The sequence below is a fragment of the Larus michahellis genome, chromosome 1, assembly GCF_964199755.1.
Source record: "Larus michahellis chromosome 1, bLarMic1.1, whole genome shotgun sequence".
NCBI classification, from domain to species: domain Eukaryota; kingdom Metazoa; phylum Chordata; class Aves; order Charadriiformes; family Laridae; genus Larus; species Larus michahellis.
In genome coordinates this window covers 88138351-88191210 of record NC_133896.1, presented here as the reverse complement: position 1 = coordinate 88191210, position 52860 = coordinate 88138351, and the positions used below count along the sequence as shown (strand labels likewise).

Genomic DNA, 52860 nt, shown 5'->3' with positions numbered 1-52860 from the left:
ACTTCTAATCTGGTGCTGCTGAAACACACTGAACTGAGTTAAAACAAACTCAGGGCGTATCATCTGCTCGGAAATATTGGATGATGGGTATATCCTTCATGGACTTGTATCCCAAGGAATACTTAAGGAACTCAGGTTCAGGAAAATACTTCTCAAAAATGTTATGCAGAGTCAGCAATCTCTGAGAAGGAATTCTATCTGGCAGTCACAAGGAGTGGAATTTCCCCAGCTCTCTATTATAGAAGTACCCTCCAAGCAAACTCTGGTGTACTTCATACATCACAGTTAACTCCATTAGGAGAGGGAAGAAAAAAAAAAAAAAGAAAGAAATAGTTTGGTGTTTATAAAACTGCTTTTGTTTAAGCTCTACCAAGACTGACGTCACTATTAATGCAAGTAGAAATACAGCTTTGAAGATCTTTCTGATTCCTCTCCTACATACAATCTTGTTGTATTGAGTCTCCTCCTCCCAGAGGCTGACATCTACAGTTGGCAATCTTTACTGTTTGTATTCTATCATAAATTTTTGTTACAGTAAGTAGTTATTAGCAAAAAATGGAAAGAGAAATTGAGAGGAGGACAGGAAGCTATTTTAATCAAGCAAGAATTCATGTGACTAAAATGATGGGAGTGATAGCCTTTAATTGGTGTTAATGTAAAAATATTTAGTAGGCCAACTATATAAAATAAATACTCCAGTGACAGAATGACACTCCTTCCTGCTTCTTAGAGGTAAGGAAACTCAAAGGCATTAAAAATTCCAACCAAACAAACCCAACCAGCAATTCACCAGTGGCCTTCGTCTCAAATTGTACCATGCGTAGTCATGCGGCATACGTTCACGCTCATGACCTATTTTTCTCAGCTTCACAGTTCAGGGACTGATTAAAACACACTTAGATTCATGAATTTAAACATCTCATACAACCATTATCTCAGTCATAAACCAAATGTATTTTTAAAACAGGTTAAGACAGTGTAATCAATCTCCTTATCCCAACAACCTGTAATGAAAAGTAGCCATCCTTCTACAAAAGGTATCACTGTATTGTTGATAAAAGGATAAGGTGAAAGGGACCAACTTACTTTATCAATATTTGTGTTATCCAGGGCAGCATCTATCTCATCTAAAATAAAAAAAGGTGCTGGCCGAAAACTGTAGAAAACAAGACAGTATTTGCATTTAGATGCAAAAAAATGTTAATAAACATTCTAATTACTTTAGAGATTCACTAACTCCATCACAAAATTTTTATGAAAGGTAATGACAGTTAAAGAGTAAGGACTTTAGTAATGTTTCAACACTCCATTAGCAGATTTTTTTAAACATGCTTTTACGTGCAACACCGTGTATCTTCCTGCCACTTACTCAGCTGCATACTCAGATAATCCCATATTTCTTTTACCTGTGTACAGCAAACACAAGAGCCAGAGCTGCCACAGATTTTTCACCTCCTGACAAACTGTCCATTGGCATAAAGCGTTTTCCTGGCACCACGCAGTTAAAGCCAATGCCTTCCAGATACGGCTCCTCAGGATTTTCAGGACTAAGGAATGCCTGGAAATGCACACATTTCACTATTAATAGTGACATTTATAAAATTAATAAGATGAATACTTTTTAGTTTTAAATACTGACTAAGCTAGTGTTGAAACTGCTAAATTAGCTTCATTTGTAGGAAACACCTGTTCATCTATACTATAAAATTTCCCAGTGAATACGTCTTTGTTAATTAGTCTCCTAGCTCATGGTTTGTTAACAAAACCATTTGTGAAATGGCTCCACATATTTGTTATTTACAAACTTTCAACCACTAAATAAACTTGATTTTATCACCTCTTATGTAACTGCTTTAATATTTTTTTAATCATTAAAATTTTACACTTCAAAACCAGTTTTCTTTTTTGTTTGGAAGTAAATATACTTCCAAAATTACACTTTCTTGTGAAATGTTAGTTTTACAAAATCTAGTTTTGGGCTGAAGACAGATTTTAATATAGGTAGCCTTTTTCTGTAATTTGTATCCTGGTTCCCAGGTCCAAAAATTAAAAGTATTATTTTGAAGGAACGGCCATTTTACCAAACCATTAAAAAGTATGATGGATAAGCTAATTGCTACACGGTTATTTTTCCCATTAAATAGAAGAGACAATAAAATAATACAGCCTCTTCCTCTCCACACAAGGGGATATAGAGAAAAGAAAAATTTCCATACTTGACACTCATTTCAAATAGCTCCTCTCGGATCACACATAAAAAAAACCCAAACAACCCAAAACACTACATGTACTTTCATTTAAAATATTTTCTGTGGTAAGTAGTTCTGGAAGTAAGATATAGCACTTGCAGTATGTTTGTTTTCTTGGAGGTATGCATATTTTCCTCTTTTTTTCTGCTGAGAGAATGCCTGTCATTGTTATTACATTGTTCCTCAGACTGTAAACAAGTCAAATAGCTTGCAATGGAACTCCCAGTTGTAGGCCACTGCTTTTATCTATGCAAGAGGAGGTCTTCAGATGTATGGACACTGTTAGCAAAAATCATCTTGTGGCTTACTAGGGTACATATATTTCTTGCTTATCAAGATATGAAAGGAACAATACTTCTCGCTCCCCAGAAGAAGGAGGGAAGAGAACTGATGGCGAACCCAGCAGTGAATGTGTATGTACAATTTCTTAGGCAGCAGTTTCTTTTGAAGTACTTCCAACACACAATGTACTGATGAAATGAAATTTTCCTGAGCAGTATATTCAGTGCACAAATGTTCCGAGTCCAGAATTTCTGGAAGTTAAACTCACTCAATCTACGAAAGCCTCTCTTGTTTGAGCTGGATAGTAAAGCATTATTAATAAATGTTATTAATATAATAATTTTAATGAATATTAATTTTAATATCAGAAATTATCATGTTAAAAATAGTTAAGGTTGCTTAAAAAGTATCGGTTCAAGTTGCAACCTAGGCTACCTTCTCTGATGGCAAAACTCAGAGCTAACCGTTTCCTTAGCTAACCAGAGCAGCCGCCACACACAGAGCAATCATTTCTCTTCCAATGCAATTAGACCAGCTTCCTTCAGCTGCTACGTTAGTATCTAGTAGGCAGTTTTAGCTTCCCAGCTAACCACAGGATAATCTTTTGACCAGGTTACCACTTTGGCTCAAATCAAAGTACAGCATCGCAGACCTCAGAAAGAAAGCACCCAACTAATTATTTTTGGCAATGCATCTGGAAAATATTGGTTGTTTCAGAGTGACGCAAAGTCAAGACCTGCCTGATGTAAAGTCTAGGGGAGAAGGTATGTGCCCAGTAATCATGAATAAAGAAATGCTTCATTATTATCCTGTCCAACCTAGAAGCAGAAAGGATATATTTAAAGATATTTAAGGTGTTCACTGAATATCTGACTCTGAGGGAAGACACAAAATCTGAATTTTAAGACAGGCAAGAGTTCAAGCCTGAACCCTTTAAACATTCTACCATCTACAGAATTTGATGTACCCAAAGCATTTGGGAGTTTCCTCTTTGCTTAATACTGGAACACTATCAAAGATTAATACAATTGTGACACAATTTTTCTACAGGTTTCTTAAAAGCTGTGAACATATTAAGTCTATCTTTGAAAAACATTTATTTAAGTGAGGTATAAGAAGCTTCAAAACCTCATACAAAACACTAGCACTGAAATAGTGATTTATGATTTTTAGTTTTATGTATGGTTGTTTTTAATTACTTATTATTGGTATCAGTAGATCTGTAAACCAATGTTATTTTTAAATGAAGTACTCAAATATATCTCACATTTGTGTCATGATAATTTCCAAGTCTGCTGAATACAGCGTAAAACTGACCCAAACTGAGCAGCTACCAATTTCGTTAACACTTTAGATCACGTTTCCCTGTTTAATGTCAAGCATGCTTTGGCATATTACCTATTCCTCCTCTGACCCTCAATTTCTGAAGTCTTTATTACTTGTGTAATTTTTTTCTTCAGGACTGAAACTGTCTTTGGAAACTAGAAGTGTTACTAAGTTCTCTTGTTCCGAATAACAAAGCATCAAGTAGGCCTTTTAAGCCAAGCATCTAAGAACATGACACACCTGAGCACCACTGTTGCTGTAAAGTTTCTTGTAGATCTGATCAATAGCTACGGAGGTGTGCTCAAAGCACCGGCTAAAAAGCTCGTATCTCTTTTTTTTCACTTGTTCAAATTCTTGCTTGCATGTTCTGGCCTCCTTTCTGCTGCTCTCAAAAGCTATGAAAAAAATTACTGAAATTACTCCATAATAAGCTTCTAAGCAAATACACAGAACAAATATATATTGTACACCTAACAAGCATCAAGGGAAATATTTACTGCAGAACAAAGTTCTAAAGCATGTACAAGGAGCATATCAATATTATGAGTTTTCTTCCAGATTTCAAATGGAAACCCCAAAACCTGAAAAGCTGGGATGTATTCAATCCAGTCTATGCCACATTTGTCTGGAGCAATTAACAAAATTCTTCTCCTAATTCCTTCTCTAAGGTGAGTAGCCTTAAACAGCACCAGCATTTACCCGTTACAGCTTCAGAACTCCTTGGTTTTCTTTATATGTTAATGTCTGCAATGCTCTTTGAGGATACCAATAATTTTGCAGTAATGCTCATGCCTGAGTTCTGGACAACATATGTACGTTCCTTCAATTATTTAAGAAAAAACTAAAGAATTTTATGATTGAAGTCAATAATTTTTAGGAAAGGAATAAAAATATGATGTCATTTGGCCAAAGTATCTTTCTAATTATTCAAACTGTATTGCAATAAAATACTGCAGAGTAAAGTATATGTTAATAAATTGTTTACATATAATTAAAAAAAGACAACTGAGGATAAACACTTGAGCACAAAAAATACCTTAATATCTGAAAGAAGCAAAGCCAGTAGGACTAACCCCAGAAAGAGGAATTTCAATTCAGGTGAAAACTCTCACAATCACAAAAGAGATTAATTTGAAAGACTCAGCGTTACCATCTACTGATTCTTGGAACTTGTCACGAGCTATCTGTAATTTCTCTACTGCTCTGAGATTTGGAGCAGCTGTCTTCATTATAGTACGCTCTTTAGATTTTATTTCCTGCTGCATCTGGTTCAGTTGATCCTCTATATCTTTATCAGACTCTAGGTCCTAAAGAAAAAAAAAATAATACCAGAGCAATCAAATTTGCTTTTAGGCCAAGACATTTCAACACGTACGGCAAACACTCATGGTTTCTGGAAGAAATAGCCCACTCATCTAATAGCATGAACTGGAAACACAACAAAACGAAGAACTCCACTCTGAGACTTAGTTCTCAGAATAAGTTTACTAGGTCCTAAGCATTGTTCCACAAGATCTTTAAAAACACAACAAATTCCCTTCAGCCTAGAAGTCAGGTTTAAAATACAACACAGGAGAAGAATTAGCTGGCTTCACTACTTGAAATGTAAAGAAAACCTTTGAAGACAGGTTCTCAATGAATTCTTCGAGACAAGTTCCAGTGACAACAAACTCATCCCTTGCTCTGTACCTAGCCTCTGACGTTTAATTATTTTCCTTATGATTAAAAAGGAAAAAAAAAAAAGAAATACAAAAACTGCTGAGAAAACATGACCTGATAGACTGTGACAGAGGGAAGTATGGTTAAATCTCAGCCTCTGAGAATACTACAGAGAAAAGGTGGTACAGCCCCCCTGGCAGCCAGTCACTGGTTTGTAGAGTTTTGAGTCATAACCTTTAGTGCTGGAACTTAAAAGGTAGAAGGTAAAGGAGGAAGTAAATATAACTCTGATTTTTCCTATTTCTCCATTCTAATTTCATAGTTTAGGTAAGTTTTAAATTAAATTTAATTATATGGAAAAACTGACCTATCCAGGAATCCCATACATTAGTGCTATATATGATTGCAAAAACAAAACACACACACACATACTTAAGCTTAACAGTGTTTTTAGTAAGTTTCATTCAAAGACTAGGCTGAGGAATAAATAATTTCAACAAATAAAATATTTTAAATAAAAATTTAAAAATTGATCTCTAATAATTTCACACAAAAAAGATTACCTTCAGGTCTTCTGCTAGGCTACTGTAGTCGATCTGAATTGCCGCTTCCCTTTCATAGATACTTGATGTAGTCTGAGTGTCTTCTATTTCAGTTCCTAGCTATAAACATGAAGGACATTCCAGTTCAAAAATATGACCGTTAACTTTTAAACTGTTAGAACTATAGACTAAAAGGATATAAAATGAGGAGACAATGATAAGATGGTATGAGGTAAACTTATTCCATAGCTCCTCCCCTAGCCAAAATGGAATTAACAGTCAGTTAAGATCTTACGAGTCTAAGTAAAAAAATGCACCTTTTAAATGAAAATGAAAACATCTGCTAATTTCAATTTGAAGCTAAGATGAAAGCAGCAATGCTTTATTTGTAATATATTTAGAACAATGTCATACTGTAAATCTCCTGATTGGAAAGATTTACATTCCCATGATAATTCAATCCCCTTTCAAGGAAAAGCTCTGAAGTGCACAAGTCGATGCATTTCTTCCACTCAGTTGGCTTCAGAAGAAATGAGTAGCTTCAATTCTGTATGGCAAAATCTTCTGGACACTGTAAGCTTGGAATTCAAACAGCTATTTTCCCGTGAATGAAACATGTGCTGCATGTCGTTATCAGTCCCTTACCCACCAAGATTCTTTCTCAGAACCAAATCTTACTGGTCCTCTCAGTGCCATTAATTAGGAATCTAAGTTGTTATTCCTACTGCTCACCTCCTTGGTTTTATCTCTTCCTTATTCATAAACAGTGACAGCTGAGCTTCCTACATACTCTGATGATTAGCAGTTCATGTCCTTTCCTCTGAAGGCTGCCTACCTCATTGCCTTCACTTTGTCTTATGACCCACTCATTCATACCTATCCTCCAGCAAAAGTACTTTTCTAGAGAATGGGGTGAGCAAGACTCCTTCCAAATTCATAGACTTGTGAGAAGTCCTTCAAAATCCATAGCTCTTTTCTTTTGTAACAGTGGAGAAAGCTTAATTTCTCCTCACAAAAGGTATGCTGGAAAAAGGGGGAAGACGGAGAAAAGTAACGAGGGTCAATCCTCTGATAGCAGGAGTCTTTCTATTTTAGCCTATGCCTGATTTCTGTGAATATCTACATCTACTGAAAACAAAAGGATTTTAGACAGCATTTATATTATGGATGATTAACCAAATATTATCTCAATCCATGTATTGCCTTATTTATTTACATTTCTGAATTGACTCCTGTGTGTCCTCTTACACATGTATATCTAGAATACTCCCAACATACCAATTTTCTTGTACCACAGCAGTTTTACATATTTCACAGGAATACCTTTCAGGCACAAACAAAAATACCTGCAAACAGTATTTTTGTCTACAAAAATCCTCCTCTTGAATGGATGAGGCCTGATCACATGAAAACAGTGTATTTATTTTAACATTACTATCTAAGACAATCAGTCCTGTAAGAAAAAGATAAATTATTTAAATTCAAGACAGAATAATTGCTCCTCTGTAACGTCCATCTTCTGTAAACATTTTAAGTACCTCTACTTCACTGATGTCATCCAGTGATCCAGACAAGAGCTTTATTTTCAAGTCCTGCACCTTGCATTCAAGAAGTAGATTATGTCGTCTTAGTCTTTTCTCTTCCAGAGAGGTTTCTAAAGCTGTAGCTTCTTTTTGTAATTTTGTAGCTTCCCTATATACACAAAAGGCACAAAACAATTAGAGAGCAGAAGCATCACTGCCAATAACATCCACAGCCATACAGCATGAAAAACGGTTATGAAGCACAGAGGGCTTCTTCCTCTATAACCACCATCAAACATGAAGGAGAATGGTACTTAACTTCTTCCATCCCCTTCATTCTCCCAAATTACTCAAGAGGGAGCTGGGAACCACGCACTATTCTAGCACAGAAGCTAACACTCTGCTATTCTGTGTTAACTCTAAACTCTATTGCAAAGTAAATGCCAGTAGCACGGACACAGCTTCAGTACATTGCCAAGTTCACACTATAGCACATTCAAATATCCACCTTTCCTAACTACAACTCAACTCTCTTCCGCTCAGCTCTGCTGAACATATATGGAGATCTGATCCTTTTAAAATTTAATCAAGTATCTTTTATCGTTATTCTACTTGAAATACACCTTGATTCTTTGCAACAAATTCCTTTGATAGCATTAAGTTGCTAAATAAGACAGACGTGTCTTATATTTTTAAAATTGCATGCTTATAAAATGAATTACTAGGCATATAATCTATGAGTTTATATGAAATTCTACAAGTTTACATATGTGCCAACATGTTGGATTTTTTTTAACCATAAAGACGACTCCTGATTAAGGGACATTAAACACATCAATAATAAGCAAAATTAAGAAAACTGAAGTATAAACTGTCCCCAAAGCAGTTGATTTAAAAGAACAGTAAAGATAAAATAGTGACCTAAAATTAATATTAGTTTAAGGCATCCAACACTTGAAAGGGCTGGAGAAAATAAGAACGCTGAAATCGGAAAAAAAAAGTCTCATTAACTGAACCAACTGCACAACTCAAAAATATGAAACTACCAGCACACTTAATATGCCTCCCTCAATCAAGTTGTAACTTAATACATACTTATCAGAAGTCACTATATATTTATCAGCAATCACAATGAGACCTAGCACTAGGCAAATAAGAAGATAAATGTTTTCTGTATGGTCTACGGGATAGTTCTCATGAAATAATCTCATTCACATTACTTCTGGGAACTATATAATGAATTAGAAACACTTCTTAACTAATACATACTATAAATGCAAATTACCGTGTCTCTAATGAATCTTTCACAAGAAAACAGAACAAGAGAAATTCAAATGTCTGATCACTAAAACTCTTCTAAATATTATCACATTAATCATTTTCCCAGGAGTACAATTAGTAATTACCTATTGAGAGTTAACAACGTCTTTCTGAACTCTTCAACTTCGTTTTGGGCTTTTATAACCTCAGATTTATGAGCACTTAATCTATCCTTAAGATGTTGCTGCTCCTCCACAGTTTCATTCACTGTTTTTAGAAGCTTTTCCTCATCCTGCATAGAAATATTTACATTTTTAACTGTTCACCAAAAATCTTGCTATGGAAGCTGTATTACAAAGAAAGAAAGAGATAAAGTTTAAACCTGTTACAATACATTCAAATGTGTTACAGCACCAAATCTGAAAGGCACTAAGAAAACAGCCCATCTTATACACAGGCAGATCCAGTTGTTTTGTATACATAGGCACAGCCAGCTCTATATTTCTGACTCTACCAAATTAAACTATAAAAACATCAAACAAGGCAGGGATCCTAGGATGCCTATGATCCGCAGGCTACCCCCTTTTCCTCAATTAGTCCCTTAGCCCTGCAAGAAGGATCCCATCTGCTGCACACCTACAACATATTTAGCAACACCCAAGCTAAACTGAAATCCTTTAAAAAGTATCGTTCATTAAAGATAAATTGTGAGGTAATCCACAGAAAACAAAGAACCTGTGGAGGCGCTCTAGAAAAGTCTCCTCCTGTGTAACCCATACCACTGCTAAATTGGTAGAAATGAGGTGCTAGAATATAGTAAAACTAATGCTACGTGCATGGAGACATGGTCCTTAAGAGACTAATATTACAGGAGCTTGAATCAAGACTTACTGGTGTTGCAGTATCAGGACAAAGTATCTTCAGAATTTAATACACAATATCCCTCTCCAGGACAAAAATATCTGAACTTGCTCAAAGTCGTATTTCAGAAGAATTATGCACACAGGCATGAAGTCAGACATTGTTTTGCACATCACTGACTTAAGGATGTATTGGTTTTCCTCAGTATCAGAAATACATGTCTTCTAACGTTAAAACACAGATTTCAAATAATGCATGTGGCATTTTTTGCCCACTGCGGGGCAGTTTTACATTTCACTTTTGTTTTTTATTCAAAGCACTATTACACATCTTTTCTCCTTCACTTTCCAGCGCACCACAAACACAGTTTATTTAACATGCAACATTAACACAGGAAAAAAATTTACTTATGAATAAAGAACACTACGAAGGAAGAATCCGTATTACTTCAACTAAAAATCTAAATTAGTTTTCATATAATTATTTTAAGCCTATTGTTGGCTGTGGAGCACCTTAAAGATGCAAAGCACCAGAGTTGTTCACTGTTACTCATAGTATCTTCTAAAGCATCTCAGCCACATTATACTAGTTTTATCTGTAGTCATATACTGCATTTTCATATCAACTAAACACAATATATGAGTGTACATACAGTAATCACAAATGTAATTTTTAGTAAGCTTATTTTTAATAATTAATAATTACCCTAATATGATAGGTTATTCCAAGGTTAAAATGACAATACGAAACTGCATTTTAACAAAGTCAACACTGAATTAAGCCCTAGAAGAATTACTCAACAGAATCAACCACGTTTTTTCAAAATTGTATTTCAGTGTATTCTTTCTTCTCAGCCCCAGACAGAGAGAGAGAGATATATATATATTTTACAGTTACCTTCTGCAGCCCGATAATCTCAGCTTCATCTTTATGAATGGTCTCCCTCAACTTGCTGATTGCGTTTGTTAATTTTTGTAGACGATCACGATTATATTCCAGCTGCATGTTTAGTCGTGTCTTCTGACTTTCAAACTCCAGTCTAGTCAAAGTACAGTATTTCAAAAGAACACTTACAAAGCAGGCTGGTAGCTGTAATTTCAAGTTGTTACAAGATGTATTTTCACTTCGACTATTTAGATAGCATTTTTATATCTTCTACGTGAACACAAAAATTTGCATGCATTTCGATCATCAATACCACTACCCCACATCACATGGGTATACTGAAAGTACACAAAAAAAATTACAGTAGTAATAGTTCAAAAAATACAATATAAAAATATAGTATGGCCGCATTCAACGTGGAAAATAACATTAAAAGTTCAACTATCTCAGTAGGAATGACGTACCTGTAAATGAAACAGATATGAGCTGGGCAAAAGCTACACTGATGCTGTGTATTGACGCAATGCCAGCGCTCCCTGCTCAGCCTCTGTAAGCCTCCTAGTTAGCTGGCATGTACGTTTATCTAAATATTATAAAGAATCTGTCTCCATTGGGAGATGGCAATTAAGAAGCCTGAGACCAGAGCTTTTTAAGCCATATTCAGCATTGCTTATCATCTCTCAATTGAGAGACCTGTATTTGTTTTCACATATGATTTACTACTAGTGCTGCATCTGTTGTTTTGAGGCAGACGGGTTGGCACAACACCAGTTCCAGGCTCTGTAGACCTGGGCAAGAAGGCACCATAGCACAGGCTTACAGGACTAATGATGGCCAGACTGGGCACAAGCAAGGCCAAGGCTGTATGTGCAGCGCAGCACAAGGCCACGCAAAAAGCTCCTCTTTTCATTGTTCTGTTACTAACTTCTTACACTTTACCAGACTTCATCACTTGCAAACATAAATAAATGACCAAATCACCTCAGCCAGCAGGTGCTTTAACTATAACTGAATGCACTGCACTACCACCTCACTGCAGCCCTAGCCAAAAACATACGTTTGGACCAGTTTCCAAAAACCAGTCAGAGAGTCTCTTAGCAGCTGAAGAGATAGCTGAAAAGAAAATGGAGTTCAGCGCAGGCCATTACACTAGTCAGGTAGAAAAGGTGTCTTTTCTATAAATAATGTCAGGAAATGCACGAACTATCATCTGCCTGAAAATGCCTATAGTACAAAGAGATAGTTCATTTTAACATTCTCAAAGATATACATTTGCTTTCCTGTGACGTGTGCCTGTTTGAGGGGAATACCAGTTGAGGTTGCCCGTGAGAAAATTAAGATCCTGCTTTCCTTAATAGTATGTTCCTAGACCAAATCACTGCATCTTACACGCATTTCTCCTTTAAAATTTTTGATGTGAGTGAGCCTTCATGCCATGCTTAATCTGTGATATAACCATTTCCCAATGTGGATTCTGGAAAACTATGCTATAAACTTGAAAGGTAATATTTACTATTTTGGTAGCACTAGTGTAGAAAAACAAGGCAAAGAAAAGTGTCACTGACTCTCACTGTCCAATAAACTCAAACTACTAACTAATCTTTGCAGAGATAATATAACCTTTTACAGTCTTCTAGGTTTTTGTGGTATTTCCTGTGATGGAGTTACTCATTTACCAGTGTGCCCAATCTAATACAAACCACTTTTTAACATTTTGAGTACAAATACCACCTTTTCTTATCAATCTCCTCTTGTTGTCTCACATGTTCTTGTTCATATACACGAATATTTTCTATACCAATTTCTTCACAGAATTCCCGGAAAACAGCATCTTCAACCTTTGAATAAAGGGAAATGGAGCAGAAAACATTTATACTATTCTGGCAGTCACGGAAGTAAAACATTTAGACAACCACTTCATGCTACAGGCTAGAGTTTCAAGGTACTTTAAAAACCAGACAATTGAACTACTGAGAAGTAATCTGTACTTGACATTTTCAAAATACACTTTCAGTACAAATGCCAGATACAAGGCATATGATCTGCAAAAGGTAGCTATGATCTAAGCTCTTCTTGACAGCACCTGGTCATTCCAAAGACAATTAAAGTCATCACAGTGTAACCAATTACCCTGGTTTTGCCTGCGGTTCCCAGTCAAATGAAGAAGAGAAAGCTGAGTGGTATACAGGATGCTAATCAGATACACCAGGTTTCTTGGTGTAGTTCCATTCTTCATTTTAATTCATTTTATTTCAGGTGATCCATAAGTATGAATTATTATGTTCCATTTATAGCAAAGCCACAGCACAGAATCTCTCATTTCTTAATTATACAGTATATACTAACAAAAGCTTCAGCCAAAACCAGTCCTAAAATTTTAACAAACATTTAAGCAGGGAAATAGGGTATATGGCAGGACTGAAGAAAGAAATTGCAACAGCTTAAAGCCTTTAAAACAAAACTCAATGGACTGAACAAAATTTTAAGAGAATTTTACAGGTCAAAACCCAGTATCTTCTGTATTGTTTTGGTATGCAGACTTGTTTAACCAGATATCAAATACTACATCAAATCAAGTTTACTACTCAAGTAACACTATTCTTCAGAAAATGATGACCAGCCTCCATTTGCCTTTTTTTTTTTTGCAGAACAAGCAAAAGAAAAGCTCTCTCCATGTGGAATTCTTAAGGCTCAAACATAAATGACTATCTCAGTGTTTGCAGATGATGGATGTCTGCACTCCCTCATGCCTGTACCACAAGCAAGACAGAGAACATGCAGCAGTTTTGGCTCCTTTTTAGATGCAGAACTCCAGCCACACATTAATCCAAGAAAGACTGATGAGAAAGGTTCAGAGGCCAGGAACTAAGTTACATACGTACTATACACCTCAAGTAATTCCAGATAGTGCTGAAGAATCTCTCTTTCTCTAAGAATCTACATTTACACAAGCATCTAGGTGCAGGAATGAGGATTTTCCAGATAGAATTGCAGCACCACTTTTCTATAGTTTGTACCAGATTCCTTTGTTTGGCAAGAGTAGGAACAAGGCAGCTTCCAGAGAGAAGTAGAGTTGAGGTGTTTATTTCTCAGAGGTCAGAGTTATTGTCTACTCCAGTAGAACACAGTATTAAACCCCTCTTGTTACCAAATTAGGCTTTACTACTATTCACTTCACTCTCCCACGGTAATCACAGTGCACAGAAAATAAAGCAGAGATATTGGCTACTTCTCAGAAACAAAAAGTAATCTTCACATTAAGCTGCTCTTCATCTACTTTTCTAGTGTATGGCGGTGTAATAGGTCATTATCTAGACATGACACCTGTGGAGTTCAGATAAAAGCAGTCCAGCAGTGCCGAGAACTGTTCGCAGCTCTAGAAAACTGATACCCAGCTCTCTTCCCAATGGTATGGGCATTCCTGATCTATTCTGCCTGTGGGTTGCAGAAGTGATGGATCTTTTCCAGATTAAGAGACACTGATAGAGCACTTTCACGTAGATACTGAATAGGTCCTGCTGTAACTGCAATGAGAACGATTTTCAGAATAGTAGTCACCCATGCACAGACTGTCTACCTAGTGGGTACACTGATTAGTGAGAGATCTGCAAATCTTGTGGGTACATACAGAGTTTAGGTACGTACTTGCTGTCACAGATCCACGCCGTCCAGGAATACCTCAAAAGAAAGTTACAGTCTAGGCATGCAGTCACACTGAATAACTACCCCTCCACAAAAAGGAAAGATCCTGTAACTACAGTTTCTTACAAAGAACTTAGACAATAGAGTCTGAGAAAGAGCAAGCTGAAACTTATCAAATGTTACCCTCAGGCCATGAAAGACCTAAAGAGTATTCTTCTCGGATTTGATCTATAGTGAAAGTTTGCACTGAGAGTTTTAAAGCTGCAAACTTTAATGGACTGTCCCTGCTCAAAACTAAAAAATAGGAAATCATATTTATTAGGGGAGCAGGAAAAGGTGTGGGAAAACCAACCCATCTTCTTCAAACTCAAAAATTTTCTCCTACACCAAATGAAATTACAGTGTAAATATTAAGCAAAGCTTCATCTAATATTCAAGAAGTAGATGCATCTGGTTGGTTGGGTTGGTGTTTGGCACATAGAATTCACAGAATTTTAAGGAAATTGATTTGCGAAGCTATGATACATATATTCAAGTGCATTTCTGTTTCCCAGTTACCTTGGTAAGAAAAGTAGAGAATATGGGAAGAGTGTTGGAGTAACTTATAACCCTTGTTGACAAAGTAGTTTACAAAGTTAGAAGTGGTCCAAGTTCTAAAAATTAGCAGCAACAGAAAGAAATTTCTGTAGTACAACAGCATAACCTGTTATATATGACTACGACAGAAGGCATTACCTCATTAATTTTTTTCTGAAATTCTTCCATTTTTTCTTTTCTTTTTGCTATTCCTTCATTCAGCATATCATGCTGAGACTCAATATTTACCAGTTCACTTTCCAGTTTTGATTTTTCCTAGATAGAAAGGAAAAAGACGTCAATTTTTCTTAATAGGATGGTCAACTTTCTACAAATTGAGAGACAGTTCTGTTCCAGATTAACTGTATTTTTTCTGGTTAACATTAAGTATTTTCTTCTCAAATGCCACTTACCCGCTATTATTACTAATTTGCATGCAATGATTACAGTTTTAATGAGTAGAAAAGTAAATTACATTATAAGTATCATTTAACGTGCATTTTGACTTACAGACTTCTGAAGGTTACTAAATGATAAACCAAGCTTACCAGAAATTCAAATTTAAAAACTAAATAGGAAAAGCCTCATGTAAGTTAATTTCTATATATTTTATCAATTCATGAGTCATAACTGCTGTCTGTAAAACCTAAACTGAATTTAAAAAACCCCACTATATAAGGAATTAGTATTTACTTCACTGGTAATTACAGCTTAGGTAAAAAAATACAGTTTTCAACATAAAAATAATAAAGGCTTAGAACTATACCATGTAGAGATTAGCGAGATGTTTCTTTTTAATAAGCTCTAATTCACTCTGTGAATATTTAAGTCGTGTCTGAGTCCCATGGCACTGAGTATGCAACTGCTTCAAATCAGTCTCCTTACGTTTGATCTTCATTAAGTCCTAGAAAAATATTAGGATGGGAGAAAAAGGATTTTTAAAAAAAAAAGGTGACTTATTTGGAAATCACTAATTTTTCAGATTCATGCACTACATAAAGCTAGCTTCACTGACACAGGCCCCATTTATGGTAAATGTGGATAGCACTGGTCATATTCAATAGTCTTTTTGTAACAGATTTATAAGCACACGCTTGCAAATTCCTGAGTTCCTACTCTATCGCTCCTCCAAACTAACTGGAGGTAATGACAAAGCGTTTTACACTGACAAGCTTTGATCTGTGCACATATTTTCACGCTGACAAAACGTATCATCTTTTTCACTACAAATCTTCAGGTACTTTGAACAACAGCTCTTTTTCCTTGAAGGAACTTTTATCAACAATATTGTCCTGGCTTTCTGTCTCTGTGATGTATGAATCAACCAACCAGTTTAGGACAGAGACTCACGGTGATTATTATTAACTAGAAGAGGATAAACAGCTTTTATGTCCTATCTTCATCCTCTAGAAGTTTTAAAAAACCACCTTTTCAGAAAATCATCTCCCCATAGCTGAATTAAATTAGATACAACTTCTCCTTTATACCTTTTGCAGTTAAGTGCTTTTTAAGAGACCTACCTTTAACTCATGAATCAAGCTATCTCTCCTTTCTTTCATTTTATTAATTTCTTTGTCATCCCAACATCTAGCCTTAAATCTTAAATCACTTGATCCTCCAGAAATCACTCCAGATTTCAAAAATAAAGTTCCATCAAGAGCCACTGTCTGGAAGAAAAAAAGTAAATTAAAAACAAATAAATAAATCTGAACACAAAGCAGCCAAAATATCCCATGAACTACTACAGCAAGATACAGTAGTTAAACGAGTGACAACCATATTTGAGTTAGACTCCAGTTTGTCTTCCCCTGTTCCAAACCTGCTAAAATGAGATACACGAAGCCACAAAAAATGTCTGTTGTTTCTTGGCACTAGTCACATTTTGGTACTATTGCAAATGATCAGAAGAGGAAGTGAAATTGTACAATTTCCTTGCATTTAGGAAATTACTACGAGACATTTGTGTATACACTGGCTTGGTAGGTTGCATCTGGCTCGGTAGAGCAAACCAAGCAGTGTGATAATGGAGTGAAGGAAAACAGCTTGTTTGCAAACAGAAAGAGTAAATTTTAGTAAAGGATGTGGGTGTTTTTGTGACTTAACTGGATTCCAAGTAAACACGATTTCATACTCACTTTCAAATTAAGGTTGCTTTAATCAAGATCTTAAATGGTTTACTAAGTGCATAAAAGGGCACTACAGACTGTGACAGCAACAGAGATATGGATAAGAAGAGACAGAGCAGCTTCCAGTAGTCAACACAGTCTACATCTACAACTAAGAGATTCTGTCAGATATTTAAAAGATTTTTTGAAAGTAATTCTTCATAGAAAAGCTAGCAAGGTAAAGTTTGTAATTTTACATCAGTCAGTTTTAAGAACAGGATTATCCTTCCTTTCTCCTCCTCCTCTTCATCAACAGGACCATACCAAGAAACATATTTGGACACTAACCATCCTCCAATTTGCCTCCTTTTCCTAGGAAATCACTTAAACCATACAGTGGAAAATACAACCATGTGAAACATCTGGGGGTTTATCTGTGTGGGAATAGACTAAACAGCGTAGTATTCTTCTGTGTTTATCTCCAATACTTTGTAGTATGTTTATAGAAGAATTATGTAAATGGCATCGAATGCATAACTGCAAATGAAAAACATATGCAACAAAATTAATCTTCTTACTTTCAACCTCACTGGTCCATCAAATGCTATTTGTTTTGCTTCTTTAACTGTTTCACAGACCAAGCCATTCCCACTCACAAACTGAATGACTTTTTTCAGTGGAGCAAATGGAGTTTGTACAACGTCCACCATCATTTTAGCTCCTTTTATCTCTCTTAACTTTTCGTTGATTGGTTTCACCTGTAAAGCAAATAAGCGGTGTTGAGAACCCATGTTGTAATAGCAAAGGATGTCCAAATCTGTCTGGGGACAGGACGTACAAATCAACGGAACAGGGGTCTCAGTCACTGCAAGACCAGAAACAGATCTCATTTTCATAGTCTGTATATACTATAGTCCTTAAATCTGTACACCTACTCACTGTGCATGAAATACAAATACACTAACGCATGGGGGAATAAACAAGATGACTTAAAGATCTGTGTGCAGTTGCAGGGCTACAATCTCCTTGGGATCATGGAGACATGGTGGGATGGTTCCCACAACTGGAGTGCTGCAGCAGAGGGACAGAGGCTCTTCAAGAAAGACAGGCTGGGAAGATGAGGAGGTGGAGTTGCCCTATGTGTGAGAGAACAGCTGGAATGCACAGAGCTCTGCCTGGAGAAGGATGATGAGGCAATTGAGAGCTCCTGGGTAAGGACTGAAGAAAGAACAGGTGAATGCAACATTGTAGTGGGAGTCCCCCACAGGCCCCCTGACCAGGAGGAACAAGTGGATGAGGCCTTCTACAGACAGCTACAAGCAGCACCACATTCACAGGCCCCGGTCCTCATGACAGACTTGAACCATCCCGATATCTGCTACAGGGGCAACGCAGTGGAGTATAAACAATCCAGGTGGTTCCTGGAAAGCATCGACGACAAGTTCCTCACCCAAGTGATAGAGAAGCCAATGAGGAGAGGTGCTCTGCTAGACCTCCTACTCACCATCAAGGAGAAGCTTGCTGGGGATGGTAAGGTCAATAGCAGCCCTGGCTGCAGTGAGCATGAGATAGGAGAGTTCAGGATCCTGAGAGGAGGGAGCAGGGCAAAAGGCAAGCTTGCAACCCTGGACTTCAGGAGAACAGACTTCGGCCTCTTCAAACATCTGCTTCATAGAGTCCCATGGGATAAGGCCCCAGAACAAAGAGGGGGCCAAGAATGCTGGTTAATATTCAAGGACCACCTTCTCTGACCTTAAGAGCTATGATCCCAATGAGCAGGAAGTCAGGCAAAAATGCCAGGAGGCTTGCATGGATAAAAGAAAAGGAGCTCCTGGCAAAACTCAAACACAAAAAGGAAGTATACATATGGTGGAAGCAGGGACAGGTAACCTGGGAGTAATACAGAGGCACAGTCCAAGCACAACAATATGCAGTTAGGAAAGCCAAAGCCCAATTGGAATTGAATCTGGCAAGGGATGGCGAAGAAATGGCTTCTGTAACTATAAAGGTGATAAAAGGAAAGCTAAGGAAAACATGGGCCTGCTGCTGAATGAGCCGGGGGACCTGCTAACACTGGATACGGAAGAGACTGAGGTACCAAATTCCTTCTTCACCTCTGTCTTTACTAGCAAGACTGGCCTGCAGGAATCCCAGGTTCCAGAGACCAGGGGAAAGTCTGGAACAAGGAAGACATCCCCTTGATGGAAGGGGATCAGGTCTGGGAATGCTCCAGCAAACTGGACATATATAAATGCATGGGCCCTGATGTGATGCAACCACCAGTGCCGAAGGAGCTGGCTGATGTCATTGCAAGGCCACTCTCAATAATCTCTAAATGATCACGGCAACCAAAAGAGGTGCCTAAGGACTGGAGAAAAACAAGCGTCACTCCTGTGTTCAAAAGGGGACAATGAAGAGGATCCAGGGAACTACCGGACTGTCAGCCTCACCCTGACGTCTAGAAAAGTGATGGAGCAACTAATTCTAGAAACTATTTCCAGGTACATGAACAACAAGAAAGTCTTGGAGCATGGATTCACCAAGTTGGTCATGTTTGACCAACCTGATAGCCTTCTACAATGAAATACTGGCCTGTTAGACAAGGGGAGAGCAGTGGATACTGTCTATCTAGACTTCAGGAAGTCTTTCAACACTGTTTCTCATAAGGGTCCTCATAGAGAAGCTGATGAAATATCGGTTAGATGAACAGACAGTCAGATAGAATGAAAACTGGGTGAACAGACAGGCCCACAGGGTGGTGACTGGTGGCACAAAGCCCAGCTGGAGGCCAGTAACTAGCCATGTCAACACTGGGACCAACCCTGTTTAACATCTTCCTTAATTATCTGGATGATGGGGCAGAGTGTACCCTCAGCAAGTTTGCTGATGACACCAAACTGGGAGGAATGGCTGATATGCCAGATAGTCAAGCTGCCATCCAGAAGGACCTGGGCACACTGGAGAAGTGGGCTGACAGGAACCCCATGAAGTTTACCTCGTAAGTGCTTTGCCTTAACACTTAAGCCTATTTTAGTTAAGCTTAAACGAGCCAAGATTTATAAGTGTATTAACTTGCTGATGACAAAAAAAAGAAAAATGTACTTACATCAAGGTAATCCAAAGCAAGAAAAGTTTCAGGTTCAGCTCTTTCTTGTTTTAGGAACTGAATGCAATCTCTTGCTGTTTTTTCAGTGGCAACAACAATAGCAGTCATGTATTTGCTGAATACCTTGGTAACAGCAAGCTGGTATTTTTTATGAATAGGATGACATAAGTCGAGCAGCCTTCCAAACTGAAGATAGAAATATAGAGAAATAGTAATATGTTATTTAGATATCAAATAATATTTCTGCATACAAGATACTGAAGGAATAAGAGGAGAATGTGTTACCTATCTACCATCTGCACTCTCTTACAATGTCTGCATATCAGAAAAAAAACTGTATCAGAAAACATACAAAAAAAAGACATATCAAAAAAAACTGTAGCAGTCATCAATCCAAACAGCAAAGCATGCCATCAAAATCTGAAGGGATTTAATTTTGTCCCTGAGGTTACAGTTACGTATCTCAATGTTTTACTCACATTCTCTAGCATACGCTTCTAGAAGTATGACAACAGCAATGTTAGCTAAGCATCTTTTTTGGAAAGAAAGAATCTAACCCACAATAAGATCTCTGAATGGCAATAAGGTCTTAAATAAATAGAACTGTAAGCTGGAAAATGGTAGCAAGCGAGACAGTATTCCAGTTTCAACACAAAAAGGAAGTATCTGCCTACTTTAGTAGCATGAAAAGAAGGAAAACTGGTCTTCTTGTACTGCATAGTCCAAATAATCAAGCCTGTTTTGCCATATATTGAAATAACACCTCCACAGATAAAACTAATCAGTTCTTTGCTGTACATGCTCCCTAAAGATACTTTTGTTCCATTTCTGTAATTGTAGGTAAAAATGACCTTTCCCTGAATGATTAAAGCTACTAATGCACTTTCTGAACATTAGAACCTGTACATTTATGCAAGATCAATTTTTCTGCTTGTTGACATACAGCTACTGGTCTCCTCTTGCATATCTACAGTTTTAGCCTTCTCAAATTTAAACAAATGAGAACAGGAAGACAAGTGGTAAGAGTTGTATATGACAGGTCATCAGCAGTATTCTCTCATGAATGATGTAACTGAGATAATTACCGGTAGATCAAATCACAGCCTACTATGACCTACTTTCCTTCCTTTCTCTTGACAAATGTTCTCCCATTTCTGAAAAACAGCAGAAGCAAGGCTAACACCCAACACCAAGGTCTTTATTTAGTTCCCTGGTTTTCTTACACAGTGTCACCTACTTAATGTTTCTATCTGCAGCTCAGACACGTAATGTTTCAGACACGCAAAACTATACAGAGGATCTATATACATTCAGTTCAGACACACGCATTTAAGTCCAGATGGAATGCCAAATTTCAGTGAAAACAAATATTGAAAGCCCAACTGAATCTATAACAATAGTAATCTTGCCAATTAAAACTACCAGTGTAGGAATGTAATTTTGAAAATTATTGTAAAAACTGTAATCAGCTGCAAAATGTACTTTGTTGCAAATCCATGAAAATGCACGCGTCACTCATACAGCAGCAATCACATTGCTGCATGGCTATTCCAGTAACTGGAATGTTCACAAACTATTACAAGAATGTTTTAACAGGAGAACAGAAGCTTTAAAATGGATATAAGAACTGAACACTTAGAAACAGTATGCCATTTTTTGCCTATGAAATCAAGAGGACAGGCACCAAGGTTTCCTCCAGTTCAGCCTGAGTACTTTGCAGACTACCAGAAGATGAAATGCGTCATGACCCTTCCATCCTGAGACTTTAACTTGGATTGCATTCAGTAATCTGGAACTAGTACACCAGAGTGTAAGGAGACGCTCAGAAGCAACTCTGATGCCTCACATGCTGGTGTTGAAGCAGATATCATTAAGACTCTCTGTGATAGGATAATCTATGTAATCAATTTGACTTATCTAGTTTTTATTTGTTAGAAGCCATCACATCTGTATGTACTCTTAAACTTGGAGCTCCTGAAGGAAAATGACAGAGAACATTCTGAACTTCATCCCTCCCCTAAGCCAGCAAGGTATCGCCAGTCTGATTCAGTTCTTTTCGAATAGGGATACAATGCAAAGTGTGAGCAAAAAGAGATATACCAAACATGTTTTTGATTTTTTGGAACGCCTTGTTAACATGGATAAAAAAATTCTGAAGAACAGCTGAAAAACAAGTTTCTTAATCTCTTGAGAAAACAATAGGATTAGACTTCCATGATTCTGAGGAGGTTCTGCAAAACATGAAGCAGCAAAGAAAAAGAACAACTGAAAACATTTTTTTTTTTTTAAATGTTCTTATGGCAGCACACAGAAGCAGAGATATATCATCTTCTAACCATTTAAAAAAAAAAAAAAAAAAAAGAAGATTCCCAGCTTGTACATCTCAACTGACTGTATATACCAAAAAGGACTGCTTTTACTGAGACATCCTCAGGGACCAACTATTCAATTGATTAGATTTATCAAAAAGTTTTTATTTGGAATGACTTCCAACCTTGAAGTAAACATGTTTAAGTAAATATGCCTCAGAAACCAACCAATGTCTGCTGACAATTCAGAATCAATACACAGAACACTTAATGGCATTATTGAAGAGTACTTTAAGTACTGATAAACAAAGACAGACCACTTGGTAACATAAAAAATGTCATGCATCTAAGAAAAATTGTTCTTTGGAAGAAGTATTCATTCTGGAACAAATGGTCTCACAGTTGAACTTCCCTTCACTTGTTTAAAATAAGTAAGTAAAAAATATGTTTGAGGACAGAAGAAAACAAAACCAAAAAGACAAAGTAAATAAATCAAAACACCACAAAATCAAACAAGATCAAAATTATTCTTTCATGTAAGCAGTAATCTATTTGTGAAAAAATAATGATAGCCTATGCTACTATTCCTTCAGTAATACTATTTCACTAAGTACACTCAAGCAAGCATACAATTCAAAATAATATTCAAGACAGTCCAATTTACTCTAGTTGCTTACTCAGTCTAAGACAGAACTCTTAAATCTTAATTCTAAAATAAGGCATTTAAATGAGGCCATTCAATTACCACAGAATCTGGATATAGTCTTTTGAGACTTTCCAGTATCTCTGCTCTCATTTGCTGACGCCTTCCTTCATGGTAATCAATTTTGGCATTCTGAAGTTCAGCAACTATTTTGTTCAATTCTTCATTCACTTCAGCTATTCGTATTGTTGAATTTTCAATTTCCTTAGTTAGCACTTCCTCTTGCTGTTTTTTCTCTGCTAAAGACTCTCTTTGAATGGAAGCAAAAATAGGAGAGCGATTTACTATTTCATTTATACAAGCTTTTAGCTTATAAAATTAGTCATTCTGTGGTCACAGACTATGATAATCATTAAAGATTTTATGTATCTATGAGAAGATACTTATTATACATGTTGCATTCTATAGTCTAAGCTATTTTTAAGGTTTCAAAATTGAGTTCAAGTGAGAGATTTTACCTGTGCAATACGCAACCATACTGTTTTATCCTCCATCAGGAGAAGGTCTGATATTGTAAACCTAAGAAGGACTGAGAATTCTTATGTAAAATTACAACTCGCCTTATGCACTTCCAAAGTCACTAAGGCTCTACCACACTCTACTACAACTACTTAATTAAAATAACTTTGCATCACACCAATCACAGTGGGTCTGCTGCTCCCTGTCTGTGGCAGAAATTTATTCAGTACACAGACAGCATTAAGCCAAAGCACGCGTTACAGATGCGTAGAAAAGATACAGACACAGAAAACACAGGTTGAGAAAAAAAATCTGGAGATCACCAACTCCGACCTCCTGCACAAAACACCGGCAAACATCACAGCTATTTCAGGTTGCTCAATGAAAGGCTTATATACCTTATTGCACAAAGGGTAAAAATCAGGTAGAAAACAAGACTCAGGAAGCAAGAACTGAACTGTGCTCCTAATACTCAATGTAAATATTAATTGCTTCCTAGAGCTGCACAACTACAGTACTGCCTTGCTCTCTCACCCAGAATTTGTACACTAATAGATCCATACCCTACCTGTAGTAACAATTTGCACACCTACAAGAAATCAGAAGCAATTATGACATTGGTTTCAAACAAAATGTGGATGAGTCATCATATTTCCTACTTTATTTTGACAGCTGAAGTAACTGAAATATTAATTAGAATTAGTATAAATTCTAATTCTTATTAAAGTTTGAAAAGAAAAATAATTAGAAACCTGCTACATTAATTTGAAAATACATAATACAGAAGAAATATAACCAGGTTTTAATTTTTCTTAACATACGTGCATATCTTAACATATTCTTCCAACTTCTCTATCCGTTTTTTATGCTCTTCTATCCGTTCCACAGTCTGTTTTATGCTTTCCTATGCAATTGCAAATAGAACTTGTTAAAAACAAACCAGAGGAAAATGAGTTTTATAGCACGATACAAAGCTCTTAATTCAGAACAAGTACCAAGACAGATATTTTCTGCCTTGTTGATATTTCATGATGAAGTAATAGCATCTCTTTTTCAACAGTAGACACTGAATTGTACCATGAATAATAAAGGAAAATTATTTTATTAAGGCCGTTATTGGATTTTTCATGTTTGGCTACAGTTCAGAGAAAGCCTCTTCAGCATGAAGAATCATGTCACCATCAAATAAAACAACTTTAAACACAGTGTTAGTAAATTATAGGTGCTAAAAAATAACAATGTGCTTTTTTTGGCCCGAGATTAACAGAAGCTTTTTCCTAAGGACAGAGAAGTTGACATAGAGGTTCTAACCCGACACAAAAGCACTGTACTAAAAAACAAACAGTGAAATAAGTATTTTCAATTACTCAAATTGAATAAAAATACATTAACTAAAGCAAATGAAAGACAAAATACAGTTGTTACCTACACATTTTATTAAACCTTAATTTTACTTCTGAACTGCTTGTGACCTTTTGACTAGCTCTAGGGATGGAGAGTCCGCAATCTCTTTGTACACCCACTTCAACGTTTGACAATCCTTGAGATGAAATAGCTTACCTAATAGCTATTTGGAATTTCCTGTGTCCTAAGTTGTGCCTGTTGTCTCCCATCCTATCACTCTGCACTTCTAGAAAGAGCGCGGCTCTATCTTATTCATCCCCTCCCATTAGGTAACTGCAGACAGCGATAAGGTCTCCCCTTCACCTCTCCTTCTCCACACTGAACAGATCCAGTTCTCTCAGCCTCTCTTCGTAAGCCAGGTGCTCCAGCCAACTCACTGGGTCTCTGCTGGACTCACTGCAGTATGCCAGTATCCTTTTTTATGTTTATCAGCCCAGAGCTAGACACAGCATGCCAGCTGCGGTCACAAACATGCTGAATTGCGAAGAGTGATCACCAATGTCAGTAGTACAGGTAAGTAATGCCAACATTGAATGGTCAGACATGCATTTTATGAATTCCCAAGTATCCCTGTATTCCCTCTCAACAACACAATGGGACTTGCAGAGTTTTAGAAGCACAAGCAATAGAATTTATTTCACTTCTAGATACTAACTAGATTTTCCTGGTAACTAGGACTTCAAAAAGAAAAAGTAGTACTGTATCAAGAGCAAATGGATGTACCAAGTATTAACTTAGATATCATGGCAAGGATGGCTCTACATCCTCATATGCAATAGAATATAGGCTTTTCCATACAAGCAAGTTTATATGTACAAGAATGAGGTGTTAGGAACCCTAGAACTGGTAGTGTCTCGTCTGATGGATTTTTCAGTTTTCTCAACATAAAAAGTCCCCTCCAAACTTTGACTCCATAACTAAACGGTGAAGAAATGCATGCTGCCTTTCTAACTTCTTAGTAGGTGACAAAACTGCAAGGTTAACATAGTTTGGGAAAAAAAACAAACCACCTAATAGAGCAAGGTTTATAGAAAAAGACAGATCATCAGCTAAGCTTCACTCTCTTCTATCAGAAGCATAATGCCAGGCTGAACAACGAGTTGCGAAATAATTTTTCTAAAAAGAGAGCATCAGGCATGGTGACCAAGTCATAATGAAAAATGTAGGTATTTTATTATTACCTGTTTGGATCTGCAATGATAAAAGAAATCAGAAACAAAATGACAGCAATGATCTGTATTCACACCAAATACCCTGCCTATGAAGTGCAATAGAACAGCAGACACCAAGGAGATTTTTCCAACTGCAACACACTAATACACACAACTGACCTGAAAACCATCTCAGCAAAAAGGTAGCTGTGATCAAAATGAGCCCTGAAAGGGCGAATGTCATACAGATAGACAACAGTGGTAAGACATCTCAGAAAGAAACACTACACTTATAAAAACAGGAACTGATTAAAGTTCAGCACACTTTCTGAGTAACCATAAAATATTAGAGGCAAAGCTTTCAAAACCAAATCTTCAGTGTGGGCCCACGCAACCACTATCTGAACAAATTTAGAAGCCATTTTGCTCAATGTGTTGCAATATGAAAACTGAACTAACACTTGCAATGTATCTCCTTTGCTGATGATTTGTTTATGTCAAAGCACTAAACACATTTATATAGACATTTATACCAGAGGGAGGGGTGGAGAAACATTTTTCTCCTTAAAAGACAATTCTAGCTTCATACAAATACCTCAACTTCTTTTTTCTTCCTCCAATTAAGTTTCAGCCTTTCTTGATCCGCTTTGTCTTCCCAACGAAGTTTTTCTAGCTGCTGGGTTAGTGTAGCTACTTTCTTTCTTGCTATTTCCTTTAGCTCTTTATAGCGCTCCAACTGGACAAATAGCATAAAAAAAAAATAATTACTCCATCCACTGAATGTGGGAAGACTCATGTTGTTACAGCCTCAATTAGTAATTGCTACTTCATCATAATTAAGATTATGAAAATCACCCAATTTTCCAGAACCCTTCTAGCTACTAACTGCATTATCAGAAGTTATATTTTACTAGAGGAAGATTCAACTGGAAGGTTACACTTAGTAGTTCTTGCCTACAGTCTTGTTTTAGACCTCTAATGACTTATTTGTCAGGGAAGTTCATAAAGTTTACAGTACTTCACAGTTAAGGTAACAGCAAGATTTTGCACAGCCCAAAATTAGTGCAAGTTTTGGTATTTAAAATTACAGCATTCTCATGTCTTTTTGGTTTTACAGCATTCTAAACAATCCTGCAAAGTTATGACTAACTGACCGAACGCTTCTGAAGTCCAGAGTAGGAAGATTCACAAACTAAAAGAAAAACCCTGCAACCTCTCCATGAATTGATCAGAAACTATTTTAAGGAAGAGAGAGGAGAAAAGCAGCTAACAGTTTTAAAAGTGTTTCTGGCTATATGGTTGCAATGATAGCTTCTTCAAATGTGAATTTACTGTAGAGCGATGCAGTCCTTTTCTTCTAAAACAATTTAAAATAGCGCACAAGTGAGCTACCTCAATTTTAGATTCTGACCCACAGTAGATGGTATGTATACCAGCAAGTCTTGTTTGCATTTTTGCTGTCTTCTTCTTTTTTCCTAATTGAAGACAGTATTTCTGTACCTCAGCTGACAACAGCAAAGAGATCATTAGAAATTCCAGGTTATTGGTAAAACAATGGTTTCTCCATCATCAGCAGGGATTTTTGGACTTCGCTAGTAAACAGTACTTCTTGGCTTCCCAATTCACCTGACTTTCTCTCAGCTCAATACGTGCTTCTCTCTGCAACATCTCCTCTTCAGTTTTCTTCTCAAATGTTCTCCATGCCTTCTCAATATCATTCAGTTCTATCTCTAGTTCTTTTATGTTCTGCTTTTCCTTATCACAGGATTTCTCTTTGTCCCGTAGTGATTTTTTAGACATTTCTACTTTCTTAATTTGGTAGGAAGTGTTTTCCTTTGCTTTTATATAGAGGGGTCTCTGCTGAATCAGTGATGCTTCCAGAGTCCTAAAAAAGAAAATCCCAAAAAAACAACCGCCAATACACCAAACCCAAAACAAACAAAAAACCCACCCAACAAGCAACCACAAAACGCATCCAAAGCAACAAAACCACACCAAAAGAAAAAGAAAAAAGGAACAACCTCTTCCCAACCACACATGCAAGCAAATAATCAGCTGTTGCCTGCAAGGTTATATACCCACAGGTGATTCCCCCCTGCCTCCCCCCACTATCCACTGAAAATAGGAACGTAAGAAGCGAAGCACAACCTTTTAAAAAATTTAATAGAAAACAGGTATTTATATAATGACATTACTGACAACTTAGGCACGGTGGTGGAGGTGAAATCAATATCTATATATTACTTTACTAAACTGCTATAAACTGACTTCCATAGTGTTGAGGTTATCACCCAATTGCTTTAACAGGAAATGCATGCCTGCCAAGCAATTCCCAGTGCAGGCTATGCTTTAACTCAACTATCGGAGAATCTAATTGGAAAACCTACTTCATTTCTCTTTCCATGTGCTGTTGGTCTCTGTTCAGTACACCAAGCACTTTTTTCTTGGCTCTAAATTCATCTTCTGCTGTAGAAAGAGACTCTTTCTTGATACTAGCCTCCATATTCTTTTCATCCAAACTATTTTTCAATAAATTAATGTTTTTTTCATTGTGATAAAGCCGGAAAAGCTTCAGCTGTATCCTCTCTTCATCCAGATCCTTGAGAAGCATCTGGTAATGCTCTGCCTACCAACATTAAAATTTTATTTATGGTTTATAAAAAGGATTTTTAATCACTAGCGATCTAATTTCAAGTCCAAAGTGATGTAAGATGAGGTACCAGTAGCCATAATTCCAGTTATGTGCACTAATCATAAAACTTAAACATGTAAGTTAACAATTATAAAGGCAATTCTACTTTTGTTTATTTAGATTATATGTATTCCTCTATCTTTTCACATTATACTAAATTATTATATGTTATGCCATACTGAAATACATACTAGGTGAAAAACAACAGAAGTTGGCTTGGGTTTTTTTTAAGAAAACCTGTATTTAAGTTCATAAAATATGCAAAAGATCTTAACATGCAAAGATGGAACTTTGAGTTACCTCCTCTTTCTCTAACTTTGCTTGTTTGCGTTCTGCTGCAACACTTTTTTTCTTGTTATAATTAAACTGAGCATTCTCTTCTGCTTGCTGCATTTTTTTCTTTTTTTGTTCATATTCTTCAGCATACTCCCATGAATTACTGATCTGTTCAAAAAGTTGAGTTCTCTCCTTCGGCTTCTTCAGTGCAATTGATTCTACCGTGCCCTAACACAAATTTGCCAAAAAACAATAAATAACACAGCACTGTAGATCATTATGTTGTCTAACGATTAATTTTTTCTCTAAGAGCATGTAGTACAGATTTACCTCCCCGATACAGATATGGTTAAGAGTTGGATGAAAATACTTTTAGATTCAAACCCAATGAAAAGCTTAGTACCAAAAGAATTATCACATAGCCACCTCACCTAATTAAATCACATCACTAAAAATTCCAGAATGTCAGATAAGGGCTATGAAAAACACCTTCAAAGTAAATCAACCTGCACAAATCAGTGAGCAGTATCAGAATGACAAATCTTGTTAGCCTCTTTAAAGGAACTAAAATTCATTTTCAATGAAAAATAAACTAACACTCCCCCCCCATATTATTTCAAAAGCAAAACAGCTGAAATCAGTGCACCAGAAGATTACATAAGTCCCAAAGTTAATGGGTGCACAGTTTTTGTCCATGTGTTAGCTGCTCAAATCTTCACTGATCTGAAGGAATTACCATTTTCAGTAAAGTGTAGGAAATAAGCTTTGTGATTTTATCCTACTTGTATAGTGGGTAAATGCCCTTATTGTAGAAATTATTATCACAATAAGAATCCACATATACAGTTTCTATAAGAGGGGAAAAAACAGTTCCTACTTGGGAATTTTCCTCAGCAACTGTGAGGAAGACAATTCTGTGGATTATACTCATCGTAAGTACCTGACATTTCAGACCTGTATCATTAAATACTTGTGACCTAATAACCCAGTAGGATTTTCGATCCCTCAATTTTAACAAAAAACCCTATACATTTTTATGGATCCTGACTAATAGGAGTGTTTTAAGATGAAATTATCTTTTCAAACTTATCATACTCCTAGAATTTAATACACTAAACATTTATAAGTAGAGACTCACATTGTCTTATATACTCTGAATAACACAAGTACTCAATTTCTTCCAGATTAGCTGCTTTCTTACCAGTGCACTCACGTACGCACAAACCCCGTTATTTCCATTATGACCATGGCTGAGGTCAGGAAAAAACATATTGAAGTTAGCTAAGGGTGCCCTCTTTTCTGTCAAATACGTAACTGTGTATTCCCATGAAATAATCCCAGAGGCTTTTATTTTCCTTATGAAGTACCTTAAATGCTCACCTGAAAAATAAGACAGTTCCTAGCTTTGACAAGTATGCCTATTTTTTCAAGCTCAGATACATAAGCAGATCGGCTGATCAATTTATCATTGAAAAAAAATTCAGTACAACTACCTAGAGCAGGAAATAAGAAAAAAAAATTACTATAAAATGGCTAAAACACAAAATCCATACGCAAAGAACAAAACTAGTGGAACAATTTAACTGAACAATTTCCTCAAAGAAGAAAATAGATTTCAATTCTTCCCTTAGTCATTTCAATAATTTCATTTTTCTGTATGAAAATTCTAGTTGCATACTTATAAAAGGTATTGACAGCTGCTTAAGTGCTCGTGCCTGCAGCAAGGTGTCAGACCCCGTTTTATAGAGCCTACACCACCTACACATTCCCAGTGAAAATCTACAGATCACAGTACGAAGCAAAGAACATATATTAATCACTTGTTTAATTTTCAACTTTGCCCCAGTATGTTTTTTCAACTATAACACTTGGCTGTCAAAATGCTACTGAAGTACCATAAGAAGTATTGCAATACTCATGGGCTTAATCCGCCCAAATACAAAAGAATATTAGACACCTGGAATTCAAAGTGAATATTCTTGGTCTCCATTTTTACACATAAGACAACAGAACTTACATGCAACAGAGCCTAGTACCTACCACGGATAACTCTTGAAAATGTTTTTTCTTCCCCATCTTCTTCGCAATATACCATCTTCACACTAGCTGTAGAAGAAACTGGTTTTCCAACATGCGCTCCATGAATAAGTTCTCTAACACTTTTAACTCGCAAATTAGATGCCTTTTCACACAACGCAAAACTAACAGCATCCATTATGTTAGATTTTCCTTCAAAAAATAAAAATTAAAAAAATTGCTTTGACATGGCAGAAATGAAAGTAGGCCCTTGATTAACAGTTAACTAAAAAACATATACATAAATGCAACAGTCTATTAATTCTATATTTCATTGAGGAAAAAGTATTGCACATAATAAAGAAACACATTTCTAAGATGTAACACACTGGCAGCAGATAATAAGCCTGTTTGTAATAAAAATAATCACAGAACTAATTTGTTCTTTGTTCAGCCTTGTTGAATAATTTTTTTATATATATATATATTGGTTTTTTAAACACAGGCATATCTAAAGGTCCCTACTTAAACTGAGCGAGCAACATCATAATCCTTACTTGGCAGTTTCCTTCATATAACGCAGTCAGTGAGGTTTGCTGCATAACCACTCTATCATATAACTAGAACTCCAGTGTTCTAAAGAACACAAGTATTATCCGAGATCCATTCATCACAGCAAAGTTCTCTGATCATACCCCTTAGACAAAAATTCTCTTCACTGAATCCTCTTTTTGCCTTTCCCCTTTAGTCCTGAGCATTTCTGTTGACAGCTCAATTAGTTTCTGCTTTCAACCTTGCTACTTTGGCAATATTTTGACTTATTCTACAAAATATCAGAAAAGAAAGAATACTAGGGGGTAAATAGATGAATAAAAAACTCAATTCAGACATTACACAATATTAACAATTTTTCTTCCTGGATTCATCTATAAAATGTGTTCAGATTTAACTGGAAGAGTACCTGGAAAACATATACATAATTTTGAGACTTTCCAATTTGAAACAGTGAGGACAGGATGACAAAGAATATGATAATAAAGCTAAGCAAATTATTTACATACATAGAACTCACTTTAATTAGATAAGCAAAGAAACAATGTGATCTAAAAATCTAACTCACGAACTTAATCATTAACAGACTGGGAAAACTAAGACCAAATGCCAAGCCCCTTGTGGCTCTTTGTTAGGACAGCCCTCACCTCCTATCGTATTGTTCTCTGGCATATAAAAGATAAAATCCCATTTGTTGAATGGAACTTTCAAAAGAAGTGAATCAAATTTTAAAAAGTTCCAGCACCCATAGTATAACAATGTGGAGTCCATTCTACAAGTGGAGGCTCTTGCACGCTAAATTAGAGCTATTACCATCCTGCAAAGCTACTCTTTCCCAGAGGCATTTACTCACACAGCAAATACCACAGACTCAAATCAAGAAGGAGCTTTCCATTACTACAATTTACAATCCAGAGTATTAAAGTAAAACCATCTTTATGTGACGTTACTAAGCTGAACTACAAACTGGAGTGGCACAGGCAAGGTGTGCTGTTTGCAAACCACTCATTCTACAATGGCTGGAAAGAACAGAGAAGATAACTAGAAATGTAAATTCCTTCAGCCACCCTGCCTCTGTCCTTCCATGCTGGAAAAATCTATACTTTCAGTTAAAGAAGCAATGGTAGATCAGGAGCCTCCAAAACTTTGCCTGTGCTGCCACTCCCTCGGGTGCACATGAAGAGACTTTAAACAGGCCCATAAGTCTTTAATTCCCCTCGTCAAAGCCCTGCAACTCTACTCCTCCGTGGGCAAGCTACCACCACCTATGCAGTGCAGCCATCCTGGCCTTATTCTTGGGCCTGCACCCATGTAGCTATTACTTCCTCCTTGTCAGGCCCAGGGTGTTCACAGAAAAGACACAGCAAATACCCCAAAATGGAAACCTAAATCCTGATGAGGAAGCAGGATTACCTACCACCTGCTGACCCCTCCTCCCACCCCCCAGCCTGCTACCTGATCCATTGGGCCCGATGATGCAGTTGAACCTCATGAAGGGGCCGATAAGCTGCTGCCCCCGCCATGACTTGAAGTCCTTCACCACCAGCAGCTTCAGGTAACCCATCCCTACACCACTGGGCGAGGAGGCACAGAGACCGGTAGCCCGTGAACTCCCCCCACCAAGATTTAAATAACCAACGAGCGTATTTTACTAATTTATTTTCTGGGGGAGGTAAAACCCCCTCCGCTTGCCCTCGACCCCCCAACCCGGCCTCTCCCCTCAGCAGGCGGCAACACCACACCCGCAATGACCGCCCGCCTCGCGCTCCTGGCCACGCGGCCCGGCCACCCCCTCCGCGCGGAGGGGGCGGGGGAAGCGGGGAGGGGGCGGGGCTCCCGTTGCCACGGCGACCCGCTGTGTTTGCCCCGGCGGCGGGCGCTTCTGCCGGGCCGCGCTTCGCTCCCGGTCGCCCTTCTCGGCGCCATGAGCTGGCCGGGGCTGCAGCGGGAGCTGCGGGAGGAGGCCGCCGCCCTGGAGTGGCGGCGGCAGCGGGAGCTGCAGCGGCAGAGCCGCATCTTCAACGCGCGAGTCCGGACCATCGGGGTGAGGGCGCGGCCCAAGCCCCCGGCGCAGCGTGGGAAGGGATGGCGTCACCACACCCCCCCCTCCACCCTGCTGCGATATGTCGTCCTGAGGAGACCGGTCTAAAGCGGGGGGGACCCCTGGGGCAGACTGGGGTAGGGGGGGTGATGCAGCCGCCCCAGCTGTTGCGGGGAGCGCGCGCCCCCTCAGCGCCTTCTAAGTGCTTGCGAGCACGCGCGGTCCCGGGTAAGGGCGGGAAACCGGGAGAAAACGCCCTGGTGGGTCTTTTAGAGGGCTGATGAGGCGCTTTGAAAAAGTTGTGCTGGTGAAAGCGACTTGAGATTCTCCGGGTATTGTCAACACTTATTTTTGGCAGCTGTTGCTGGAGTTTGTTTGTGTGTGAGAGAGCACGAGGGGGACTTGTGTCTCGATGCTATAGGGTTCAAAGGCAAGATTTCATTTTTCCTTAATAGGAAGGAAAGATCAAGACCTGTGTTTCAGTGTCTGTGTAGGAGTTTAATGTAGTATGCATGTAGTGTGGCCAGCAGGACCAGGGAAGTGATTGTCCCGCTGTACTTGGCACTGGCGTGGTTGCATCTCAAGTACTGTGTTGAGTTTTGGGCCCCTCACTACAGGAGGGACTTTGAGGTACTGGAGCATCTCCAAAGAAGAATAGTTAAGCTGGTGAGGGCCCTAGAGAACAAGTCTTACGAGGAACAGCTGAGGCAATTGGGGTTCTTTAGCCTGGAGAAAAGGAGGCTGAGGGGAGACCTTATTGCTCTCTACAGCTACCTGAAAGGAGGCTGTAGCCAGGTGGTGGTTGGTCTCTTCTCCCAAGTACGAAATGATAGGACAAGAGGAAATGGCCTCAAGTTGCACTAGGGGAGGTTTAAAGTGGATGTAATGAAAAATTTCTTCACAGAAAGGGTTACCAAGCATTGGAACAGGCTGCCCAGGGAAGTGGTGGAATCAACATCCCTGGAGGTATTTAAAAGACATGTAGACATAGTGCTGAGCGACATTGATTATTGGTGTTTTGGCAGTGCTAGGTTAACGGTTGGACTTTGGAAGAGACAACTTCAAGATCATCAACAAAAACGATTCTGTGATTCTGTGCTTTGCTTTGGGGTAAGCCAGAATCCTTGCGGAGTCAGCTCACGCAATGGGGTGTAAATAAATAAGTGGTTTTTACCTTTCTGCGGTGCAGATACTTCCCTCATCTGTTTCTCACTAGAAGCTAGAATCGGTGCTGTGAGAGATTTATTGCTGAAAGGGATCCTGCAGTTGGTTCGTAGTTTGCATCAGGCAAAATAGGACAGATCCATCAGGCCATGTTTATGTATATGGAATTAATTGATGTGTCTGATTTTTCCTGACAATGTAATATAGAAATTCTCAACTAATGAAAATCGGTATATCTCTATGTACTTTATTGAGCAATACTGAACTACACCGTCTGAAGGTCTTTCTCAAATACTTTAGCAGAACTAACTATCAGACAGGTTTTGATAGGTCCATTTACATGAGACAAACATCTAAAATGAAGGAGAGCCCGTTGGAGAAATTTAGTAAATATTTTGATTCACGTCATTTGATGTACCTTATTGCTTGGCTGAACAATGACTGCTGACAGAAGGGGCTATTCTTTTACTTTGATCTTAGGCCAAGTCCAAAGCATGAAGAGTCACAAATTTATACAGAGATATACTACATCAGCATTTCTGATGTGGATTTAGATTCTTTGCTTTCTCACTGTCTTTCTCACCAGTTTAGCTGAGCAGCTGTCTCTAACAAAATTAAAAATTCAAGGCAATATTTGACTTAGACCACAAATCCTTTTGATTGAATTTTAAATTGAGTAGTTTAAAAACATGGAGATAATATACTGACTGGAAAGCAGAACAGGATCTGAGATTTTGTTTTTTCTCCTTGACTAGTTTTATTATTACTTTGACTTCTGTATCTGTTTCCTCATCTGAGTAATGGAAAAGTAAGATACCGCTCTCTTCACTTAGAGTTTTAAGAGTTTATCCTCAGTCAATCAGTAATTTCCCAAGAGTTCAGATGAGTAGTCCAAATGAAAAATTACTTTCCATTTATATATGAACTATTATACATAAATACAAGTAGATTAAAAATCAGCTGCTTCAAACTGTTCATAGTAAGGGATTTATTATTTTAATGCTTAAAAGTTAAATCTGTAGCTTAATGGGACTAGGAATGGTTGTTTTAGGGATCTATTCTTGTCAAGTGAAAGCTGCTCAAAAGGGGGAGAGCTGATAGTGTAGCTGAATTTACACACACAAGTCTCACAATGACTCACCTGTATTATTGCCAGAAGTTACTAATGGAGTCATATTGAATTTCTCTTAACAGGGTTTCCTATAGTACAGTGAAAGCTTGGTTTCCCAAGTGAGACCTCTAAATGAGTTGATATGTACGCCCACAACTCCATTGTTTTTGGACAATTATACCCTATAGAATTTTTTATGCTTTCACTCCTGCTTACAGATGTACTTCTTTGCCTGATTGGTATAGTCAGTAGTCCTTTACAGCATTAACATGTATTTTCAGCCATGATCTGTTTAGGTCTTTCTGTCTTGAATAGTTTTTAGTCAAAGACTATCAAAGTAGTTTACCAGTTTCTCAAAGAATTTTCATTGTTTTTTGATAAATCTTTCAAAGACATTAAGTGACTTGACCAGTGAAACAAAAAAGAAGAAATAAAATCCATGTTTCTGACTATTAATTTGCCACCTTCTGTAGACAAATACGGGACCCGATTCTTTTGCCTAAAATGTAGGTGGCTGCTATTATGCCTTGCTCAGCTACCCCTCTCCAGGGATGTGACTATTACGGATTGTATCCGTCAGCTGATTGTAGATGTCCGCATGTATCTCAAGTGGCACTGAATATTGCATTTGGTCAAACAGGTGAATCTCACACTCTATCAGATAGGACTGGAAAATTTCTTTCTGTTCCCTGTTATTTCTTCAATGTACTTATAGTGAACAATCTGTATTTTTTTCAAATCTGAATTGTTACAACTTCCCGTCATCTTGACTGTCAAAATACTTACCCACTTTATAAATGAAAGCAAAAAAAAAACCCACCAAAACTAAGTAAAAATGCCAGATATGATGGTGCAAACATGTTCTGTATAATGCAGCTTAAAATGTTTACATTTATAGCTCTAAATATCATGTAAATGTTGTGTTTTGTTCTGATTCGGTAGAAGAATATATCTATGATTATTAAAAGAAAGCAAACAAATAAGAATTTTGCTGTTTCTGGATTTTCTTTTTATATTGCCTACATTAAATAGAGATGTATATATATTCTGTTGGTAGTGGTTTTATATCTATCTCATACAACTGTGAATCAATGCAGCTTGACAATGCCTGTTTTTAATCATTCAAACATAGTATCTCTTAAAGAGCTGCTTTTTTTTCACTTTAATAGGTTGATAAAGATGCACTGGATACCCAGGTCAAGGACAGGAAAATTCAAGAAGCAGCTGAAAAAGCACGAAATGAAGAACTTGGTATATTCATAGATACTTTGATATTTCTGTGAAGAGTTAAATGTAATTTACCATGTTTCCTGCTTGCTTTTTCTCTTCAAGTACTTAAAACTGCCATATTTATTTCCAAATGGAGCCTGTCTCCTTGAGTCTTGCTATATATCTCTATCTATATAAATCTATCCGTCAAGATATATATATATGTATTTATATATATATATATAAAAGTACAATTAAAGGCTTTTCTCTAAATTCAGACATACAAACCAAATACCATAATATGTAGTCTTATTTATGCTCATACATTTGCATTGGTACAGTATCTGTTTCCCTCAGTATCTGAAGATTTATATTGAGATGATTAAATTGGTATACGTTTCCTAATAGGCCAGAATTTTCAGTGTTTTCTTCTAATAAGTGTTGATGAATAGCATTGTTCAGAGACCTGAAGATAAGGGAGCATTTAAAAAAAACTTAATTACTTAATGCTGTTCTTTTCAGAATAGTAGTCGCAAATTTGTTTGATTGCTTTCTTGTAGAGTAAGCCCATGTTCTGTCCAGTCATTCTTCTATAGAATATCTAGATCTATAGAATCCTCTATGGATTATTATTGCTCCAGGCATAAGTCATGTACAACAGGGCAGTAAGTAAGAGCCACTGCCGAATCAGAACACATAGCCACACAAATATTTGAGCCGTGTCCCCCGACCTCAAAACCCTTTGTGGCCCTCTGTGTTAGGAATGCTTTCCTGTGGTATCATGTGAAAAGGTCCTACAGACTCAGCGCTCTGTGGGTTTCAAGAAGAGCTGGAATGGAGCTGCCAACTTCCATGCTGTGCTTCTGCGTCTGCTTGTGATTTCCCTGGCAGATTACCTGTCAGACTTTGACTCCTAGGAAACTGCCAGAAGCAATGTGTAGTCTGGCAGCAGAGCAAATGACGTTTTCTTGTGAATTATATTTAAATGGCAAGAATGGCGAGTTTTGGATGGGTTTTTTTGTTGTTGATTGTTTATTTCTCTTTAAAACTAAATCAATTACAGCATTTTGATTAAATGGACAAGAGCTATTAAGTTCTTCACAAACTGTTTGTGCCACTCAGTTCGTTTAGTGCTATGGTTAGAAAAATTATTGGAACTATGAAACAACTATCTATATTCATTTCATTGGGAGCCCAATATTTTTTTTCTTAATAAGCAACTTAATGTATTTCACTTGTAAACTAAAAGTAAATGGGAAGAATTAGTATACAGTACACTTCATGTGCTACTGCAAGTTTTAATCAAATGAAACCTCATAGTTTTACAAGTATTTATTATTGCTTTTGTTTCACATGCATATATTTCATAGTAACATTAATAAGATAATTGATTCCTAAAAAACTGAAAGTATTTTATAAGTAAATATTATTAACATTAGAGTGTTTCCTGGGCTGATACTCATAGATAAAATACTCTTTCCTAAAGTATAAAAGTTTGAAGACTTATATGCTATTTATTCCTCTTCAAAGTTTTATTTTCCATCTTACATATGCACTTCTATGATACATGTGCACTTCTAAGAAGTGTATTTTCATTGCGTTCATTTTTCTGTAGCTAATGAAATGAAGCAAAATGACAAGATAATGTGTATGTTAGAAGAACGACAGAAAAATGATATCAGAAACATAAATAAGGCTATCACTGAATTTCAGAAGAATTTTCAGAAGCCAGAAACAAGACGTGAATTTGACCTGTCTGATCCGCAAGCCCTAAAGAAGGATAAACCTGCTCGACTTTCAGATGATGATCCTCGATGTACTGTATCTGGCTTGCAGAAGTTTATGGGCGAAGACTTAAACTATAATCAGAGGATGAAATTTCAAAAGGAGCAGTTAAGAGAGTGGTCTCTTCAGCAACAGAGAGACTGGAAGAATGCATTAGCTGATCAAAAAGTTGCAGGTAACAAAAGAAGATAACATAGTTTTAATCTGCTTTTTCTGAAATTCTGGTGTATCTGACAAAACTCTGGTGTAGCCTATTGTGTCAGAGTCTGACATAGCAGTATTTTAGTATATTCAGCATTTGGCTTTTAGTCGAAAAAAACCTGCAGCAGTTTTCACTTCACAAGCTTTAATGTATTCAATATGTCACTTAATAAATCTGTATTTAATAACATGATGATTTCATTTCTGTTTTACGCCTCAAATGAAGTATCAGAGCATTCTGAAAAACCATCCATGTTTTGCATGGTAGATGGTATGTTTTACTTCATCAGACCAAATTGTCCAATCTTTACTGTTCCAGAGCAGAAAAAATAATGCTGATTTTCCTTTAACTTGTCATGAAACATTTTTTTCTGCATAACAGGCTTTAACATACTCTTTCATTTTAACTTTAACTGTTAAGAGAAGATTGGTTACCTAATAAACTGATTTCATGAGTCACCTGAGATTCCTAGATGTAAAGCTTTGGTGGTAGGATTTGGAAATAGTTATGTAATTCAGCCTACTGTATCTGTAGCTCCTCTGTCTCTCTCTGTTTTATAGTGTCTTACTCACATGGCACATCATGCCCATGAATATTGACTAAATTTCATTTTAATCTACTTTAGATGATCTTTATGACAAGAATAGGATTGCACTTGACCAAAAGACTATGGAGCAACAACGAAAAGAAGAAGAAAACAGGCGTGCTGTTTGTGCAGCTACTAAAGATTTCAATAGAACCCAGGTAAATTAATGTAGGGTTTGATGGTTTGTTTTTAAAAAAAGTGGAGTCACAGAAGGAAAACAAGATGAGCAAAAGTACAATGAGTAATGACGAATGATGTTTTCACAGAGGTTTCTTAGCAGCTAACTTCCAAAGTTGTTTCATTAATTGGAAGATAGAATTTATTCACTTTGTCCTCTGCAAGGATCTAGCTGTTCTCTATGAGTTACCCTCTGTCAAAGATCTCCCTCCTGGTTCTCAGCTTGCTGACTAGAGGGCAGCAACAACTCTCCAGTCTCTCAAGGACTTGTAGTCTGTCAATCAGGGTACAGCAAAAGCCTCCTATGCTTCCTTCTGGTTTTATATCAGTCACTGGACAATCTTATCTGTGTCCGCCTGCTTTTCTTTTTGCTTGTGTGGGCACATTACTGCCAGTAGCTTTTTGTCTTTATTGCTTATGTTAATTCCCCAGAACCACTGGTTTTGGCACTTTGACTACTTCCTTGGTATTTGTGTACCTGTCTCTTGGTTGTTTAGCAAGCGTGCTTTGGAACCTATTGAAACGTGATATGAACCTTTATCTGTCTTAGTACCATTATCTGTCATGCTCCAGCCCTTTATCTTACGGTACAGATTTTTTTTTCCGTTCAGCTTGTACTTACAGCTCAAAGGACAAGATGGATGCTGTTAGTTTGGTTAAACTATATTTGGAGTGAATTAGCTTAAATTTATTAAATCACATCAAAATAAGTCACATTTAAATTACCTACATCAAGTATGGTATCTTTTGCTTTAAGTATGTAAGCATGCAGATCTTTTTGTAAGTGTTGCTTGAGCATTTCAAGGTACATTTGGTGTATAATTTTGTTTATAGATAGCCCAAGGTAATTGAAAAGGCTTTTACTTCTTGAAGTCATGGATGTTGAACCATATTTTATATGAATAGCCACAAAAGTACCCTAAATGGCTGGTGCACTTAGGGTAGTGGTAGTATCCCAAATAATTGTTGTCATACCAATTGATTCCATGTAAAAATTCCTGATTTTGTGACAGGGTTTGGGAATGGGATGGTTTTGTGGTTTTTAATGTTTGGGCATATACATTCTATTTGCCTTGCGTGCATAGTAAATATCAAAAAAAGACTTGCTCTTTGCTTTTTCTAACGTAAGGCCATGATAATGGAGATTGGGGCAACAGTCTCCTCTTATTTTCTGCTGTCCCTTGCTGTGTTGTATAGATTTGAGTTACAGCTTGCAGCTCTTTGTCTTTCTTCCTAACATAGTTAGTTAAGACCACAATACTGTTTTCAGCATTTCCTTAATTTGCTGAATGGTTGAGAAAATCTCTTCTTTTTCCCTGAAATGATGTGCTGGCACAGTTGCTGCTTTTCTGTATTAAAGATGCTACCCAGAGATTTCAGGTCGCCTGTCCTTTCAGTGTTCTTGTCTTTAAGAGAAAGCCATGTTACAGAGGCATTTTCTGTACATCTCTTTCCCAAGAGAGAAAACTAGGGCATTCAGCCTAAGGATGAACTTCACAGAAGAAATCTCTTGATCTGACCTCAGATGCATCAAACAGAAGTCTTCAGCAGTTTCAGCATTCTGAGTAGCCAGTTTGAAGACCTTAACCACTTGAGGGTGCAGTCTGACACTGCGTTTTTCTCTACCCACATCTGCTCTACCTGTCAGTGACTGCCAAAAGAGCTTTTTCTTGTTCCCTACGTTTCATTCCACTTTTTCTGCTGTGCAGAAATCTAATGATCACAAAGCTTCAGGATGTGTTAGATCATTTCTCAAATCCAAAAGAAAATGAATTCTGGTCTAGAATGAGAGACTGATAAATGTGACTGAGAGGAGTGAATGCGCAGTCTGAGATAGCAGTAAAGGAAGGGAGAAAGCAAACCCACCCTTTCTAAGGCAACCCACAGTTACAGTAGTTTGGATAAAGTATAATATGGAAATACATGGTCAGAGAGGAAGAAATTTCCTAGAATTTAATTTTGGATCAATCATTATCTCTGTGGCCATCATCTGTAATCCTTAAGGTTGCCAGTATTTTTAGGGAATGTAAAAAAAAGATTATTCTTTTTTTAAAAAAAAAACAACCCAAACAAAAAAACCGCAAACATAAAACCCAGTAAGTAATGTACTCCAGGAGAAATGTTTTTTGGTCAATCTGCTAGTCAATTGGTAAAGAATTCCAGCAGATGACTGAAAGTAGGATATCTCAGTTCATCACAGCCTGTCTTCATTACAGGGTTTGATGTTGCCGCCCCCTGTGACAGTGGTTCAGCTTCCTCTGCTTACTAATGACTTTATTGCTGACAAGCTTATTGCTAAGGGTTCTTTTTGTTCTTATGGAATTAATTAGCAGGACAATTAACTGATTATGTGGTACCATATTTCCCAGTGGTGAAGGGTCCTGTACTGTAAGCATTTTAAGTGTGTGTAGTTTCTAGAAAACTGGTGCTTTTTTTAATTAACGCTCAGATTTTCTCTCACCTTAGTATGCGTTAACCAGGAATACCAACATTGCTTTTGTCTTTGGTATGAGAGAAGACCTTTACTACTAGCTTGAACTGTCAGTTGTTCCTTCTGAAATCATTCATACATAAGTAGCAATCACTTTAATTTGCCAGCCAGGTAACAGAAATGAAGGCTACCCAGAGTCCTGACTAGAATATACATTTTTTGCTTCTTTTGGTGTGATTGTGATTCCATAGCAGAATCTTACTGTTGCAGAAAGAGGTTCTTCAGCAAGGATAATAACACTTGGGAATGCACAGTTTAGCAGTACAGCGGTAGACAGACTGATTGTGTTCTTGAAATCAGAAAGAAAGTTTCTTCTCATTTTATATAGCACAGGACTTGAATCCTTTCCAAGATACTTTGTAGATAATGTTAAGAAAATGAGAGGCTGTGATTACAGAGGATCTCTAAGTTAATGACCTCATATTTATAGGCTTGTTAGATTTAAGAAAATCGGCAAGAAAAGTAAAGAGCTGTTCTACTTAACTTGCAAAGTGAATATTCTCAAGCCAGTCATTTTTGAACAGAGCATGAGACAATCTTGGACAAACCGGAGAGATAAGTATCCATTGATCTGTTGCAGTCAAGATATATGTGTAAAGCTACATATGCAAGGGACAGGTCTGGCAACCTGTGCTCTTTGTGCCCTAGCAAGAAGGACATTACCTATCCTCTGTCCAGATGGAAGCTGGCACTGTGCATTGTTCCAGATGGTTCAGTTTACGCATTATGGAAGAATGAGACAGGATTAGAACTGGATGATGTATAGCATTATCATTTTCTCCAAATAAGTTTACTTAGTCTAATTCTTTTTTGGAAGGTAATTACTTTAAAATAAAATCATCATATTTGCTTTTGGAAGTTTTGTAAGGGGAAAATTTCCTCTGAATAGGAGACTATGACCTTATAGTGGACATTAGGAACCGTGGTTTCCATAGGAAATGCAAATTATGATTTCTAATACTACAGATATGTTCACATAATATGATTCAAGTTTGCATTTTGTATCAGCAAAGGGAACAGATTCAAGGCTGCATCTTCAGGCTTAACGTAGGCATCTCCTATCTGTTTGTTTGTTTGCTTAACTATGCTCTCTACGTAGATTTCATATGTAATATATACCAAGGCTAGTGATTCAAGATTGTAAATTTATATCATAAATTTCTTCCATGTTGTGTCTGGCCTCCAAATATCAACTGGTATTTGCTTGTGGATAAATGTGAAATTATTTTTATTTAATTCTGGCTTTTCTTATAAAAAAAATTATTTTTCCCCAAACTACCTGCTGTATCTGATATGACAAAGTTAAAGAAAGGTATTCAGTTAGATATTAAATCTTAGTCAATAGGACCATGATCACAGTATTCCTATGTCATGCTGTTGACAACTGTATGCAAGTTGGAAAGAAATCTATTGTGATGCGCTAACTTTGTTGCATCCCTTAGTTAATATTTTCTCTTGGAAAAATTATCGGTTCCCTGCTTTCACTGAATTTAGGCTGCTGAAATAGCTGAGAGAAAGAAGTTGGAAAAGTATCAAAAAATGAAGGATGACATGGATGAAATTTCCAGCCTTCTTCAAGGAGACTTACTTTCCGAAAACCCTGAACAAGCAGTCAGTTCCTTTGGTAGACATCGTGTGATCACAGATCGATGGAAGGGAATGAATCAGGATCAGCTGATGGCAATCCGTTACTCTCAACAGCAACAAGTTCTGGAGAAACTGGTATTTCAGCTTCTGTGCATATTCTGTATTCCTGGTTTTCATAATATTATAGTTTGTAGAAGAAAATATTGTTTGCCCTGCCTGTCCCATTGTGAGACTGTTTTCTGTTGACCTGAATTTTACCCAAACTTTAATTAATCAAACTGAACACAGTGTCTCTGAAGCAGCTGGGAAATGTCATGGAGCAGCAGGAGCAGGCTGGAGCCCTGGGGTTGGACTGGGAAGAAGGTTGCTGTGGAGCCCAGGGCCAAGGGGACTGGCCCAGCTGGGGAGCAAGGTCCTGCACTGCCTGAGAGCCAGGCTTCATGGTACAGTTTAGGACTTGGGACTGCATGAGCAGTTCCTGCAAGGGATGAGCAGGAGTGGGCTGCTCCACAGGGGAAGAAGAGCCAGGAGCTGAGGGTGAGAGCAGGGCAGGCCAGAGTATTGTTCTTATGCTCAAGGGTACTCGAGCAAGACAAACAGAGCAGGTCCAGTGATGCTACTTATGCATATTTTGTAGTCTTAAGAGTTCATGAATGCAACGGAATTTCCTTTCTATCATACCACACAAATATGAGCCATGCTCTGGGATGAAATGACAATAGAAAAACTAAATGTCAATAACGGTCAAAAGGTGTATGGAAGTAGGCAGTCAAAATGAAGAAATCTACCCTTCCTATGCAGTCACAAGTGTGCAGGCCTAGGTATTGTGAAGTAGGAAGCTACTTACCTCGTTCAGCGTAGAGGCTGGATTCATAACAGCTAATGAATAGCTGTTCAATTTTATTTTTTATTCTCTACAATACCTTTTGCTACACCATGTCTTACCTACTGCTGTTATTAAAGCTGAAGGTAGAACTGTCGTTTTCCCGTCTCTCTTATGACCCTGAAGTGAACACATTCAAGTAGTTAAGCTAGCAGAAAATGAACCCCATTGAGAAAAGTGAGGGTTTTTTCAGGCTTGGTTTCTTGAATGAGTTAAATGTGATGTCAGGGAAGTGAGGTACAATATAATGGAGTAGAGGAAAAAAACGGTTTGGATTTACTTATCTGGTCTTGATGGCTCAGTTATTACACTCAGTTACCCGTATTATAAGTCATAATGATGACTACTAACTTCTGACCTCAAGAAGTTACAACCCTTCCTAACAAGAACTTTAAAAAAAAATAAAATTAAAAAATCTGTCTTGCTGCTCTGTGTTTTTAGAGAGCTAGTATGTCAGAAAGAAATAGTAATCTACTGCTTAACTTCTGCCAGGCGGCAGATCCTAATTTTCATACCTCGTGCAGAGTTAGGACTGTCTTGCTACCTGGAAAAGGATAGCCGTGCAGAGTTAGGACTGTCTTGCTACCTGGAAAAGGATAGCTTTCTCATCTGCAGTATCTTACCTCTGCCTAATGCGTGGGCTCCTACCTGGTTTGGAAGTGGTTACTTTTTCTCCCTATTTCAAATGCTTCCCCTAGTGTTCAATAAAGGCGAGCAAGTTTGTTTGGATGAATTTACCAATGGGACTTTATATAGACTGTTTCATCTTTGAATGAAGAGAAAATGAAGCATTTTTTCATTCTCATAGAGACTAAAAGAGGAAGAACGCCAAAGAGATGCTGAATGGGACAGGCAAAGTATACAGGTTGCAAGAGCACAGTTGGTTTTAGAGAGGCATCAACGACGACAGAATCGGGAACGCCGCCAGGCTTTAGATAACATAAACGCAGAGCTATCTCAGGAGCAGAAATCAAAGTAAGTACCAAAAGAGTTTTCTTCTTTTCAAATAAAACTCTTCACCATTAACACAATACCTTGGCTGTCAAAGAGCTTTTTTACTTGTATTGTTTATTACTTTTTTAATACACTTGTTACAAGTTTATACTGTTAAAAAAATCAACAATTCAGCTTAAGTATGTTTTTCAGTACTATTTAAACATCTTCAAAGAGTAGGTTATGATTGTTACTGACTTACATGTATGAATTAGTAGCTGGAATTCTTAAAAGTTTTACACTGACAACAGATAGTTTATATAGATAGCAAAACGGAGAATAAATATAATTAACTATTTTATTTTATTATCAGGTGTAAAACAGTACATGTTTCTTTAATTTACCTTAGTTTTCTGAAACAAAAAAGGATGGATACCAGTAGAACTGTCAGTTTCTGATAGCTCAGGGTTAAGCTAATGGCACAAATGGAGCTTTTCCATTATGTATGACAAAAGTAGGTGATACTTTAGCTAATTAGCGGATGTGTCTTGGTGGACAGGTCTTTTGTCTGCTCTAATGGGAAAGGACAAAGATAATATGTGAAGGGAAAAAAATAATCAAACTAAGTCATTCAGTGTTCTATTCTTCCAGTCTTTTTTTTTCTTTTTTTTCATCATGCATGCATGCATACATATATTTTGCAAAAGAATTTCAAGTGCCTGATGCTTTCCTATTAGGAAAGCAAAAATTCAGAATTGTGTTGATCTAGTTTTTCACTGTGAGATTTTTGAAAGTTTATTTTAGGATGAAAAAAAATTTGCTATTTTGGGACATGGCATACATTTTGGAGAAAAAATATCTAATTAAATGAAATTCCATTTCTAATAATTCTGAATTTTATGAGCATTTATGAGTGTTTATGCATTACATCTTCCGGTGTCTCAGGTTACTTCTATATTATAATAAGAAAACACTTACTAACTGCATTTTTTTAATTTATTGCTAGGAACATTTATCTTAAAGAAGAAGCATATTCAAATTTTCCAACAAGCCAGTATTACGCACAGTTTAATACAACCAGCCGATGACATTCTGGATAATCAACCTGAAATATACAGAAGTATGTAGACATATTAAAATTTTTAATTGAGTAATCCCACGTTTTATTATTTTTATCTGTTCCCTACCCTGTTCAAACAGTGCACTCAAACTAAAGGACAGTCTGCTAGGCCACATCTGTTCGAAGAAGAGAAAAACATTGTAATAATTTTTAAACTTGGTTGTTTTTCTAAAAAGTACTAATTTAGTAGTAGGTTGTTTGACTACTGTGTCTCAGGCTTAACTGTAATATTTACATTATCCATGGCTTTAGAAATCGATTTCTGGGAAGGAATCACAATTTAAAATACAATGCTACTTTATGCAACTTGGTCAGAGGGGAATGCTGCCTGATCACAAGTGATGCACACTTAGCAGATTCTATGTGAGGGAATAAAAATGGCCTAGGTAGAAAGTTTTGGTTTTGTTTGTTTGTGTTTTTGTTTTGTTTGGTTTTGGTTTTTAAAAGCAAAAAAAGCAGCCAGACACAAAATGGACAAGTTGGTCAGAAATACTGCCTTTATTTCTTGAATATTAGGAATAAGAAGATTTCGATATTTACCAAGGTGATTTTAGCATCAAGGTATGACACAAAAATGGAATGTGTGTTATTTTAAGTGGACAAAAAGTATGAGGGGAAAGTCTTCCTACGTACACCATCACTTGTTAGAAATAACAGAGAAAATTTAAGGGTAGTGTGCCTCTGAAGAAGAGGGAGACAAGAGGAAGAGTTTACAGATGTGATGGAAGAGGGGGGAAAAAGCAGGCATGTACCAAACAAAATCAAGGAGAAAAATCTCAGCTTGTGCAGGGTAATTCAGGGAAACAGTTTGCTTCCTGTCTTTATAGTTACAGATTTGACTTAGCAATGGAAGAGACAGTCAATGATATTTGAAAAATAGGCAAGTGAAACCCACGGAAAGAAAATATGAAGCAGCAATGTAAGAAACTAAAAGCACAAGAGAAATGGGTGGTGGAGATAACCATAAAAGTAAATCTAGAAGGGAAGGAGACAACATACCGAGGACTGGAAAAAGGGTTAGAAGACTTAATGATTTAAAACAGAAGGAAGAATGAGAGATTCAGCTAAACATCCAAGACCTCTAAGATTGTGAACCCTTAGTAAAAATAGAGAGGCCATTTATGACGATAGATCTTGAAATAAGTATGTGTAGCTTGCCAGAATCTAGTATGCGAACTGGGCGTAAAAAACATCCTCGTGATATTGGCATGGAGTCTGCTAATTGTTCTTTGTATCAGGATAGTGACAACTTTGAATTCTGGTGAAACAGGTTGAAGAAGACTACACCAGGCTAAGTAGGAAAGATATTTAAAGAAACTGAGGCTGAGGTAAACTCTAATGACTTATTCTCATCATTGTGAAAGTAATCAATAATGCATGGTTCTCAATATAGATACTATTAGGAGGATTTTGAAATGTTTGAAGGAAGCATTCCTTGAAAGGGGACTGTTCAAACAGATCTGTTTGCATTCCTTGAAAGGGGATTCTTCAAATAGGTCTGTTTGCTCAGCTGAAATAGTGGCCCTGTGGGATCAGGCTGATTAGACTAATTACCATTTTGAACCAGGTAATAACAACAAGAGTTTGGAAAAGACCATTGTGTTAATCCCTCTAGATGGAGAGGAGGAAGAGAATCAAGTAAGGAGAATATAAAAATAGGTAAAGAAGTGTCTTGGGACAGGATAACCCATAGCAAAAAGGTATGTCCCTATTTTAGTATATTAATACAACTGGAACTAATTGCAGTATAGACAGAAACTAGGTAGTAAAGCAGTGTGTCTGGAATACAGGAACTGAGGAATGTGCTATTCAGAAAAGTTGGAAGATAGAGCTGAGAGAGGATCTCACTTGCACCGTTAATGATGAACCAGATTACAGAGAAGTAAAAAGGGATGGTATTCAAGAGATTCTAATGTGATAGGTACTTGGAAATCCATTTATTTGTCAGGCCAGGATTCACACATGGCTGGATGTCTTTGTAATACTACCAAATACTGTATTAAATTGACAATCTCAGAAGTGCAGGTACTCATCTCAGAATAGAAAGGCTATCAAGTGGGGTGGGAGGATAAAACAGTAGTCTATCTATAGTAGTTTTCATTTAACTAAAGTTGGATTTGATCTGTGTTGAATATCTCAGGCACTGACTTTTTTCTTCTCTTTAACACAAAGTTTTAATTACCTGACAGAAAAAATTAATAAAGAAAGTATTAAAAAGTCCATGAAATTGTCTTCATTTGTCCAACCTGTGTGAGTATGTGTTTACAGACTTTACAACAGCTGTAGAGTTTAACTAAAATATGCTGGACCTAGTCAGGTGACATTTGAGCTTCCTTAAGGAAGGACTATGTGACTAAAGCCTTTTTGTATATACCTATTCACTTCCTGGAAAACTTTCTGTATGAAGTTACAAAAAGGATAGGTTTCTCAGTTATACTCCGAATAAGCCTTTAGATAAAAATTCAAATAAGAAGACTCTGACAATTCAATAATTGGGTAGGATCAGGCATCACTAAATTCCCTGGAAAATTTTCTGCGTCATCAGTCATAATTGCAAAATCAGCCATGCTACATTCTAGCTGTTGTTTCAGAATACAAAAACTGAAACTTATTTACGTGTTAAAAAAGAAGCACAACCAAATTGTAGGGAACATCCTTAATGTAATGTGAAAAAGATCTGATTAATTGTTGTTGATATTTTATACCAACTTCTTTTATTTTGCACTGAAACAAACCACGTTTTCAGTAGGTATATCTCAATTGCGTAGGTGATAATAAAGTGTTGAGATGCAGGAACTTCTTAAACCTGTATGGCTCTATAACAAGATGTGGACTGGTATCTCCAGCTTTTGAAATGTCCCATTCTTAAATTTTACTGCTGAATATTGAAATAAGTAGTCAAGTTGTATTAAAAGAGCATTAACTGATTGTACATGCTGTATTAAAATCTTTGTTGGTTTCCATTACTGAGGTCATATTTTCTTTGTGGTGTTTGTAGATAATTACATACGGCAGTGAAAAAGACAGTATCTTCCATGTGAGGATATGGACAGCTAATTGGAATAAGTACAAATTACAGCTGTTGTGAGTAGAGGGCTAGCAACTATCTCTTTATTAAAAAAAAAATGTTTCTTTTCCACTTATTTTTAAAAATAACTTTATCAAAAACTGTGAGTACTGCATAAAAAATTCCTAATGCTGATCAGTTCCTTTTACTGTCCCTACAATTAACCTAATTAATTAGATGCAGGTACTGCAAAATTGTCAATGTGTTAAATGGTCTTCATGGAGCGTCACTGAAGTAATTTGGGTAAAATGTACGTGCTAGGATCCGATTTCAGGGAGGAAAATGATGATCAGTACCTATTATGTTTAAATTTTTGTTTTAAATTTTGCTTGTATCATAGTTTTCTGCGCTACTGATACTTACCTTGGATTAATAATCTGAGAAAAGTTATATATTTTCAGTTTAAAAAAGAAGTTATAGTGGTTGAACTGAGTCCGGTATTCTACTTTTTCTTGGGATTTTTTCCTCATATTTTTAATAATTTCATATAGTGTATGCCCAAAAGCTTTTCACTTAGTACTAGAAGGACTACTGAAGGTAAGTAATTTCATATTAGAGGCATTTTCATACTAAGCTATATTGCTTTGAATATTGTATGTTATGTTACAGCTGAACTTCTATTTCCTCCTCTGAAGACAGGCTAGCATGAGATTGATCTTTTTATAGAGACATTAAAAAAATAGTTTCTAATACTATTAAATCCATGGATGTTAATGACAGCAAAATTTGCCTAGTTTATAGTCCCAAGTCTAATGGTTATTCCCTGCCTAGTCTATTCATTCTATCATCTGCTTTAATCTAATGTTGCTGTATACTTCCTGAATTACATCTGGGACATCGTTTTAACAGTATCTATTTGCTTTTAATTTTCAAAGTTTCTACTTCTGTACCATTGCATATTAAACATCATGTATTAAACATCAAAGGTATTATTTCTACAGCGAAAAGGCAAATATTAACCTTCATGAGCAGGTCACTGTCTATACCTCATAATAAAATTTCACTCATATAATTGTATTTGCTTTTAGTTTTGCTGTAAGCCAGATTCATGTTGCAAAAAAGAAAATTGGATCTACAGATTAACGTAAACTGGCAGGGAAAGGGTGAAAGTGGTATTGATAGAATTCACACGCACCTTAGAAAAATGCAAGTCCATGATGATGTTGAGCAGGATAATGGTGATTACATTCAGGAAAAGAAATTACAAAATTACTCTAGCTGTTGTAGAAGTGATCAACGAATGTTAAGTGACCTTGCTCACTGCTGTGAGGAATTTCTCCATCCTAAATCTGGAGCAAACATCTGACCCAAGGAAATTCTTAGTGTAAAAGATTCTTATGGCAATCAGTGGTATTGGATATGTTTGTAGTTCTTTAATGTTTAAACTGGATTGGTATAAATCTTTTTGTGTTTCATTGGAACATGAACTAGCTTATTATATGCGTAAATGAGATACAATTTTTCAGTCTATTTGTGACGTAGTGCAAAGTGCATAGTTAAGTCTTTGAAATTATAGTAATTGGTGTGAGAGAATGAGTTTGAAATTCTGTGTATGGTTACCCTTCTTCCATTCCTTTCCCTAAAGAGGGACTAAGAAATGTGACAGAATAAGCATCCAACTAAGTCATCGTCCTCTCTTTGATGGAGGAGTATTAGTTTCCAGCAAACTGTCTCAGGGACTTCCAGAGCTATAGGCGGGTGTTATTACATTTAGTAACTGTCATAGAAAAGTCTTAAACTTTTTGAATCCACATAAATTTAGCATCCAGGATGTATTGTTGCAGACTCCATACTTGTTTGTTTGGTTTTGAACCTGACATCTTTAAGCTTCTTTTGGTGCTTGTTAATCTTTTTATGAAAATATTTTTAAAAGGTGAACAGCTGTTCCGTATATTCTTCACAGTTTTTACACCTCTGTCACATCACTGTTTAATCTTCCCCTTTTCTAGGCTGAAGAATCCTTAATTGATTCAGTTATTCCTCATTAAAAAAATGTCACATAGATTTCTCAGTCCTTGTTACCCATTTCTGTACTTTTAAAAATTTTACTATGTAACCCTTTTGAGATGAGGGGGTCAGAAGATTATGTAATAATGACATTTTTTGTTTTATTCCATATTTTCCATAGTGTATATATGTATATTTCCATGTATTCCCACCATCTGTTTTGTTTTCTTGGCCATTGATGAGCACTGAGATGCATTTTCATAGAACTCTATACTATAACTCGAGATCTTTTTCTTCAGTGGTATCAGCTAGTTCAGGGCCACTAAAATATATCTAAAATTAGGGCTGTGGGGTTTGTAGAGGTTTTTTTGTATGTGTTGTTTTGGGGTTTTTTGTACCAAATTTAACCTACCATTTTGTCCCCCCATCACTCAGTTATCACTAAGTTCTCGTGCAGCTCTTCTCACCATCTTTTTACTACACAGGTAAGTTAATATGATCAGTAAAGTATATGATCACAATATTTACCTCCTTTTTCAGTATGTTGAATAGCATTTTACCTAGGGCAAGGGCTTGTGGGACGTCATTATTTATTTCCCTTCAAAGCGGACCATTCATTCTTGGCAACTTGTTACTGTCCATTTTGTTATGCTGTTCTGTAATCTCTATAATCAACATAAGGGCTTGAGACATTTACCAATATGTTCCACATAATAAAGAATTCTGGTTTGGAAACATCCTTACTCTCCTCCACCGTGAACACAAAGAAAACTTTTTAAATCTGTTTGCAATGACCTGATTTCTTCTGACTGCTGCTCTTAGAAATTTCATTTCTTACAGGCTTCTTTTTCAGACTAGCTGCTGTTCAGGTGTGCAGAAGTGAATACAAATTTTATGTCTTTACTTTAGAGATCCTTAAACTTTTTTTGGTCTGTGTTGTTAAGTTTTACATTTAACTTGCCAGAGTTCGTTTTGGTTT

The 52860-nt window shown here is 37.0% G+C and overlaps 2 protein-coding genes across 4 annotated transcripts; one reads left to right on the top strand and one right to left on the bottom strand.

The window, feature by feature from the left end:
* Nucleotides 1–1277: 1277 nt before the first annotated feature.
* SMC1B (structural maintenance of chromosomes 1B) lies at nucleotides 1278–33160 on the bottom strand. Its single transcript, XM_074590489.1, has 22 exons — nucleotides 33034–33160; nucleotides 31051–31239; nucleotides 30391–30503; nucleotides 29035–29238; nucleotides 28430–28668; nucleotides 27669–27927; nucleotides 26638–26778; nucleotides 24309–24391; nucleotides 23071–23278; nucleotides 20017–20202; nucleotides 17489–17668; nucleotides 16326–16472; nucleotides 15572–15709; nucleotides 14965–15081; nucleotides 12319–12425; nucleotides 10600–10741; nucleotides 8988–9133; nucleotides 7597–7750; nucleotides 6080–6178; nucleotides 5008–5164; nucleotides 4098–4252; nucleotides 1278–1558 (listed from the first exon to the last, which is right to left on the bottom strand). Exons 1-22 carry the CDS (start codon nucleotides 33140–33142, stop codon nucleotides 1403–1405), a joined length of 3429 nt encoding a protein of 1142 aa, XP_074446590.1. The 5' UTR covers nucleotides 33143–33160; the 3' UTR covers nucleotides 1278–1402.
* Nucleotides 33161–33447: 287 nt separating this feature from the next.
* RIBC2 (RIB43A domain with coiled-coils 2) lies at nucleotides 33448–48885 on the top strand. 3 transcript variants are annotated; one of them, XM_074590453.1, is made up of 7 exons: nucleotides 33448–33622; nucleotides 37064–37145; nucleotides 38719–39063; nucleotides 39716–39834; nucleotides 43839–44066; nucleotides 45623–45789; nucleotides 46754–48885. In XM_074590453.1, the coding sequence occupies exons 1-7, from the start codon at nucleotides 33503–33505 to the stop codon at nucleotides 46833–46835; spliced, it is 1143 nt and encodes a 380-aa protein (XP_074446554.1). In that variant the 5' UTR covers nucleotides 33448–33502; the 3' UTR covers nucleotides 46836–48885. The 3 variants fall into 3 exon arrangements, with proteins under 3 accessions (XP_074446554.1, XP_074446563.1, XP_074446574.1); XM_074590462.1 differs by lacking the exon at nucleotides 33448–33622 and adding an exon at nucleotides 33887–33951; XM_074590473.1 differs by lacking the exon at nucleotides 33448–33622 and adding an exon at nucleotides 33887–33951 and having other exon boundaries at nucleotides 37064–37187.
* Nucleotides 48886–52860: the final 3975 nt, after the last annotated feature.

Excerpts from the sequence above, each read along its gene's own strand:
- SMC1B (XM_074590489.1), bottom strand. The coding sequence starts at position 33,142 with ATGGGTTACCTGAAGCTGCTGGTGGTGAAGGACTTCAAGTCATGGCGG. Across the intron at positions 28,669-29,034 it reads CAAAGTTAGAGAAAGAGGAG|GCAGAGCATTACCAGATGCT; the intron begins GTAACTCAAAGT and ends TAATGTTGGTAG. Across the intron at positions 26,779-27,668 it reads TTGAGCTGAGAGAAAGTCAG|TTGGAGCGCTATAAAGAGCT; the intron begins GTGAATTGGGAA and ends CTATTTGTCCAG.
- RIBC2 (XM_074590453.1), top strand. The coding sequence starts at position 33,503 with ATGAGCTGGCCGGGGCTGCAGCGGGAGCTGCGGGAGGAGGCCGCCGCC. Across the intron at positions 33,623-37,063 it reads CGCGAGTCCGGACCATCGGG|GTTGATAAAGATGCACTGGA; the intron begins GTGAGGGCGCGG and ends TCACTTTAATAG. Across the intron at positions 39,835-43,838 it reads AAGATTTCAATAGAACCCAG|GCTGCTGAAATAGCTGAGAG; the intron begins GTAAATTAATGT and ends CACTGAATTTAG.